Raw genomic sequence first — 72089 nt, 5'->3', positions numbered from 1 at the left:
ACTTGTCCCGAAGGACCGTCACAAATAGATCTATACTAGGGTTAGTTAGATAGAAAAGAGAAGAGTGCTTAGATTTACTCTTGTATTCATTGATTTGCTTTATAAGAATAAATAAAGAAGCTTTAGAATGGCGTTTTCCAAGCAGAAGTCTGTGGTGTAAACCCTCTATACCTTTTCAATTGGTATCAGAGCGGACACCTGATAAAAGTATGTTTGTCTTTTCGACTGGTGAGATCTTGCGACAAGAGGTATGGAGAAACCACAAATGTATGTTGCGATTTCGAAGGTTCTGAAACTGGATTCAGAGCACTATGGACATTGGAAGGTGTCAGTCAAACAGGCTATTCAAGGCATTGGTATGGAAGCCTGGTTTGCAGTTGAAGATGGTTGGACCGAACCAACAGTGGAAGACGACAAAAGTGTGTTGATGCCCAAACCTCGGAAGCAGTGGATTGCGGAAGAAAAAGCTGAATCCAAGCACAACTCACAAGCCTTGTCGGTGATCTTCAACTCACTGCCTATGGATCAATTCAACAGTGTCCAAGGATGTGTGGCAGCTAAGGAAGCTTGGGATATTCTCCAAGTCACCTTTGAAGGAACCACCAATGTGAAACGGACACGTCTTGATAATTTGGCTTCGGCTTTTGAAAATCTGTCCATGGAAGAAGGTGAAACTATTGCTGCTTCTAGCGGTCATTTGAGTGCTATCACACAGATCTGCCATTGATGTCTCTATGAATTCAGATGAATTGAGATTTAGTCAAGTTGTTGGAATGATGCAATCATTTGAGATACAGCTGAAGAAAAAGGAACAACGAGCTACTCAGTCATTTCTTTGAAGGCTGTTGAAACTCAGAAGGTTGTTGTGGCACAAGACTCTGCAGATGAAGAAAAGTTTGGGTTACTGGTTAGGAAATTTTTCCGGAAGATGGAGCGTGGACAGCGCAAAGGATCGTTGTCTGCAGGCAGAGCAGATTTAAAAAGAGATGTTAAGAGGAGTGATAAGCAAGATCGTTAGTGCATGGAATGTGAGGGATTTGGACATGTCAGGGTGGAGTGTCCTAACAATAAGCGCAAAGGGTCAGTACAATGCTATGGATGCAAAGGGTATGGACACACCAAAGCAAAATGTCCCACCAAGGAGAATAGATTCAAATCGCTTGTTGTCTGGAGTGATAGTGAATCCGAAGGTGATTTGCAAGATGGCGAAATTCTTAACAACTATATGGCTTTGTTGGGAGTGATTGAAGACAATAAAGTAGGGGAACAAGCTGTGAAAGTTCAACCCACTGTGGTATCCGACTCAGAAGATGATGAAGCAGATTTGTCGGTTGAAGAACAAGTTACCCTGCTCATTTCAAGTCTTGTTCAGAAGAAACAGGAATATGATGAACTGGTGGCTGAAAAGGAGACTTTGGTGTCAAAACTCACACTGCTGTCCACAGAACTTGAGGAAGAAAGGACCAGATCTCAGAGACTTGAGAAGAAACTGGATGAACAGCTGAAGAATATCAAAATGTTGAGCAAAGGAACAAAAGATCTTGACACTATTTTAAGCAGTGGGAGAGTTGGCAATGTGAAGTGGGGACTTGGTTATCAAGGAAATGATGCCTCGACATCTACTTAGTTTGTCAGGGGTCTGAACTCAGTAAGCAAAGATGTTGTGCCTACTGAATCAAAGGTCCAAGTGACGACATCTGCAAAGGAAAAACATCAGTAGACAAGAGGTAGTCTTCCACAAAGGAATATTCAGACCTTTGCTAAAGTCCCGTACAGGGCAGCTCCAGCAGCACATCAGTTCAATCCTTTCCATGTTGCTCAGAATTCCTATTCAGATCATCATGCATATGGACCCGTATTCAGTGTACCTCGAAGTCGAAGGAATGGATGTTGGTACTTTGGAAATCTCAGCCACTTCAAGGAACAATGTTATGAATATAACAATCGGATGTCAAAGGTTACTCAGCAAGGGGTGTACCGTAGAGGCATGAGATCCTACAAGCCGCTGTATGTTCAGAAAAGAGGTTTGTACTGTCATATGGCGCATGCTGAAGGTCAACATGGTTACGAATAGAAGAAGTGGTACTTTGATAGTGATTGTTCAAGACATATGATTAAAGCTCACACCAACCTGTCTGATTTTGAAGATGTGTCTGTTGGGCGTGTTACCTTTGGCGATGGAGCAAAAGGAGTAATCAAAGGTAAAGGTGTTACTGGTGGAAACACCCAACCCAATCTCAAAGATGTGTTTATGGTTGATGGTTTAAAGGCAAACCTCATCAGTGTCAGTCAGCTGTGTGATGAAGGTTTAGATGTTAACTTTACCAAGAAGGATTCCAAAGCTGTTGATCAACAAGGCTCTGTGAAGCTCGAGGGCAAGAGGTCTGGTAACAACTGCTACATGTGGAAATCAACAGAACAATGTTTTCTTGCATCAACAGCGACAGATACTGAGTTGTGGCACCAAAAGCTGGGCCATCTAAACATCCGCACTATGCAAAAGCTTGCACATCAAGAGATCGTCCGTGGGATACCTAAGCTTCAATCTGATCATCATTTTGTGTGTGGACCATGTAACAAAGGAAAACAAGTCAAAGTGTCACACAAGGCTGTTTCTGACATTCGCTCTAGTCGTGTTCTGGACCTGGTTCACATGGATCTTGTGGGTCCCATTCGTGTCAACAGCTTGACTGGTAAATGATTCATCTTTGTCATGGTTGATGATAACTCTCCCTATACATGGGTTCGTTTTCTTCGAAAAAAGTCTGATACACTTGAGTGTTTTCGGATTCTGGCCTTACAAATCAAAGGTGAGAAGTGGGCTATCAAAGGGATTCGCAGTGATCACGGTGGTGATTTTCAGAATGAGTTGTTCGATCAGTTCTACACAGCTCAGGGTATTTCTCATCAGTTTTCTGCACACAGAACACCAGAACATAATGGTATCTTTGAGCGCAAGAACAGAACCCTGCAGGAGATGGCTCGTGCAATGCTTCATGGGAATCAAGTTTCTCAACACTTCTGGGATGAGGCTGTTAACACTGCATGTTACATCATCAACCGTGTGTTTGTTCGGCCTGGTACTTCCAAGAAACCCTAGGAATTATGGAAGGGTCGGACTCCCTTTGTCAGTTACTTTCATGTTTTTGGGTGTGTTTGTTACATCTTAAAAGACAAAGATCAGTTGGGAAAGTTTGACTCCAAAAGTGATGATGGGTTGTTCATGGGTTATTCTAGGAACAGCATGGCGTTTCGTGTCTACAACAAGCGTCTGCGCTGTGTACAAGAGACTGTCAATGTGGTTTTTGATGATATCTCTTTTCAGAGAGTGGCGTTCACCCCGATTTCACAACCCTATGATCTTGTTTTTGCTTTTCCTGACGCCTCCTCTAATGGCTCGGAAGCTGCTTCCTCTACTACACTTGCTGCAACTCTTGTTGTCTCCTCAGAGGTTTGTCCTCTTCCGGTTGTGTCTCAGGTGCATCGGAATCACTGTACTAACGATGTTATCGGCGAGATTCAGGGGGGGAAGAGTTACCAGGGGAAAGCAGATCGATTTTCTTCATTTAGCTGGGAAGAAACAGTGATCAATCATTCAGCAGGTGCCTCAGGATTCTGAAGTAGTCCAGTTTGCCTGTTTTGTTTCATCAATAGAGCTGAATAATCTCAGGCTATACAGGAGGAACTTGAACAGTTTGCTCGCAGTGATGTGTGGGATCTCACAAGGCGACCGGATGATGTCAATGTTGTTGGAACGAAGTTGATGTACATATATTTTACCATGTTTTAGCTTGCTTTTATTCTCTATTTTGCATTGTTTAAGACTTGTTTGTTGAGTTTTTGAGTCTTTATTTTCCACTTTGTGCACTTAAGTAATTTTGCATCAGCATTTGCATTTGCATTGCATTTGGTGTTGATTTAGGTACAAAAAGGAGCAAATGGAGCTAAGGAGGTGAAATGAAGTTTTGGATCAAGTGCCAAAAAAAGCTCAGCCATCTGAGAAACCGCCTGGACTAGATTGAAGGTAAGAAAGTTATGAAGATTTGAAGATGAGAAATGTAGCAAACCAAACCGGATCCGATCCAAACCCCACCCAGTTCGAACCGGGTCGACCCAACTCGGACCAAAACCTCTTTTTAAGCGGTCTATACACTTGTTGTTAAATATTTTTTGGGTGATTTGGATGATTAAACTTCAATTTGATTTTGAAATTGCATATTTGCTTATGATTTCTTCTTTTCTTTACATTTGTTTTGCATTTTTCACCATGATTTATTCTATAATCATGTGTGAGTAAATCTAATCTATGGGTCTTTAGGCTAAAGGTAGATTAGGGAGATTTGATGGTTAGGATTTGGTTTTTAGGATTAGTTATTAAGATATCTATCATTAGGAATGGATTTGTGGCTAGGATTTGATTGAGAAATTGAAACTCTTAGCTTAGACATTTCATGCATACAAGTGATATGTTACGGTTTTGACTCACTTTGACCCCGTTTATTTGATAGTTTTGTAGTTGTTTGAGTCCTTTTCAGGTTATAATAAGAGGCTAGGAAGCTAAAAGCAAGGATTGGAACAGCAGGAGCAATCGGAGCAGAAAGGAGTTGAATTGGAGCAGAAAAGCTGATTTTAGACCCATGAGCACATGCTCCCGATTTCCGAGCACATGCTCCCAACTCTACGGTTTCATGACGACACGTGGCAAGCATCTGGGCGCCGATTCCCTGCCTAATTCCCCTTATTTTAGGCGATCCTTTGTGAGAGAAAGAGGGAGGAGATCGTTTTTTTAATAGGGAGATTTGAATTTGGATTCTTTCCTTATTTTTCTCTACTTGTATGCTATTTAACCTAGGGTTTTAGGAGAGAGATAGACTTACCTTTTCTTTTGGTTTTTGAGCGACGCTTTTGTGAGAGGGAGAAGAGCGGCTACCTTGTGAAGCATATTCTGAACCCTTGTGATTTTTCTATTTTTATGCTATTGAATTTCTCATCTATGTTGGTTACTCATTTCTCTATGTCTGAGTAGTTTTCTTTGCTAGATTGGGGGTTTCAAAAGGGGTTTCATGGGTTAGCAACAGAACACAAATAGGGCTTTATATAATCGATTGTCTTCACTATTGTTAGACTTAATGCTTAGGTTGATTTGATCACCCAATCTATGATTCTAGGTTTATCTATTCATCAAAAGTGTAATAGGTTGCTAGAAAAGACATTAGTGGGCAAATTATCCTAGACCTGCGAAAGTTGATGTGTAGGTGATTTGTGAACTTATCATTCCTGTTCTTTAATGCTTGTCTGCGATTCTGGGCTCAAACGACAGTTTAGGGTTTATGGACCGCCGAGCATGTGCTCCGGATGTCTGAGCACGTGCTCCGCGTTTCCGCACAGAATCGATCAGATAGAGTTATTGATACCACGACAGTGGATCAGTTTATATTTATGTTTGAGTTCTAGACTGGTACTTAATCTATGCCCTGAATAGTTGTTTAGTTGCTATCTCTGAAATTCCCGAGAATTACCCCTGATCTAGTGTTTTGCTTATTGCCTTTTTATACCGTTTTAATCGCGTTACTGTTACCAAACAAACCCAACTTTGAATTGTCTTAGCTTGAAATTGAACCAATAGAACCATAGAGTAAAACTTGGTCTTCGTGGGATTCGACCCCTAAGTACTACTTCTTTGCTGTGCACTTGCAGTAGGAAAATAGGGTTTAAAACTCTCTATATCAACAAGGTGTTTGATGAAATGTCAATTTCAATCCTAAAGAGCAAAACATATTCTAGCCAATGGAAATTGATGTTTAGAGTGTTTTGTAAGGTGTTTAAGCATGAATTTAATGATCACTATGTTTCTTAGTTGCAATTGAGGAATCTTAGCATGATTAAGAGTAATTAGTGAATGAACTAGTGTCATGGAAGTGAATTAGTTTATAATTAGGGGCTTAAGCTGCTAGATTTAAGTCTTTTAACATATATAGGAACCAAAATCTAATTCACCAAGCTAAAGAGACCCATAGACCTTCCTAGTGGCAATTTACCAAGCTAAAGAGACCCATAGACCTTTATATTCTTGTATTTCTGTTATTGACTTTTGAGTTGACTTTTTGTTGACTTTTGTTGACTTTCATAAATTGCATCTCTCTCTTTCATTTTGTCATTGCTTTATGTTTGTGGGTAATTTCTTAGCTTAGACACTTGTTTAGGTTGGTCAGTTGTCTATTTCATTTGCGTTTTAGCTTCTTTGATTTCATTTCACTTAGGTTGTTAGTATAAAACCAAACATTTGCATTGTCCTAGCTTAGTTTAGTTCTTGCATTCTTAGTGTGCAAACTCTATTCCTTGTGGTTCGACCCTAAGTGTTATAATGATATGATCACTAGTGCTTTGGATATTAATTGGTAAAAATCTCTACATAAAAAGTGGATCTTTAAGAACAAGAGTGACGGAAATGGGTGTGTTGTGAAGAACAAAGCACGACTCGTTGCTCAAGGCTACTCTCAAGTAGAAGGAGTTGACTTTGATGAAACTTTTGCACCTGTTGCAAGATTGGAGTCCATTCGGTTTTTGTTTGGAATGGCATGTGCCCTGAATTTCACACTGCATCAAATGGATGTTAAGAGTGCTTTTCTTAACGGAGTCCTTCAAGAAGAAGTTTATGTCAAGCAACCTAAAGGCTTTGAGGATCCACAACATCCACAACATGTGTACAAGTTGAAGAAAGCTCTGTATGGACTCAAACAAGCACCTAGAGCTTGGTATGAGAGGCTTACAATGTTTCTTATGGATCAAGGCTATGTTCGTGGAAATGTGGACAAGACTCTGTTTGTTTTGAGTCTCGACAAAGGCCTGATGTTCGTTCAAATATATGTGAATGCCATTGCTTTTGGATCGACCTGCCAGCAACTTGTTGATCAGTTTGTGCGGAATATGACTGATGAGTTTGAAATGATTATGTGTGGTGAACTAACCTACTTTTTGGGTTTGCAGGTTAAACAGTCAGCTGAAGGCATTTTTGTCTCTCAAAACACATATGCAAGGAGCTTGATAACCAGGTACGGTCTCACTACTAGTTAGGAAGCAAAAATACCTATGGGAGTAAATGACAAGCTTTCAAAGGACCAAACGGCGGAAGATGTAGATGAAAAGCTGTATCGAGGGATGATTGGCAGTCTTCTGTACTTGACTGCAAGTCGACCAGACATTCGTTTAGCTGTTGGTGTGTGTGTGAGATATCAAGCAAGGCCTAAAAAATCACATCTCCTGGCTGTAAAGAAGATCATCAGGTACATTAAAGGCACAATGGAACTGGGAATCTACACACCAAGGATACAACCACCAGTCTAACAGGTTACTGTGATGCGGACTGGGCGGGTTCCATGGATGATTGCAGAAGCACAAGTGGTGGTTGCTTCTTTATTGGTAACAATCTAATATCATGGCATAGCAAAAAGCAGAACAGTGTATCTCTCTGTCAACTGCTGAAGCGGAGTACATTGCCATGGGTAGCTGTTGTACTCAATTAATGTGGATGAAACAGATGGCTGCTGATTATGGTATTGTTTCTGACTCTATCTTAATTCATTGTGATAATCAAAGTGCAATTAACATTTCAAAAAATCATGTTCAACACTCATGAACTAAACATATAGATATTAGACATCACTTCATTCGTGAATTGGTTGAGGCGAAACTGATTGAGATTGATCATGTGCGTACTGAGTTTCAGTTAGCTGATTTATTTACCAAACCATTGGACTTTAACATATTTACTAATCTGCGAAAGTCCATTGGGATTTGTGAAATCTAATTCTTTGTTTAGTTGTGATGATTGCTTGATAGGGACACACATCAAATCAGACCATGGAAATCCTAGGATATATAAAAGATTGATGACTGCTTAATGCTTAAAGACTATGTGGAAAATAGTTGTCTGTCATGTCGATCCATGCTCCTGTAAAATGTTGTCATGTTCTTAGGAGGTCAAAGAGCTGAGGAGAGACAAAGCCCTGTGTTTGCATCAGCGGCTTGAGGTCGATTCAGTGATTGAGAAGTCAAGTGATATCACTGAATCCCAAAAGATCTACGAAGAGCAATGAAGTTGCGGTACAAAGCACTGTCAACATCAAAAAAAAAAAAATTGCTTCTTGGTCTCTTCAAAGAATTTTCAGCTGTATATACATGTTTGGATGGCATCAAAAGGATTGAAGGCATGATTGTGTGAAAGTCTAGCCATTTTGTCGACTGTTAATCTTTGACAATTCAAGAGGTTGTGGTAGTATTTGATGTGGATTCCATGAGCAATGTTGGCATGGCTTCGCAAGTGAAGGTTTCCAGGTATGTTTCATATTTATATATTTATCTTTAATAAAAAAAAAAAACAATTGCCATGGATCAATCTCTCTCTGGGTCCTTGAACAATGCTCTGTGAAGTCTGAATAGTCTGCTCAATGCGCTGTAATTGATTATGTGAGTGTTATTTTTAATCAAATTAAAAAAAAAAACACATTATTGCACTAAGTTGTTGTCGAGTGGATGCAGGGAATTGGGTCGGCTTCTAGAGATGCATGCACTAAGGTCTCTCCATGGCCCAATCCAGCCCTGTAAGAGATGTATATAAGAGGATCGAGGTCTAGGGTTTTCACACATCATCCTTCTTGAGAATTTGAACAGTCGATTGCTCAATCCTCTCAGTTCCTCTTCTTCTTGATCGCTTGGTTTCTTGTTTCTCTTGTCGATTTGTACTAACCTCATTGCAGCAATGAAATCCATCCTAAGTGGCTTGCAGCGCTTCGTACAACCTCGACAGGACATTGCTCTGGTGGAACATCAACTGGTTGGTGGCGACTCAACTTCCTCAGAGGCGACTCAACTTCCTCAGAGGCGACTCCGAAGACTCCGCCGTGCACAACAATGGTCCTCTACAATCCAGATGGAATTGAGACAGCGGAGATTCCTGAAGAATTCGCCACGGCATCCTCGCGTGACGCTCCGGTTGCCTCTCGGTCTGAGCCTCCACAATCCCCTGTTGCATGTGACTCTTCCTCTGCCTCACCACCTCCGAAGCGAGATGCAGTCGATTTCCCAGTGGTTGAAGTCTCTGATACTGATTCGTCGGTTGAAGTTCAAGGCTCGAGTGTGTCTTCTCGTCTTTGCAAGCGACACACGGAATCAGCCATCTCCGGCATCCAAGCCAAGCGACCATGTACGAGCAAATCTCATGTCCGTGATCCCGTTCTGATTCCATTCGACCGGAAACGGTTCATCTCCACCGAGGCTGCACGCAAGTACGCTTCTTTCTCTGCTCGCATTCTGGCTCCAGAAGCGAGTGCTGTGTTTGGTGATGATGGGACTGTCAAGTCCCTGATCAAGAAGTCTGGGTTGCTCAAGACCGTAACGGGAGTAGGTCCCTATGTCGCTGAGGTGGTCCATGAGTTCTGGGCTAATCTTCCGACTGTCAAGGTGGACACTGAGTCGGTGGATGTTCTTTTGCGGGACTGGATGTACGACTTCTCCCCTACTCGAATCAATGCGCTGTTCGGTCTCAAATCCGTGGATCTGCGTGAGCAACGACAACGGACTGCAGCAATTTTGGAGGAAGACTTAGCTCTGTTTATGTCAGACGGGAAGGTCAAACAGTGCAAATAGTTGGTCCCTGCGGTTGTACGGAACTCAACAATCAAGGAGCTTCACAAGCTTTGTTACAACTTACAACAACTGGTCCCCTACTGCCAATCATGGTTATATCTCCACAGGTAGGTTGATGGTCATCTACATGATCATGCATCAGATCCCATTCGATTTTGGACAGATGGTTTATGATCAGATTCTCCAGCTTGGTCTGCAAGCCCAGTCGACGTTCCGCTTGCCGTTTCCCAGTTTGATATACCAGCTTCTTCAAGCCCAGCATCCTGTTGTTATTGATCGCCAACCACCTCCACGCAAGGCTGCAGGAAAGGCATCGCAACTTGAATCTTCGTGTGTGGCGTCTAAGGCTGACTCGGCGGCTGATCACAAAGCCATGCATCGGGCTATTTTTATTCTGCAAGAAGCTCTTTCTGCAGGTAAGTTTCCTCTTACCTCAATTGTTTGTGTTTCCCTTCTTTCGACTGTTTTTGACTCACTTGTGCTAACCAAGCAGGAGGAGATGAGGGATCAGAGTCTGATGATTGAAGGGGTTTTAAGTTTGCGGGGGAGCGGTTGTTTTTGTTTTCCCGTATTTTACTGGTTATTGAACTTGCTGGTCTTTGACCATAAACTGAATTGACTGAATTTCTGTTTTTTTTTTGTCTGTAATAAGCTTGAACTAGGCTTTGGTCCTTTTATGATGGACTTGTTTTTCTACTGTTTCTGGGTTGTGTCTTGTGTCTCTGTGTGTCACTTGGCTCTTTCAGGTTTGGGTGCATCAGTTGCTTGATTATCAAACTGAGTCAAAAAGGGGGAGACTGAAGATGCAGTTGCAGTAGCAGAGTGTTGTTGTAACAAGGAGCTGCAAGGACACATGACTCTGTACCTGGGAACAGATGGGTGAGGAGTGACAAGGAGGCGTAGCTGACATGTCATGGTCGGTGTGGGTCAAGTATGAAGATAAAGCAGAATTGGGAGAGAAGATATTCCGAGAATATCTTACTCGACGATTAAGGAATGAGAGACCTTGACGAACAAGTAATTGCCTTAGACGAAGATTTGAAGATCTTCTTGTTAGGATTTTGTGAGGTCTAGTATAAAAGACCAAGAGAGTTTAGTCGTAGGTTCTTTAACACTTGGGAAACCTTTTGGTGAGAGATTGTATACTTCGAAGCTAATCAAACAATAGCTAAGAAGGTGAGTGTTGATTTTCTTCTCTTAGATCTATACTAGGGTGAGTTAGATAGAAAAGAGAAGAATGCTTAGATTTACTCTTGTATTTATTGATTTGCTTTATAAGAATAGATAAAAAAGCGTTAGAAGAATAAATAAATTAGTTTGGCGTTTTCCAAGCAGAAGTCTGTGGTGTAAACCCTCTATACCTTTTCAATAAGATCAAACCCTCTATGAGTAGAAGAAATAGTCAATATCGAACTTCATGTATTATCGGAGATAGTTGAATTTGCATATATCAAGCATGATTAGGCCTGGGCATTCGGGTTCGGTTCGGGTATTTCGGATTTTCGGGTTTTTGGATTTAGAGGTATAGGACCTGTTCGGGTATTTCTAGACTTCGGGTTCGGATCGGGTTCTGTTCGGGTATTTCGGGTTCGGATTCGGATTACCCGAAGTTCACAAAATTCTAAATTTTAGTATCAAATTTAGTCTAAATTATTCAATAATACGTAATATATCTAAAAATTTAGAGTATTTTTTACCCAAGTTTACTAATAAACAGTTTAAATACTTCAAATTATCGAAAATATCTAAAAATCTGAATATTTTGGATACTTATATTATTAAAATTATAGATATTACTAATATATTACTACTATATATTAATAATATGGGTATATTTGGATACCCGTTCGGATTTCGGTTCGGATCGGGTTTAGGTTCGGATTTTCGAATTTAGAGATTTAGAACCCGTTCAAGTATTTTACAATTTCGGATATGGGTTCGGATCGGATTTTTCGGGTCGGGTTCGGATCGGATCTTCGGATCTGGGTATTTTGCCCAGGCCTAAGCGTGATCTTGCAAAATTTACAGGGTACGTAGTTTACTTTTTAAGCAAACAAAATTTAAAAATCAAATACTAGTGTGCTCAAGATGGAATTGTTTACCACAAGAGTTAACGTCCACAAGTCTGAATCTAATATTTATTTCACAAAGATACTTCTTTGTATAAATCTTAGACATTCAAAGAAACTGGACCAGAGTAACCAAAACTCGCAAAGCAAGCACGTAGCTGCTGCAGAGTAAAGTTGATAAACTTCATGTGACATAATAGCCGAAGCTTGATTTTTGTTTAGATCTAGCTTGATCTTGAAAATTTTACAAAGTACATGGGTTGTTATGCAAATAAAAAAACCATTCAAATCAAAATACAAGTATTCTTTAAACATTTCCATTTTAGAGATGAAATGAGATAGGGAGAGAGTAAGAAAACATTTATAGTAGTGTTGTATTCGAAGATGGGAATGCAAAGGTGGTGCCTAGACATTGCTCTCAGGTCTGATATATATAACTTTCGCGGCCTCCCAACTGTACCATAATTCATTGCATTATCTTGTGTTCTCTAGATTCTATCTACTATTCAAGCAATAATTTTTTTCTGGACATATGAGATTGCTAAGTCGTTATCTTGTTAAAAACTTGTGTATATATGTTTAGACTGTTATGCGTTAATCTCTTCATTCAATTGAAAGTTACATTATTAGCTGGTGTGCACTCCAACACAACTGCCTCTTGATGAAGGTTGATGTTTTAAATGGTTAAAACAAAGTTCATCCTTTAAATAGTCTAAATTTGAAAATTGGTGATTTTATTGACATTTTCCCTGAATTAAAGCTCTTATACCAACGACAACGTTTTATCACTACAAGAGAATAGTTAATGACATAGTAACGCATCTTAGTTTCTCAATTATCAGATTTAATGTGATATTTTTTTGTGGCTTTATCAATTATACTTAATGTTTAAAAAACCTAACGAAAGTTAATGTTTTAAATGACTTACAACAACGTTCGCTGTTTAAATGACCTAAATTTAAATAATTAAAATTTGATATATATTTCCTGTGTTTCTTATAGATTAATGTTTAGTTTTTACTTTTGCAGTTTATATATATATATATATATATATATATATTTTGTGGCTTGATCAATTATACTTGATGTTTACAAAACCTAACCAATGAAAGTTAATGTTTTAAATGACTTACAATAACGTTCACTGTTTAAATGACCTAAATTTAAATAATTAAAATTTGATATATATTTCTTGTGTTTCTTATAGATTAATGTTTAGTTTTTACTTTTGCAGTATATATATATTAATTATCAAGAGGTTCTGGATTTAGATCTGTAAATCCTCTTGGATTAGAGACTGGAGCATTTTTGCAATCTATAGCCAAACCAGTTTTAGGAGTCAATTTAAATCTAAAGGATGAGATTATTTTTATTATCTCATCTAATGGTTTAGATTTGTTAATGATCTTAAAAGTTGCAATGTTTTGATCCAACAATTGTGTTTTTTCATCGTACCCCCCAGCTTTTAATGTTTGAATTTGTTAGTTTTTGCACATTTTTATTTCACACTTCTTTGTTTCCACACCTTTTTGTTTATATATATATAGATTTTTATGGACTTTGAAAAAAGTTTTATTCTTTGAGTATTGTTTCACATCCAAGTTATACAAATTCTGAGTATTTTTTCTTTCAATTTATTAATCAACATTGATTCACTCATCTTCGATAAAACTTGTATTGTTTTATTTATTGATTCATTCATCTAACATTTGTTTAGTGTCGTTTTCCATTTATACATGCATCGATCATCTATTCCAAGTATTAATCTAGGTAATTGATTGTGATTTCTAATTTTTCATAGATTTATATGTTTATATATTATAGCAAACTCATTTTTTGATGTTAATTTAAATCTAACAAATGAGATTGTTTTTATTATCTCATATAACTATTTAGAATATATAATAACAAACCCACTTTTAAGGTCAATTTAAATCTAACAGATGAGATTTTTTTTTATTATCTCATCTAACGGTTTAGATTTGTTAATGATCTCAAAAGTTGCAACTATTATCTTATCAATAGAAATTGTTGAGCTCAAATATAATCATTCCAACTTTTAAGGGGAAAACGAGTTATTCCCCCCCCCCCCGAGAACTATCATATCTAACTAGATGGACTTGGAACTATGACCTCGATCTATATATCTACGAAAACAAAGTTTGAAATCTATTTCTCCCCAAATGAAAAGTTCGAAATCTAAATCTCCATATAACTGGATTACATTGGTTTAAGCTTTAACTCCAAAACCAAACCATCTAAACCAATAATAACCCAAAATAAATCGAAATCTATTTCTTCCTAAATCAAAATCAAAAATTCTTCTTCATTCCCCTTCGTCTTCCTCGTCTTCCTCATCTTCCTCGTCTTCCTCCTCCTAATCCAGCAAATTCATACAGAAAACAAACTATTTTTAATTTTTCCTAAATCTCAGATTACAAAACTTGTATAATCCGCTCCAGAAATGACATAAAAACCCAAAGTTTCATCATTCTCTAAACAACAAGAAGAACAATAAAATCAAAACTGTAGCAAAACCCAGATCACACTTACTTATAGAACGGAGAGTAACTCAAGAGACCACACATTAAAAGTAAAAAATCAATAACACCCAAGCCACTATAAAGTAAATCGAAAACAACGAAGGAGAGAGAGAGAGTAGTTAAAGTCGATGATGAGATACAATGACCGTTGACCAAAGACGAGCCCACCGTTAAAGTCGACGACTCCCATTACTTCTTCTTGCTCTGACCCGTTAATGGATCCAGGTCGTCGGATCATTCCACCGACGAAGTAAAGAATGATATGATGAACTACGGGGATTGTGTTGATTTGCCCAAAAAAAACGGGGATTGTGTTCTAAACTTCTAAATCTGGGTTTTAATTGGGTTTGTGCTCTAACCGGATCAAAATCTGGTTTTTTTTTGGTTTAAAATTGTTAATATTCGGTTAAATAAATATCAAACCCGATGGAACTCATTTATGTGGATAAATAGATATTGAATTATTAATTTGAGGAGATTTAGATATAGAACTTTTGATTTGAGTAGAAATAGATTTCAAACTTTGTTTTACGGAGACATATAGATCAAGGTCATAGTTCCGGTTCCATCTAGCTAGATGATAGTTCTTGGGGAAAATAGCTCGTTTTTCCAACTTTTGAGTATAAATCTATATAAATACTAAACATACTTTACTCAGTGATATACAACATATATATTTTTTGAAGATAATATTTCTTTGTTATATCTATTTGCGATTTTACATGGGATTTTAGTTAAAATTTTTATCAATAAGAAAATCATTGAATATGAATATAATTTGAAGATTAAAAGATAAATCTATATAAGTAACGTAGGCATTTTACTAATCTATATATAACATATATTGTCTAGTGTCGCAATAATATTGTCGACAATCTTCTGACCTTTTATCTTTAAAAGAGTTCATTCCATATTCATATCCCATGAAAACATAATTTAAAAAGTTCTAACGTTAATGTCGATCGTTGACCTAATTATAGAGACCATTTAAACATATTGATATCCTACATTAAATGCGAATATATAAAGTTTCATGAACAGTTTTACTGCTATGTCGCTACAATGAGGTTGTCCAAATGCATCATTTGCCATAATAGAATTTTCGGCTAAGTCAAGAATACTTAAATGATGAAACGTTTAAACCCCACAATAAATATTTATTCACTAATCCAAGTTACATACTTTCCTAAAATCTCATATGTTATTTGCAGATGTTAATTTTGTGATGCAACCTCAGCTTCGTCTTCTAAAAAAAAATATAGTGTAATTTAAATATGTTGTTGCCAATGTTTTGGGTTAAAAGCATTTGATTATATATATATATATATGTTATATTTGTTATATATGTTTTATATCATGTTATAAAATTGTAGCTCTAGTTGATAATATACGTTATGAGATATGCTACACAAAGCACATGCCACTTTTTATAACGGCTTACATACCATTTTTCTATATTTCCTGACCATTGATTTTGTTTTTTGAGATAGATTATTTTTTCAAAATTCTTTTTCATAGTTTTTCCAAAAAAAAATGTACCCCTTACAATGTCTTTGTTTTTGATCAAAACTTTTAAGTTAAGTTAAGTTAAGTAATTAATCTTTTCTTTCTTATAACTAAAATTTAATAGTAAATCTATATGGTATATGTTTCTTAGAAATGAATGTTTCAGTTCAATTTTATTTTCATGTTTAGATTTTTATATATACAATTACATAACTTTTTTTTTTACTCCAACATGCATTAAAATCTTACTTACATTCTAAAACTCATTAACCCATTCTAAATTTTGGATATAATCATTTTTTGGTTATAATATTAATAATAACATTATTACTAAAACATATTTATAGTATTATTTTTACTATTTTAAAATTTTCATTTATTTTACTTAATTCATTTTTAGATAATTATTATTTTATTATTTACTAAAAAAATATATAATTTTTTATACTAATTAAAAATTTAATTAATTTTTGTTAATTTGTTTTAATTTATTTTTTACTATTATTAATTATAAGTAATAAATATGCAATGAATGAATATTAAAATTAGTATTTTTTTATGCAAAAAAAAGAATGGATTAAGTGGATGTTGATGTGGAGGAAGGTGAAGTGACAAAAAAATTATATTTGCTTTTGTATGCAAACAATGTTCTTGACCTTTTCGCAGAACCCAGAGGAAAAGTAAACGAGCTAGTGCCAAAGTTTCATCCCCTGAGATACAAAAGATTTTCCGGTTTCACGTTGTTAGAAAGCATAATGGAGCTGCACATGAATACAGTTGACAAATGGACCGAATGAGCAAAACATATTTCATTTCTCTAGAGGTTCACAAGAACTTCATGTGTTATTAGAGATAATTGAACTTGCATAAATCAAACTTTATCTGCAAAATTTACAGAGTACGTGGTTTACTCTGTAAGCAAACAAATTTTAAAAATCAAATACTAGTTTACAAAGTACGTCTACTATTTATGTTTGGGACCTCTTATTAAATGATACAAGAGAGAAGGATCTTTCTCTTGTCTCTGATTACAGTGTTATCACTCATCATAATAGCATACACCATCTACCACAAGCTTCACATGTGAGAATTAACGTCCACAAGTCTGAGATACTTCTTTGTATAAAGCACATGACATTCATAGAAGCTGATGACCAGAGTAATTAAAACTAGCAAAGCACGGAGCTGAGAGAAGTACCTCTTAGTTGTTCTTGCAGGTTTCCGAAATGGAAGAGAAGCAAGCGAGGAGACGACTACTCCTGGTTCCAGTTCCAGCTCAAGGACATATATCTCCAATGATACAACTTGCGAAGACCCTTCACTCTAAGGGCTTCTCAATCACAGTTGTTCAAACCAAGTTCAGTCACTTTATCCCTTCAGATGACTTCACTGATTTTCAGTTTGTCACTATCCCAGAAAGCTTACAGGAGTCTGCTTTGACGGATCTCGGACCAGTGCATTTTCTGCTTAAGCTCAACAGAGAGTGTCAGGTAAGCTTCAAGGAATGCTTGAGTCAGTTGCTGCTGCAACAAAGTAAAGAGATCTCATGCGTCATCTACGATGAGTTCATGTACTTTGCTGAAGCTGCAGCCAAAGAGTTTAAGCTTCCAAACGTTATTCTCAGCACAACCAGTGCCACAGCTTTTGTTTGCCGCTCTGTATTCGACAAACTCTATGCAAACAATGTCCTGGCTCCCTTGGATGGTACTTTTGAATTCTCTGTTCCCATTTTTCGCTAGTGTCTATAATCCGTATAACAGCATGGTTCTTGACCTTTTTGGCAGAACCTAAAGGAAAAGAAAACGAGCTAGTGCCAGAGTTTCATCCCCTGAGATACAAAGACTTTCCGGTTTCACGTTGGTCATCAACAGAAAGCACAATGGAGCTGTACAGGAATACAGTTGACAAACGGACAGCATCCTCGGTGATAATCAACACAGCGAGCTGTCTAGAGCACTCATCTCTTTCTTTGCTGCATCAACAGCTTAAAATTCCAGTGTATCCTATAGGCCCTCTTCACATGGTAGCCTCAGCTTCTACGAGTCTACTTGAAGAGAACAAGAGCTGTATCGAATGGTTGAACAAACAAAAAAACAAAATCTGTGATATTTGTAAGCATGGGAAGCGTAGCTTTGATGGAAATCAAAGAGGTGATGGAAACTGCTTTGGGGTTGGATAGTAGCAACCAACAGTTCTTGTGGGTGATTCGGCCTGGGTCAGTACGTGGTTCGGAATGGATAGAGTACTTGCCTAAGGAGTTTAGTGATATAATTATGGGTCGAGGTTACATTGTTAAATGGGCTCCGCAGAAGGAAGTACTTTCTCATCCTGCGGTAGGAGGGTTTGGAGCCATTGTGGATGGAACTCAACGCTAGAAAGCCTCGGCAAAGGAGTTCCCATGATCTGCTGGCCATTTTCGGGTGATCAAAAGGCGAACGCGAGGTACTTGGAGTGTGTTTGGAAAATTGGGATACAAGTGGAGGGTGAACTGGACAAAGGACTGGTCGAGAGAGCTGTGAAGAGGTTAATGGTGGAAGAAGAAGGAGAGGAGATGAGGAAGAGAGCTGTCAGTTTGAAAGAGCAGCTTAGAGCCTCTGTTAAAAGTGGAGATTCTTCACATAACTCGCTAGAGGAGTTTGTACACTTCATGAGGACTCTGTGAAGAATGTTTTCTCTACTAAAACACCCAAAGAATCAAGATTCCTTTTTCAGTAATTCCAAGTTGTTTCTAGGAGAAAGTATCATATCCTAAAAATTCTACAAGTGATGCCAAAATGTATTTGGATAATAACTGACTGAAAAGCCATGGAGGCCATGAATAAACAAAACACATTTCATTTCTCTAGAGGTTTCACAATCACTCTAGTTTAAGCTAACATTGACCAATAGAACCACTCTAGATAGTGACGGAAGTCACTATCTCTCAATCACATAATGTCATAACGTATAGATTCCATGGTTAACAAGTAAGAAATAGAGGTTGCATCTACTGGTTGGTAATATGACAATATCTCACAAACTAATTCTGTAGAAGAATAATAAAGTATACAAGATTAATACTGACCACAACCTAAGTAAGTTCTAAATTAAAAGATGACAACATGTAAACGAGAATAACACAGCTACAATGCAGATTGACCAATATAGCTATATGCATATCACAGCTCTCAGGTAATGGAACGCAAATTGAGTATGCTTAGACTAAGTTAAAACACAGAGCACGACGGCTCTTCGGCTCTTCAATACATCAACATAACAACTAACCACCAATCCATAGATTTTTACATGTTATATGCAATCATCACCAAGTCCCAATTCCAAGAAAGTTCAAAACTTTATTCTGACTTCATAAAGTTACCTCTTTTAACTCTTCGTTGACTGAGAGTCTGAGACTCTCTCTTTCCGGCTTGTTCTTCTTGCTACGGCGGTCCAAAACCACCGGATTTTTGGCAGGTGGGTCTGGTCTGGATTTTGTTTTGGTGGAAGATAAACTTTTGGCATTATCTAGCGATACTTTATTCACTTTTTAGAGCGTTTCATCGAAACCCTAATATGTTGAATTGTTGTTTTTGTAGACTTTTAGAAAAACCCCCAAAAAATATTAACATAAGAAATACAAATTATGACAATCGTTCTATTGGTGGGAGAAATAGTAGTATTCAAGAAATAATTTGGAAAAATATTGTTATTAGCTTGTAAAATGTATAAATAGTTTACAAAAATCAAGAGTGACAGTAGTAGACAAGATGTTAATTTGATTACATTAAAAATCCAACTCTTTTATGAATAAGTACAAATAAAAGTCTAACTTGAACTGCATTTTGGCAACTAATTAAAACGTAAAAAGTTAATATTGACATACAAAAAAATGTTAAAAAGTAATAATAATAACAAATTGATAAAAAAAAAGATTTGTATATTTCTCCCTTGACAACCCAACAAACTTTGTCGTGGATTGAGATGAGACAGCAGAGAAATGCCCATCACTTGTTTCAATACAGCAACCAAGCGACGTACCATAATTCATATCTACATTTTCTGTTTAAATATTTGTTTTTTGTTGTTGTTACTTGTTGTGAATTTAACATTTTGTTCTTGTCGTATACGTTAGGTTCGTAAAACCATATTTCTTAATATAAGTAATTATTTCTAAACGTAATTATATTTTCCATAAGAATATATCATCCAATATTTGCACAAGTAAAACAGTGACATAATTTGAAGAAAAGAGAAACATTTATACCAAAGCGTGAATTTAGTTACATAATAGTACAAAAATGCATAAACCATACTATTCAGTTGGACGTATCCTTTTCCCCGATTATGAATTTTTAATTTTATTAACAAGAAGTAGATAATCTGAGAGCACACACATGTGTGGTCCAACATGTTATGCGCTCCACGTGCGAATAAGAATGGTCAGTGGCTTCACTTGTGTATGGTTTGGACAGTGGTATACGATAGACTGCGCATCATGGCGGAACTAAAACAGCCTTGATTATATATAACACCTTTGTTCAAAAAAAAAAAAAAGATTATATATAACACACGATTTACCAATTACCATGAGATCCGCCATGACCCATGATGTAAAAATCCTAAAAAATGTTTGATTTTCTTTTTTTGATTAATCAATCATTTTTACAAGTTTCATACATATACTGCAAAATAAACCAACGGAATGGTGAATTTAGTAAATTTCTCTGTTGAATAACATGCGCACACAATTGAACCAAATATTTCCGTGCTTGGATCTCATAAAGCATGGATTCAGACATTTTAGCTATACTGATAAGTGATAAAGATGTCTTCTACATATACATATGATGTCTTATATATATATATATATACATATATATATATATATACAGTTTTTTTTTATTTGTTTTAGGGCTTAGAAAAGAAAATCAAACATTTAGGATTTTTTTCTTTCTTTCAAAGTTACTTATGGGCATTGTTCCTATTTAATCAGTAATTCATTATATTGATGTTTATTGTTATATTCTATAGGAAATCTTATTAGTTATTATTTGAAAACTACGAGAAATACTTACATAGAGTGTCGTTTAATGTATATAAAAAATTAAAGATCTACCTTACGTGGATTAAAATTTGTGTTGTTGTGACCGTCGGAAATATTGGCATCGCATAGGTTCTCGTGGATGTTTCATACATGGTTAAAAATATATTGGTGGAGGTTATCTCAAAAGTAATTAACTTCAGAAAATATATATTAAATCTATTTATAGTGTAGCTGTGTATGACAATTAGACAAAGCAATACGTTAAGAGAATTGTATTTCGTTTACATACATACGAATATTGTTCTATTAACAAAAGAAAAACTTATATTGGTTTACAAAATAAAATATTTATTTTTTCAAAATTATTTTATAAATTTATTTAACATATTATATTTATTGTTTCAGAAATCTTAGAAAACAAGAAAAAAACTATATAGAACAATTATAAAACTTAATTTTATTTATAAAACTAAGATTAAATATTTACAGATCTAAATCGTTTAATGATGACAGATATATTTCAAAACTAAGATACAACATTGCTTATATAAAAAAACATTTATATACTTATTTAAGTAATCTTGTTAGAACTTTAACCAGCTTTGATGGGGCATGTTACGAAAAATGCTATTGTATTTTAATTAATCTAATAACTAACAATATAAAAGTTTATATTTGTTTACGAAATAATAAAAAAATATTTTCAAAGTTATTTAATGAAATTATTGAAAAAATTCTATTTATTATTTTAGAAATCTTAGGAAACAATAACAAATTTTTAATTGGCTAAAATAAAAAATTTTATACACAATATTCACTATATAAACAATACTAAGTGTATAATGTTGACAATATACATATACATAATCTAACGGTAATTTTCACATATAAAGTTAATATATACTAATATGTTATAACAATAACTACAATTTGTAAATTTGGTATATTAAGATTTTGAAACACGATCACAACAATTTGTAATAAGATCACAGGTCAATAGATGTTTGGTTAGGTTTTTTTTATAGATTTTACCAAATGTATAATTTGTGAACTTGATATTGCTCCCAAACCAAAATAGTAGTGCTGACTACGGGTCGAAATCGGGATAGAATTTAAGTAAATCAAATATAAAATTTTAAAATGTGTAGAATAAATAAATTTTCTACTATTATTTTGTAACAAACAAATCCAAATTTACTTAAATATTTTCCTAGTACAGCGTGGTTTACTATCTTGTTCAAGGGTTATTTTCTTATAGTGAGCAATAGCTTTATTTATATACAAAATTGGTTTTTTGATTGAGCAATACTTGCACTTGTTTACTTAGGGATAAGGTCTACAACAACTCCCTATTCTCAAACTGTATACAAAAAGTATACTATCATTTCCTTATAGATTGATGTTTTATGTTATTTTTTTAATATTATAGAGATTTTACTTTGTTTTAAAGAAACCTTTTAATATAATTTGTGTTAACTAGTGTTGAGAAATCGTGAAATTTGAGAAAATATCTGTAAAAAAAAATTGAATTCAATGGATTTATTATTGGTTTATCGTTATGTAAAAATATTTATTGTGTGAACGTGGTTGTGATTCGCACAATTCTAAACCAAAAAAGTATGATGAACAAGGGAAGAATTAAAAAAAATAAACAATTTTCTTTATTAATCTCAAGCAAACTCAATGAAATTACAAAGAGTTTCTAACTAGCTTTGGATTCAAGTTAGGGTTTTGCAAATATTGAGCTTAGTATCTTGAGAATTTTTTTGTCCTACCTAGCTTGGCCGTCAAACTCACTACTTATATTAAAAGAGTCGATCTTAGCTAAGGGGGTGTATTCAACTTGACATTTTAGGTGATTTCTGTAAAAGTTACAAATTTTATGTTATTCAATCATGAATTTTAAAAAGTCTCATGAAATTCACTGTTATTGAACTGATGATTTAAAAATCTACTTTAAAATCCACTGTTATTCAAAACAGTTTGTGAATTTGGATTTTAATAACTTTTAGGGATTCTGGAGGATTTGAGAAGATTTGTTTAGTTAAAAATACAGAAATCCAAATCTCATGGTTTTCGGTGGGATTTGAAAGAATTTTACCATAAATCATATCAACTTCCCTAAAATCTATCAAAATTCCAAATTTCCTAAATCCCATAAAATCTTCCAAAATCATTGTTTCAATACACCCCTATGTCTTTTTTTTCTTTGGCTTTTGGTCTTTTCTCCGATTTGTTTCATATTCCCATAGATTCGATTCTTCTTCGTAGATTGTTGGGGGTTCCTTCTAGCGGTCGTACTGATCGAGCTTGTTTATTTCGGACTTGATTGGACTATTCTTTGTTTAGTTCTGAGATAATCGAGTGATGCTAACCGCATAATTAAACGTTAACTAATTACTTCATAACTAGATAAATATCCGCGCTACACCGCAGGATAAATTTTAAGCTCATTTTGTTTGATGTAAGTATGATTAGTTAAAATTTTAAATGTTTTTAGAATTAGTATTTTGTATTTGCTCATTTTAGTAATTTTACTTATACTCATATTTTTAGATTGAAAATTTCATTGGTATATTTCTAATTCCATGATCCATTTTTAGAGATTTCAACATCTAGATGACAAAGCAATTGTCCAACCAGTTTCATTACTTATAAAAAAATTAAGTCTTTGATATAACAACGATAAGTTGTCTATATAATTTATCGATAAGTTATTTTCTAACAAAAATTTATATATAGAACAAGTTATACCAGAAAATAAGCATTGGCTATGAAATAGCATTCTATATATATCAAGTTAAACGGACTTTAAAAAATGTGGATAAGTTAGTTGGTGACAAACTTATATATATATATACTAAAATTTCAAATATAAACCTTGGGCTAGGATGCAGTGATGTTATTAATTTTTGAAGCTTTGTTATATAAATGACAAAATAAATCATAAACAAACTTTCACCTTCATCTAAAAATTTTAAATGACAAAACTGTACATACATGGAATCATTTTGACTCAACGCCATTTTCTAAATGACAAAAGAGAACAAAAATTTATCTTTTTAATGAAGTACTCAACGTTAAGTGTTCCACTCAGGTAATCATGTTTATGATCCTCTGTTCTCCACCACGTCTGTACTAATATTCACACCTTCATCTTCTTTCTCTTATGCATACAGAGATTTTGACTTAACATAAATCCCATTTTTTTCTTCCAAAACTATTCCTTTTCAGCTTCCAAAAAATAACTACAGTGTAAAACAAAGAAGGTATCAATTGTGAGTTGTCTTTAGAAACCAAAAATCCATCTAAATTACAGTGAGTTGTCTATTATGATTTCAATTTATAATATAGTGCAATTTACTTTGCTTTTTTTGGAATGAATGTAAAATATATTAGGGAAAAACCTTGTTTACATCTACGACATCTTAATGTAAATAAGTACAATTAAAAGACCTAATTTAACAAACTCATGAAAACAAACATAAGTACAGAAGACCTAAGAAAGATGAAAACACAGTACAACTTCTTAAGAAGACTTAACCCATCCTCCATGACATGGCAAGATCAGACACTTCACTGCAATTCACGTATTAATTGCAACATGAACGGTTATTCTGGTTTCTTGAGAGAAGAAATTCGATTTCTAACTGTGTGATCTTGCCATAGTGAATTGTGACTTGAAAGACGTGCCAAAGAATGAATTGCAGTGAACTTGCAAACGATGAATCAATAAGCACAGGAAGGACATTGAATTCTTAACGATATTCTTTTGAATAATTTAATGTGTAAGATTCTGCCTTGTTTGCTCTACCAAAATATTGTAAATAAAATAATCTAAAGAATCTATTCTAGTCATCAACTAAATATAATTTAGAAAAAAAAACATTTTTAATTTAGCCAAAGAAAATAGTATTTAATCACGAAATTAATACTTAAAGAGTATCAAACGACACATTAAACAAGGACAATACTTTCTTAGAATTGTGAATATTGACATGTTAGCAAAATTAGAAATAAACTAGGGATTGGACCCGCACATACGTGGAGGGTTAATTTTAAAAAAACTAAATTTGCAATTAGGTTTTGACTATGCGGAGTTACATTTGTAATTATGAATGTTAAAAATATTATTAACATTCATAATCCAACTTTGTACTAATTTATTTTCAGTTTGGTTTAGAAAAAAAGATGATTAGATATAAGTAAATTAAAAAATAGTAAGAGAAAGATAATATATATGTTTATGTCTGTTTTAGGAATCCGTCCCATCCCATATACAGTATACCCTGTTTTTTATCTTATAACTGTAGTTTAATAATATTTTATCAATTTGAGATTGTATATTTTAGTCCAGCAAATAAGGAAGTAGGTAAAAAATTCGCACCCACATAAAATTTTATTTGTAAATATAATTATTTGGTATAGCATTTATAACATAAACTTATCTTGGTTTGCCTTCATCAAAATTTCTAAATGTTTGAAATAATATCGCTTCACCATAAATTTTAGATTCACATGAAATTTAATTTAACTATCGTAATTTTATAATCCCATCTTGATTTATTTATTTCTTGTTCTTTTTTCTATGAAAAATAGTTTATATAATATTTTTTATTTTTTTAAAATTACCCGTTTCCGTCTTATCCGATCTTCCCTATACATTAGATTTTTTAATTAATTATGTATTAGTAAAACTAAAATTATTTGGGGTTAATTTCTGTGAAGTAAACCTATGGATCAACTCGCACTTTTGTGCAGGGTATTTAGTTTTTTTAATTTTTTAAATTTTTTTTATATTTTATTAAAAATAGTGAGAAGACCTGTAATATATAAATTTTGACAGAAAACATAAACTTGCCTTATTTAATTCAACCCAAAGTCTTTAGGAGCCATAATTGTAGAAGTCCATTATAATAAATATTGATAAAATAAAAAATGAAGTTAAAAATATTTAAAAACTAATATTATTAGTTTGGTAAAAATAAAAGAAAAATAAAAAAATAATGAGTCAAAACAGTATATGTAATTCAATTTGATCATGTAGAAGTAATAAAAAAACTTTTTCAAAGTTGTAAAGGTTGCATTCATAAAAATTACAGATTCAAAATGAATGTGTGGACAGACTAACACAAAGTAACCCAAAGTAGGTATTTATCACAAATACATATATATATATATATATATATATTAACATTAGAATCCTGAAAATAAGAAAAAGATGTTAATAACATTAGACGTAAATTTTTCTTATGTTCACATCAAAAGTTTATGTAGGATTATTACCATACTCCTTTATAACCATTTTACAATCACCAAAGCCCAAAAAGAAATAACAAAAACGTTGTTAAGTGATGGATCCATTTGACTGAACATTAATAGAAATAGAGGTGACACGGATAAAGAAACTTATACCGAACTTAGAACAGTCCACCCGAGAGTAGCAAAGAGGATAGTCATGAGTCATGACCTAATAATTATCAACGACATAAGTTTCCAGATCTAGTAGAAAACTCATTGAAACCATTAGTAAAATGACCATGAATAACTTACAATTCAAGCGGATCAACAACCTGCCATTGCCAACACAAAGTCTCCTTGGATAATCATAAAGCCAAACTCCAAGGCAAACGTCATAGGGAGTGACTTCGTAAAACCATAAAAATCACAAGAATAAATCACATCAGTCTTTAAAACTTATATTAGCATAATGTATGATGGAAAAAAAAAATGATAATAGAGAGGAAGAGAGTACGTTACCATCGTTAAATTAAAAGTATTGACATATATTTGCCTTTATTTATAAGGAGAAGATGTGTGTTCAACAATTTTAACAAAAAAAATCTTAACAAAATATTTGATATCACCATTCAATATTTTAATTGTTTGTAAAAATCTATTTATTGTTTGTTTCCAAATTCAAAAAAAAAATATTTCTAGATATACATGATTTTTGTAATTAATGATTAAATTACGCTAATATTATCAGATTTCTCGGTTTATAGGTAAAATTCAGATTGATAATGATATGAGAAAGTCTCGGAACATATTTCCATATTTTTTATTCTCATTAATCTTTACATTTTATATATTAGAAATATAACAAAATTGATGATAAATGATTTAATATAATTATAGTGTTTTCGTTTTTGTATAGCTATATATATATATATATTATATTTTATGAAATATTTAATTAATTTCAACTAATTAGCATCTTTCATCATTTTAAGTTATCATTTTAAATGAGATTTAATGTCATGTTTTAATTTGTAATCGTGTTTTGAAAAAATTGTATAAATCTCTAACTATTTTTTTTTGGCAACAATCTCTAACTTTAGTTATTAGAATATTTGTTAAAGATTGAGATCTCTTATACTTAATCATTAATATAGTTTCTTAAAATATTTAAATTTATTATTTATACTGAATATAATTTCATAAAATATAATGTATCATTTATAGTTAATATAGTTTCCTAAAATACTGGAATAATTTGAATCAAATTTAACACACGACTAACTGTTTTTAGAAAACTATAAATGTTTACTATTTAATTTGGAAACCCGTTGATTTTAATAATTAAATCTCTTAAAACTTTTAAACATATTTTAGAAATGATCATATTTTTTATAACTAAACATAATTTTTTTACAACTATAAAAGTTTAAACTTAAACAGCTAAAATCTACCAAACAAAGTAACCGTTTTGATAATGTTTTTAACTTTTTAAAGTTATAAAAGATAATATTATAGAGAAATTTTTTTTTAATAAATCATTCCATATGTCTAACCTTGATGCAAATATTGGGAAGTAGTGAGACCATAGTAGTGTCGTTGGAGTCGGCCTTCCCAACAACAAAAGCACCAGGTGCCTTTGTTATTATTATTTTAATTTTTTTTTTTTTTTTTTTGTATAGAATTAACTTAGGAGGATATTCCATCAATTGGCTCATTTAATAATCCAAGTATTCTATCTTAGTTTTGGTGAAAACATATAAAACGTAGAGCAAAATACCATAGAACTTTCACTCCTTAAACCGAGAGTTACTTAGCATAAAAAGGATACATAAATTAAAACAACAAAAGATAAATAAAACTGATACAAAACAAAAGAAATTATCAAGAGCAACTTAAATAACAAAAGAAACGGCAAATTTATGAGTAGAAATTATCTTTTTTTCTATTCTTGGTGATTCTCATTTATAATATCCTTCTCACTTGTATTCTCATCCTACAATGCTTTAGTCCAATGCTTCTTGCTTACGTGCTGCCTCAACATTATCGATTTGGGTCTTGCATCTGTAGTTAAAAAGGTTAGATTTAGCGTATCACTTGTGTATTAATCTGATTATTTCTCACTTAATTATAAGAAAAATGACACTAAACTATTATAAGAAGAAGATTTTGTATACTTGGACATAGCTCATCAACTGAACGATCTAGGAGTAGTGATGCAGACCTAGTTATCAACATGGCTGTGAGACAACACGACTTAAAAAAATAAATCAATTAGAAACATAGTAATACCACACGTATAGTTTATAGTTTCTGCCAAAAAAAAAACTTTGTTTATTCTTTAAAATGCTTACACAGTTTTTAATTCCTCAAACCTTTGAAATGGATGGTTAATAATGACTTGAGAACAGTTGAAGGGATTGCAAAATGTTCTAGATATCTGCATCAATTTTCATAAATTAGTATTCATAATCATATATGACTCTTATTAAGCCATTGAGAAATTTAGACTCTTATTTACTGAAAGTGTGAGAACTTATGATCTGAACAATGAAACAATGATTTCTTTAAACTTTTTTTTGATTGATAGAAAATATGTTTACAAGTTTGTTCTAAACAATTTTATATTTTCTGAAAACTCTCTTAAATAAACCTCCAACTCTTTCTAAGTTCTTAGTTCTTCTCTTTTCTTACAGACTAAAACTTAGTAGCTAGTTTAACTTTCTCTTGTTTGTGCTAAGACTTACAATCAGCCTTCGCACCCTATTTATAGAACTAGGCCTATGCCACACAATGGCAAACTACCTATTCTAATCCTAATAGGAATTGGACAATTTCCTTTTTCTTTAACAATTAGGAAATTTCCCACTTTCTTCATGTTTACATTCCTATCGTAAACATGAAGCTCTTTAATCTTCTAGAAGCTTCTTGGGCCTTCTAATCCTGTATTAATCTTCTAGCTTTATAATTACCGACATAAATAACTCGATACTCTGTTCTTGTACTAGTGTTGAGTCCTTCTGAAGTAGTTCATCCTCTTATTCAAATGTTGCATTTTCAATCTCCCCCTTTTTAACTTTGTGCTTCTCAAGCATAAGGATTTTGTTGTTGGTTTAGACTTAAAACAAATAACTTTAAACCATAGTCAACCGTTCAAAAACATAAACCAAAATGATCACCGAACCATAGTTAAACAATCAAACACAATGAACCAAAATGATCGCTGAAAGTCGAAAGTTTTAACCCAAAACTCCGCCAGAATCTCAGACCAGATTCAAAACACAAAAACAAAAAACACTCCCCCAGAATCTCAGACCACTCCTTCTACCCCTGCTTGAGAAAACAATAGTTAAAAGAACATCTCAAATCATCTTGGATAGTGGATGATTCTGTATGAGCCTCTGTACTACTTATGTAAGTCTTTGCAGAGCTTGTGTTGTATCAACCAATGCTTCATACGACATCTCCTCATTTACTTGAACAATCTGTGGCACTCGAATGCTACCCAACTGAATTACCTCATATATTGAAGAAGTTCCCTCATCGATTTGTCTTCGAACTGGCGCATGGTCTTCATTCACACGAAGCAAGTTGTGCTTAACCGTATAAGCACGCCCAGTTATAACATCTTTAGTGTAAAATTCAACAGCTACTTCTTCCTCTGCATCTGACCACTCAAGTGGACCTTCTTGAAACTTAAGAGTCTCAAAAATTGTTCTAGGGAAAATCCCACACCGAGAAGGATCAGTCCAATTCAGCTCCATAACTTGATCATAAATCAGTCGTCCTAGATCAAACTGGATACCCTGAACCAGCTTATACACGACTTGAGCACGTTTGACTGAAAGATGATTCCTATGTACCGACGGAACCCAATTGTAACCCGCCAACATCAAGAGAGCTGCAACTTCTCCAGGAAGATCCCTAACCATCAACCTCGACCAAGGCAACTTATCTTTGCCACTCAGAACTGCTGCGAGTTCATCCTAACTTAGCTGATCAACAGCTGCATCTGCTTCTAACTCAGCTCTTGTCAACGTTTCAAGATTAAGCGCCTCATTAATAATCCTAGGAGAAAATTCATACCAATGACCTCTAACAAACACCTGAACACCATCCTTAGCTTTCTTATTCGGCAAATTGGCATAAAACTCACAAATCACCTCTTTGACATACACAGAACGATCTTGTACCGAATTATGTAACCCAAGATCCACAATCTTACTAATAATCCCTAATTCATCAGATTGAGAAAAATCCAGTTGTCTTTCTTCTGTAAACTTCCTTGAATAGAATTGTGAGTACCTTGTTTGAGCAGCTTTCGACACAAACAAATAAGACCAAAAATTTCCTTTTGCACGAACACTCTTGCCACTTGATTCTGTAGATTTTGATCGCTTTGTCTTAGAATTAGACCCTTGCTTCATCTTCCTCTGTTTTACTGTGTGACGCTCAAGTTGTTCTTGCACAGAGATTTCCTCAAACTCTTCAGTGTCCGAAGTGATTTCTTTACCTGTATCCTTACCAGAAAGTTCTGTTTCTTCATCACCAATTTCTTGTGCCGATTCATCCTTTGAGGATTCTTCATCTTCATCATCACTTGATTCGTCGACCAGATGAGGTCGATGAGGAACACCACCATCTCGATTCATCTCAGAATTTCTTCGTCCTTTCACCAACCCTCGTCGAGTCGCTCTCACCATTCTCTCCTTTTTTTTTTTTTTTTTGTTCGACACACCCTATGTTAATAAACACAAGATCCCCTTTTTTTTCTTTCTCATTCCTTTTGATACAACCAAAGTTAAAAAAAAACTTAAACCAAAATTAAACCGTTTTTTAATAACACCTTATATCAAACCACTGATTTAATCAATCTTAACCCAGATTTTTTTTGTACTCGTTCTTGACCAGCTCCAATAAGATTCACATCTCACACACACCAATTGAATTTCTCAAGGTTGAAAATCGGTTAAAAGCTAGAGCTTTTGTGAATATATCCGCTAGCTGATCTTCAGTATCAACATGTTCAATCAACACTTGTTTTCTTTCAACTAGTTCTCTGATAAAGTGATGTCTCACATCAGAGTGCTTGGTTTTTGAGTGTTGAACTGGGTTTTTAGAGATATCAATAGCACTCCTGTTATCACAATACACTTGTAACACTCCTGAATCCATATTATAATCTGCTGACATTTGCTTCATCCACAATAGCTGAGTACACAGCTTCCCATTGCTATATATTTTGATTCAGCTGTGGACATAGATATTGAGTTCTGTTTCTTGCTCAACCAAGCGATGATATTATTTCCCAAAAAGAAACATCCCCCACTAGTGATTTTACGATCAGTCACACTCCCTGCATAGTCTGCATCACAGTATCCAACTAAGCCTTTATTTGATCCTTTAGAATACCAAATCCCAAAATCAACAGTCCCTTTCACATACTTTATAATTCGTTTAACAGCTTCAAGATGTGATTCTTTTGGATTTGACTGATACCTAGCACACATACCCACACTGAAACACAAATCAGGCCTACTTGCAGTAAGATACAGTAAACTACCAATCATCCCTCTGTACTGCTTGGCATCCACAGCCTTACCATCAAGATCTTTTGACAATTTTAATGAAGTACTCATAGGTATCTTGGCTTCTTTACATTTATCCATCTGAAACTTCTTAAGAAGTTGTCTTGCATAAGTACTTTGTGAAATAAAAATCCCTTGATCAGACTGAGTAATCTGCGACCCAGGAAAATATTTAAGCTCTCCAACCAGACTCATCTCAAATTCTTGTGTCATGCTGTTCACAAAATTGTCCACCAGCTTCTTTGAAGTACTCTTAAAGATAATGTCATCAACATAAATCTGAACCATCATGATGTCATCCTCTTGTTCTAAGATGAACAAAATCTTGTCCACACTTCCTCTGTTATAGCCCTTCTCCATAAGAAAACTAGTTAGTCTTTCATACCAAGCTCTTGGAGCCTGCTTCAATCCATAAAGAGCCTTTTTTAACTTGTACACATAGTCAGGCTTAACTGAATCTTCAAAACCCTTGGGTTGTTCAACATATACTTCTTCTTGTAAGATCCCATTTAAAAAAGCACTTTTGACATCCATCTAGTATACCTTGAAATTCAGGATACAAGCCATACCCAAAAACAATCTAATTGATTCAAGTCTTGCTACTGGAGCAAATGTCTCTTCAAAGTCCACTCCTTCGATCTGAGTATACCCTTGTGCAACCAACCTTGCTTTATTTTGAACCACAACTCCACTCTCATCAATCTTGTTTTTGAAAATCCATTTAGTCCCAATGATATTCACATTTACTGGTCTACGAACCAGCTCCCAAACATCATTATGCTCAAACTGTTCTAGTTCTTCCTCCATGGCAATTATCCAGAAATCATCTTGACAGCTTCTATGTGATTCTTTGGTTCAATCATTGACACAAAACACTCAAAGTAGACAGTTTCTAGTGTTGCATAATGACTAGTCATCTTTTTAAAATCAATCTGAACTCCTCTAGTCTTCATTCCTTCATTTATGTTTCCAATAACATCTGATGCAGAATGATTCTTGTGTACTTGTCCAGAATCTTCATTTTTCCCTTCAGTAATACTTACTTGTTCTGCATCACTGTCTGAATCATTATTATCTCTTAAAGCAACAGACCAATCATCAAACACCACATTCACTGATTCCATAATAATCCTTGTGCGTTTGTTAAATACTCTAAATGATGTACTACTCTCAGCATAGCCAAGAAATATCCCTTCAGCACTTCTTGAATCAAATTTCCCAAGATAATCCTTGTCATTCAAAATATAGCATTTTCACCCAAAAACATGAAAGTAGCTCAAATTTGGTGTTTTTCCTTTCCACAATTCGTAAGGAGTCTTTGCTGTAACTCTTCTTACATAGACTCTGTTAACTATGTAGCATGTTGTGTTCAATGCTTCAGCCCAAAACTTCTTAGGAACCTGATTTCCATGGATCATTTCTCTTGCCATTTCTTGAAGAGTGCTATTCTTTCTTTCTACAACACCATTCTGTTGAGGAGTTCTTGGAGCTGAAAACTGATGTGAAATCCCATGATGTTCACAAAATTTTTTCATAGACTCGTTTTGGAATTCTCCACCATGGTCACTTCGGATTCTCTTGATTCCACCCCTTTCATTGAGCAACTGTAAAGCCAAAATCTTAAAGCTATCAACTGTATCTGACTTCTTTCGAATAAAACGAACCCAAGTATATCTGGAAAAATCATCTACTAGCACAAATACATATTTCTTCCCAGCCAAACTTTCAACTTGCATTGGTCCTATCAAATCCATATGAACCAGATCTAGAACTGATTTTGACTATACTTCCGGAACCTTCTTATGCTGAATTTTGGCTTGCTTTCCTTGATTACAAGGTCCACATACCATATTCTTCTCTCTTGTAAGTTTAGGTACTCCTCGAATAATATCTTTATTGACAAGAGTGATTAAGTTCCTTATATTCATATGACCTAGTCGTTGATGCCAGAGATCTATACTGCCTTGAGCACTAAAACATTTGAACGAATTTCTCTGCCACATGTAGCAATTGTTCCCTGACCTTACACCATAAAGCTTGACATTGCCTGATTCATCAACCGCTTTGCAGTCTATTTTTGTAAACATAACTGTCAAGCCTTCATCACACAACTGACTGATACTTATCAAATTCGCTCGCAGTCCTTGTACCAGGTAGACATTTACTAGTTGTGGAAGTTTTGTATCACGTGTTGTACCTTTACCTTGTATGTAACCATTACTTCCATCTCCAAAGGTTACTGTGCCTCCTTTCAGTTTCTTAATATTTTGCAAATTACTCTTAGTTCCTGTCATATGCCTTGAACACCCACTATCAAAGAACCAAGGCTCAGAGTCTTCTTGTTCCTCAGTAATCATAGCCATGTTGCACCTAAATCCTGATGATATTGCTTCTGTTTGATACAAATCATTCTTAAATCCATTCCACAAAAATCTCCCTTGTCGATTTAAACTATAGAATCTTTCCCAGAATTTAGAGCAATAGCGTTTATAGTGTCCAAATTTTCCACAAAAATAGCAGCCTGAAGACTTCTCAGATGCGGATGTTGATGCTTTCAAATCAGAGTGATGCACTCCAGCAGTAACAAATTTAGTTGTTGTTTTCTTGTCTCCTTGGTTCTCAATAAAACCCAACCCTCTATGAGTTTTCTCAGTTCTTCTATAGCTTAAAATCTTATCAAGTTGTTTCGTTCCTGCAAACATGTGAATTTTTCTATATTGCTGATCGAGTTCAGATTGAAGTTCTGTGGATTTCTTCTTCTCTTTAATTAATTCTTCCTCAAGCTTGTCTGCTTTTGCGGATAACACCAACTTTTCTTTCATTAAATCCACAGATTCCTTAGTAATCTTCTTTTCGTCCACCAAATCATTCTGTAGTGATTTGATCACATCTTCAAGATGAAGTTTTTCTTTGATTAAGTCTTGATTTTCCTTCCCTAAGGTAATGAGTGTTCCTCGGACTTCCTTGTAACTTTGAACAATATCAAGAACTTCCTCATCTTCTGATTCAGAATCTGTTACCTCTACTCCATTCTCAAATTCAGTAATCCCCACCATTGCTACTAGATTTATGAGTTCTTCTTCACTACTGCTACCATCATCTAAATCATCTTCAATACTTATCATAGACTTCTCTTTCTTGTTTTTAAGGTTACTCACACATCCCTCATGTGTATGTCCTGTACCTCTGCAAATAGTGCACTTTGCATCTCGAAGCTTAATCGTTGGACACTCACGAATGAAATGTCCAAACCCTTTGCATTCATGACACTGCATATCAGCCTTCTTATCTTCACTGGTCTTTTTGAATACTCCAGTCTTTTTTTGTGAATTACCTTGTTCTATTCTTCTTAAAGCACAATCAAATCTTCTTACTAATAAACTCACAGCATCTTCTTCTCCTTGATCTGATGTGTCTCTACTAACCGTTAAAGCTATACCTTTTGGTTTCTTAATTCCATTAAGCTCCATCTCGTGAGCTTGCAGCATTCCAACCACTTCACCATAACTGAGATTGTCTAGATCATGAGAAACAGTTAGTGCAGTCTTGTATCCCATGAACCTTGAAGGAAGACACCTTAGAAATTTCTTGACCAGCTTCTGATCCTTATAAGTCTTTCCAAGAGTTAATGCTTCCTGAGCTAACGCACTTAACTTTGAACTAAAGTCTGATATTGATTCGTGTTCTTCCATCCTTAGATTTTCGAACCGTGAAGCCAGAATGTCTTTTCTTGAGTTTTCCACTTTTGTGGTTCCTTCATACTGGATTTGTAAAATATCCCAAGCTTCTTTAGCAGTTTCACACCCCTGAATTAGATCGAACTGCTTCCTTCCTACACTGCAATGAATAGCACTCAATGCTCTTGAATTGTACTTGGATTTCTTCTGTTCTTCATCAGTCCAGTCGGCTTCGGGTTTGGGAATTCGCTTGCCTGACTCGTCCTTGATCGTCGGTTCCTCCCACTTTTCCAGAACAGTCTTCCAAGCAAGACGATCAATACCTCCTATGATAGATTTGATCCTTGATTTCCAAAACCCATAGTTTCCATCATCCAAGACAACTTTGTTATTGTTGATCAGATCTCCGTAGCTCTCCATCTTGTCCGCAGAATCTCACCTGTAGTAATCCGAACAAGTGTCATTCTGATACCAATTGAAAGTGTGAGAACTTATGATCTGAACAATGAAACAATGATTTCTTTAAACTCTCTTTTGATTGATAGAAAATCTGTTTACAAGTTTGTTCTAAATAATTTTCTAATCTCTCAAAACTCTCTTAAAGAAACCTCAAACTCTTTCTAAGTTCTTAGCTCTTCTCTTTTCTTAAAGACTAAAACTTAGTAGCTAGGTTAACTTTTTCTTGTTTGTGCTAAGGCTTACAATCAGCTTTCGCACCCTATTAATAGAATTAGGCCTATGCCACACAATGGCAAACTACTTATTCTAATCCTAATAGGAATTGAACAATTTTTTTTTTTTTAACAATTAGGAAATTTTCCACTTTCTTCATGTTTACATTCCTATCGTAAACATGAAGCTCTTTGATTTTCTAGAAGTTTTTTGGGCCTTCTAATCGTGTGTAAATCTTTCAGCTTTATAATTGTTGACATAAATAACTCGATACTCTGTTCTTGTACTAGTGTTGAGTTCTTCTGAAGTAGTTCATCCTCTTATTCAAATGTTGCATCTTCATTTACCTCCCACACTCATATATTGGCAAATCTGATCAAACGGACAATCATTTCATCGCCTTCGTTTTCACATGTATTGTATATTTCGCTTGGATATGTATCGTCGTTCCAAAGGCTTTAGTAACCGCAGAGTCCAATTTTCTGCTCTTTTTTTTGGGTGGAATGTGAGTTTTCGTTTCTTTCCTCAATAATTATTTATTATTTATAAAGATGTTAGTCGGCTGCTGTTTAAGTTTGGTAAAAGAGAACTTAAGAATATCTTTTGACTTTAAAGAATATCTTCACAATCTCCGAATTTAATGGGTATAATTGTAGTTTCAAATAGTTTTGGAATATTTATACTATTGATGTATGTATAGTTATGGAGAATTCATTAGTTATATTGATTTTTGTATTGGAATCTGCTCCTATAAATCCGATTAGAATATAAATATACATGGAAAGTTAGTTTTGATTGTGTCTTTGGAATATACACCTCTAAACCCGATTATAATGAATATGGTAGCTACGTAGTTATAGGAGATTGCATTAACTAATTTCCATGGTTAGTTTCTTTTTCTCCCTAATACCAATGTTCTTAAACCCGACCCGGAACTCAAACCGGACAACCTTCCGGGTCACTGGGTCATCGGGTCAACCGGATCCAACCACAGGTTAATAATTTACTGAATTTTAATATATATCATACATATATATGTTATATACATTAGTTTTATGAATGTTCTAACAATAATTTCTATTTCTTATTATTTTAATATATATTTTTGAACTATAGTTATAAATTTTTATTTTTTATCATTTTTTTAAAGGAGAGAAATTTACAGATGAACAAAAACTTTTAAATCGTGACAAAACAAAAAAAAAATATCTTTAACCAAAAAAAAACAGAAAACTGTTTTGTCCCACATCGAACAAGTATAGAAGAAAATGTTCATTACTCCTTCTTTATATAACATAACCTCTACGTACATTGACTTAATTTGTTAAGAATTAAATGGTGGTTTTGATCCGGACCGCCGGTTTAACCATCTGGTTAGCCAGTTTTAGCTGGGTTTTCCTGGTTCTAACCGAGTTTTTTGATAGCCGAGGTTTAGGTATAATCCGGATCAGGATATCTTCCGGTTCGCAGTTAAACTAGTTCAACCGGCCGGTCCGGTCCGGGTTTCAAAACATTGCCTAATACAGTATTTATTATGATAAATTAACATATTTATGTCTTTAATTATTTTCTCAATTTGTTCACACTCACGGGTCTCTGTAGAAAAATCTGTTTGGAAACGATTTTAACTTAACAGGATCCGAATAAGGTAATACCTACGACTAAGGATCCGCGTCTTTTGGTTCTATCATTTTACCACTTTGTCCTCTTTTGGTTCTTCTTTGGTTTTTCAAATCGTGGGGTATTATATGTCATGTTTGGTTTTTTTTTTTTTTAATGCCTAAGTGTACTCCCCAATTAATAGTATAAATTATTATTGATTATATATTTTAATTGATGTGTCAATTGTTCTTTCAACTAAAAAGTTGAACTGTGAACACACGAGACAAACCTTTTTTTTGTCGTATTGATTTATGTCAAATCTCGTAAGTTACCTAAAAGTCGTTCTTCACAGAATTTACTATTGGTTGGTCGTTGCTTTTCTACCAGACGGAATACTTAAATTAGTATACCTGTATACGTGTTGGAAATTCGAGAACCCTATGTGGGCCGGCGATAAGGGGGTGCAAGATGTGTATTTTAAAGCCCAATTTTTTTTTGAAATTTTTTATATGTAATTAAGGCCCATTTTTCTAAAATTGAACTGGGACTATACCAATTTATGAGATATTTACTACTTAAAAAAGGAAATATATTGTAATTGAGTATACCAACTCTTTGGACTGTGATGAAATAATTGCACCAAATTAGGAGAACCACTTTGAAGAAATTTTGCTATATATGGATACTACTATAAAGTAAAGCCTCATGACATCTTTAATTATTATTTAATACTCCAAAACAGTACCTAATTTGGCTAAAAACCACCAACTCTAAATATGTCACATTAACGTGTAGAAAGGTTTAGAAAGAGTTAGTTGCCACACGAGGAAGACTTAACTAATATAATATGGCATATTTGGAAGATTGCAACAACTTTTCAATGCAAATGGGATTTTAATAATAATTTGGATCAGTTATTTAGATATGTTCCGCATTGAGAGAGAAAGAGGGGTAATAAGCAAATACGCAATGGACCAAATGGAAGCCAAGAGAAGGATAGTGTTAGTTCCAATTCCAGCACAAGGTCATGTTACTCCAATGCTGCAACTTGGGAAAGCCCTTCAGTCAAAGGGCTTCTCAATTACAGTTGTTGAGGGACACTTCAATCAAGTAAGGTCTTCTTCTCAACACTTCCCTGGCTTTCATTTTGTAACCATTAAAGAAAGCTTATCAGAGTCTGAACTCCAAAGACTCGGAGGAATCGAGTTTATGATAAACCTCAACAAAACCAGTGAGACAAGCTTCAAGGACTGTATCGCTCAGTTGCTTCTGCAACAAGGCAGTGATATTGCTTGTATCATCTACGACGAGTTCATGTATTTCTGTGGAGCTGCAGCTAAGGAGTTTAACCTTCCCAGTGTCATCTTCAGCACCGAAAGTGCTACAAATTACGTTTCACGCTATGTACTAAGTAAACTCAATGCTGACAAGTTTTCGATTGACATGGAAGGTGCTCAAAACAATATTAATAGAAACTATTCGTTTCAGTTAAACTTAGTATTTGTTTTTTTACTTTGTAGATCCTGAAATGCAAGAACAAGTGGTAGAAGATTTTTCTCCATTACGATACAAAGACCTACCGACTTCAGGATTGGGGCCACTAGAAGACCTTTTTGAGCTCTGTAGGGAAGTATCCAACAAAAGAACAGCTTGCGCTGCTATCATCAACACCGTGAGCTGTCTGGAGAGCTCATCTCTGTCATGGCTAGAACAAGAAATTGAAATTCCGATGTACCCTATAGGTCCTCTTCACATGACAGCTTCTCCACCTTCTAGTTTGCTTGAAGATGACAGGAGCTGCATTGAATGGTTGAACAAGCAGAAACCGAAGTCAGTGATATACGTAAGCGTGGGAACGGTAGTGCAAATGGAAACCAAGGAAGTGCTGGAGATTGCTTGGGGGTTGTGTAATAGCAACCAACCTTTTTTATGGGTCATCCGACCAGGTTCGATCCCTGGCTTCAATGGGATAAAGTCATTTCCACAAGAAGTTAGTAAGATGGTCTCAGATAGAGGATACGTTCTGAAGCGGGCACCGCAAATAGAAGTACTTGGACATCCTGCGGTGGGAGGCTTCTGGAGCCACTGTGGATGGAACTCAATTCTCGAGAGCATAGCAGAAGGAGTTCCAATGATTTGTAGGCCTTTTCATGGCGAGCAGAAGTTGAACGCTATGTATGTAGAAAGTGTTTGGAGAATAGGGTTTCAGGTGGAAGGTAGTAAAGTGGATAGAGAAGAGGTTGAGAGAGCTGTGAAGAGGTTGATGGTGGACGAAGAAGGAGCTGGGATGGAGGAGAGAGCCCTTGTTCTAAAAGAGAAGCTCAAAGCCTCTGTGAAAAGTGGGGGTACCTCATACAACGCTTTGGATGAGCTTGTCAAGTCCTTGAAGACAATGTGAAACTTTTGAGACAATTAAATTGTATTGATCAAGCTTGATCTTGCAACATTTACAAAGTACGTGCTTTATATTTTTGTGTGAAAAAGAAAATAAAAATCAATACGAGTATCAAATACGCCTAATAAGTTTCACGGCTTTTCCCTTTCACTCTGTATTCGACAAAATTTATGCAAACAATGTCATGGCTACCTTGAAAGGTAGTCTAAAATCTATGCAAAAAATGTCATGGCTATCTTAGCCTATCTATAATGTTGTATCACTATGTTTTAAGCTTTTCGCAGAACAAAAAGGACAACAGGATGAGCTTGTTCCCGAGTTTCATTCCCTAAGATACAAAGCATTTCCGGTTTCACGATTTGCATCATTAGAAAGCACAATCGAATACAGTTGACAAACGGACAGCTTCCACTGTGATAATCAATACAGCAAGCTGTCTAGAGAGCTTCATCTCTGTACTTTTTGCAGCAACAGCTAGAGATTCCTGTGTATACTATAGGCACCTACAAGTCCTTGAAGAGAACAAGAGAGCTTAAGGAAATGGTTGAACAAAACAAAGGGTAAACTGAGAGCCTGTGTTAAAAGTGGAGGTTCTTCACACAACTCGCTAGAGGAGTTTGTATACTTCATGAGAAGTCTGTGAAGACGGTTGTCTCTACTTTAAGTCCATGATTCCATCTTCTTAAGATACTTATTCACTACGGAAATAAAATATATTTATCTTTACATTTTTACACTATAAGAAAACAACAAATTTAAGTAATATGATTGCACAAGATATCATCAGTAGTAAGTACCTGTTGTGATGACAATCAAAATAATTATATATGAAGATGAACTCTTAGTAGATATGAAAACTATCAAGAAGTTTATGGATTTAGAGGTCAGAACGAAGAGGTCCACAAAAGTACTGAGTGAAGGTAAAATAAGAACTTTGAAAAACTTTGTTTCTTTATTATGATCTCAAGATGCTTTTACAATATTGAGTCATATTGTATCTTATAGAGAGTTTAGAGAAAACTCTAGAACTAGGTTACTCATCACTCATGATAATAGCTGCGATTAGATTAGTCATCATTTTATCTTGTAGAACTTCAAATTGGTTATGGAGGAGAGGCTCCCCATCAGGTACAAGCAACGTTGTCTTGACTTGTAAGTGTTGATTTAGTTTCTTGTTTGGGCCTTTTTCTTGTTGTACTGTTTTCAGGCCCATTTTGCATATCTCACTTATACCAAGACCATCTACATAACTAAACATTTCACAAAAAAAATTGAGCTATTCTAATTAGTCTACTTCGCATACCATATTTTAGGGTTTTACAGAAACCATCAAAGAAGAAGAAGAAAAGTTGGGTTTGTGAGAAACTTAAATAAAAAAAATGTTTACCATTTATTTTTCTGAATATTTTTTGTTTTATAACTATTTATATTTAATTTTTTTATAGGAAAAAAACTAGATTGACCCAAACTAAGATGTTAATTACAAAATTAACTCATAAATTGTGAGGATTAGATGAGTTATTTTCTTGTCTAAAATACTCGTTTTTACTTTGTTTGGAAAAAAAGAAAATCAAATCCAGAGTACGTAGTTTATTTTGCAAACAAATTTTACAAATCAAATACTAGTTTGCTCAAGATAGAATTGTTGCATCACAAAAAGAAAAGGCAAAAAAAAAAAAAAAAAAGACAATTACTTCTGTTTTGGACCTCTACCTTAAATGATAGAAGTGGAGGACCAAGAAAAGATATTACATGATTTCTAAAGGTTTCTAAAATTAATGTTTTAAAAAAGTTTTACAAGATTTTTAAAACTTTTTATCAAGAAATCATAATTTACATCCACTACACTAACACCAACAACAAAAATTACAATATAAATGACAAATATATTTTTAAAAACTTTGTCCCTGAATGCCAGCACGGATTATCAATCTACTTTAGTTTACAAAACAAGATCAAAGCCTCTATGAGTAGAAGACAAATAAAAGATTTCGAACTTCATGCATGTTTTATTAGAGATAATTGAATATGCATAAATCAAGCTTGATCTTGCAAAATTTACAGAGTAGATTGAATTGTTGCATCACAAAAAAAAAAAGAAAAAAAAAGAGACAATTATTTCTGTTTTGGACCTCTAATTAATTGATACAGAGGAGGACCAAGAAGACTGATCAGGAACTTTCTTTCTTAGCTGGTTACTTTCAAACATGCAGTGCTGTGCGCTCAGGCTATTTGTGGTTTTGGGCAGGTAAAAAATTGTGGCCTTTATTATTAAAAGTATTAATATAAAAAATATTATTTCAAAGACAAAAATTAGTATAAGTCAAAACTTTTCTATCTTTTTTTCATAAAAAAATTCTAAGCTAGAATTCCAAGACATATTTTCTTTATTCTTAATTATCTCTTTTACCAATTGTCTTCCATTAGTATTCTTATACTATAGTTTTAACTAGAAAACAAAATTATTTTATGTGCACAAATTTCCTTATACATAAAACATATTTATTTTATTGTAATTGCATAATGTCATGGTCCATTGAATTTTCAAACAAACCATCACTTTACATATTATCAACTTAAATACATATAAACTTAGATAGGAAAAAAAATATGGCTTAATAAATTTTAAAATTTTGGTGGCTTAGGGCAAATGCCCTTTCCTCTTCACCATAACCACGGCACTGCTTTCAAACAAGATAGTTAGAGTGTTTTCGCCTCACCATACACGCAAATCATCATCTACCAGTCTGAGAATCTAATATTTATTTCAGAAATATACTTCTTTGTATAAATCTCATAGACATTCAAAGAAACTGGACCAGAGTTACCAAAACTCCATTACAAGAAAAATGAGCTTCGGTTGCACACGGATAATGCTACTAAAGGGCTTTTGTAGCGCATTTGAAAACGTTGTATAATGAGCAGCTACAGTAGACCCCTTTACCATAGCAGTTTTTACGCGCTATGATAGATTGACCTATTATAGCGCTAATACTCTGCTATTTTATATTATTAACTAGCGCTTAGTTTGTGCTATTATGTTTGTTTTTATAGCAAACATTTCGTGCTGTGTAACTTGTAATGATAACACATTATATGTGCTGGTAGATGTTGTTTCCTGACATTATGGTTCTCGAATTTAACACTATAGTAGCACAAAATACTTGCTATGGGAAAGTGTTATATAGCGGTTTTCTTTTGTTATTGTGTAGTTTTTAATGGCTACTATACCTTGCGATACCATCATTTACAATAGCATTTATCAATTGCGGTTTAATAATGTATTCCAACATTTTTCTCGTGCTATAATATAAGATTTCTTGGCTTTTATTTTGTACTATGTAATATTTATCATGACACTGAGAAAATTCTGTTTATATTGCAATTTGGATCTATATTTAACCTATATTGAATATATATTGAGTTGCATAATAATTTGTTATTTGAAACATTGAATTGCACAAAATGCAATTAGCTTTAATTTATGAAAGACAATGACTCATAAAATATCATATTCCATAAAGTTAACTTAACAAAATGTAAACATCACATGAACTAAAAAAACATGAACTCGCTCTAAGAGTGGTTATCATGCCATTATTATTCAAAGAGTCTTGCGGTTTGAGGGCTCTCCTTTCTCTACTTTTGGGCGTTTCTTACCAGTGTTGTTGCGTGTATCCTCTTTCATGTTTCTCCAAAATTGCTTATATAGTGGATCAATGTCTTCTTCCTCTAGTTCGATGAGTAGCCAAGGTGAGCACAGGACCTTCTAAACTCTAGCTTTGTTATCTCGTTCAGTTCATCATCCGCATCAGTTTGTTGATCGTTGATTGCTTGTTGTTGTGTCCTTGTCTGAGAGTTGGTAGGGAGGCCGCATATGAGTCCTTTACCTTCCATTTAAGTCACAGTTTATGGAGTACCAAATATGATATTTTTTAGATATGTTTATTTTTAATCAACAACCACAACAATCCAAAGAAAACAATATTATTCAATATAAAAGAGTATAACCTTTGCTTGAATGACGAAATGTTGTAGATACTGTGATATCTAAATCCGGAACCTGAAAATGAATAGATCTATCAACAGGAATCTGCAAAACACCATAAGAAATCTCAACAGTCAAAATATTACCTGTTTGTATATTTCTTAAATCTAATAATAATGACTATGAGTGTTGGATTCTATTGAATCTCTGCAAAAAAAAAACTAATTCCAAACTGAAGCAGTTAACTAATAATGTTGTAATACTCATTGTCTTAAGGCAGATCTACTTCATCAAACAATAAATGAAAATCCAGATTTCATTTTGAAATAAAGAATCAGGGGATTCGAGAAACAAGCAATAGAAAGAGAGAATAAAACCTTTAGATTTGGCGATGATTTTATGTTTTGTTTGGCAATGGTGAAAGAGATGATATGAGTTCCTCTTTAGATTCAATATGTGTTTTTTTTTGGTGTTTGGCGATGGTGAAAGAAGTTTCCAGATTGAGAGTTTATTGGGTTTCCTTCGAGAAAAGTAGATATCGAGATGATCAAAAGTTAATAAAAAAAAGAGATGATTATTGACCGTTAGATTTATTCTAATCAACGGTAGATATGAATAATTTGGTGATCCACACCTTAATCAACTAGCCAATGAGATAATTGTTTCACGATTTGTATGTTATTAGTATAGTATTTTGTTATTTTTCTTTGTATTAATTTTGGAATATGGTGTAACAATTAAATAAAAATTAAAGTTTCATATGGTAAAGCTAGTTTAATTTAAATTTTAAAATTTAAAATTTAAAATTATATTTTTACATTGTTAATTTGTGTAGAATGCTTTCAACTAAGAGATTTAGGGTATAGGGTTTGGGGTTTATATCTTATATTACTATATGATTTAAAGATTTATTTATAATGCTAACTAATATTAATAATTCATAATTATTTACAAATATACATAAAATTATATTTTTACATTGTTAATTTCATGTTTCATATATTGGTGTATAATGCTTTCAACTAAGAGATTTAGGGTATAGGGTTTAGGGTATAGGGTTTGAGGTTTTTATCTTATATTACTATATATGATATAAAGATTTCTTTTTAATGTTAATTAATATTAATAATTCATAATTTTTTCATCAATATTTATTTATTGTTAATATTTGTTTATCTTATTTTCTTTATTTTTTCAAAACTATTTGGTTTATTTATCTATTGATTTTAATTTTGTATATATCCAAATTATTATCCCTAACTAATAATATAACTAATGTTTTTAAAATTGGCTTATTATTATTATTTTTTTTTTGAACAACCAAATTGGCTTATTATCTTTCTATATATATTTTAAATAAATCTCAAACATGTTAAAAAGAAAAATTAAATAACTTGTCCCATTTAAATTAATAACTGAAACATATAAATTCTAATTCAACCTTATAATCCAAAATAAAAACAAAGGGACAATGACCAGTGTATGACACAAAAGAACACAAAGTACTCATGTCTTTAAACTACAAAACATGTTCCCCACTCTGAAACATCACTTGTCCTCATTCTTTTTTTTTTGTCGTCACACTTGTCCTCATTCATTCCTGCTGAAAAAAAAAAAAAAAATTAGTCAATAGTTGTTATTGTCATCATATTTTGCACACATGTAAAATTAAAGTATATACCCACCATTACAATTTTATCTTCTGGTCAAGCAAGACAAAATCCATGTGCATCTTCCATATATTCGATTTCAGGAGTTTGCCTCCAAACTGCAGCATCTTTAACAATCACAACATCCAGTGGTGTTTCAGGAGTTTGCCTCCAAACTGCAGCATCTTTAACAATCACAACATCCAGTGGTGTTTCAGGAGTTTGCCTCCAAACCTGGATACAATGGTGTTTCTGCATCAGCTAGCTTGGCTAAGAACTCATCTTCTACCTTATCATCCCCATCAGCAACATCAATTAAATCACTCTGACTAACCAGCTCTTCATCCATAAACTCAGCAACTTTGAACAAACCTAAGATCTCTTGGTTCCACTGGCTTGTGTTCTTTCTACACTCAGTCCCTGATTTCACTTCTCCATGATGAAACCAGTCCTCCTTCAACTTGTAACTCCAATCCATTCCCCTTGTTACAAGATGATCAACAACATCAGCGGCTGAGTGGCAATATACGTTGCGACAGTCAATACACGGGCAAATAATCATTGCATTGTCTCCTAAACCTGCAGCCACAGACCTCACAAAATCCCAAGCACCTTTCTCATAACCAGGATCAGTTCTGCAATGAAGTAAAATAAAAGCAAAAAACCAAAAGAAAAAAACGAATTACAAACTTTAAAAAATCTTTAACATATCAATTAAACCAATAAATTCAACTATACAAAACGTTTTCACATACCTGTTAAGATGAACCCATGTCTTTTCCATAACCATTTTATGTCCTTACCCATAAAGAAAACAAAACAAACACATAAGAATAACACAACCACCAAACAAATACCAAACAAAAACTAAACAAACACCAAACAAACATATTCACACATTCAGCAACAGTTTATTAAAACAAAATATCAAACAACCAATTCATTCAACTCGTAAACAAATGCATCAAATATCAGCTTCATTGTGAGAACTAGCCTCTGTGTTCTGATGCAAACAGGCAGATGATGCAGGCAGAAGGTCCGGCTGATGAGATGTGATTACCTGACAAAATTTAAATCGGTCAAAATTTAAGTCAGAGTACATAAAATGGTCAAAATTTAAATCAGAGTACATAGTAAAGAACTGAAATACATTAATTGAATGCCTTATACCTTTCAGGTGGATGAGATCAGCTGGGTTCGAATCTACTGAGATCGGCTGAGCTATTGAGACAGAGACAGAGGCGGAGAGAGACTGAGGCAGGGAGAAACTGAGACAGAGAGCGACGGAGACACAAAGAGCGACAGAGACAGAGAGCGACAGATATAAAGCGATGGATACCGAAAAGAGAGAGACAGATATAACAGAGATAGCTACACAGAGACTGTGGGAGATTTTGGTGCTGAGAATCGAGATCTTGATAATGAGAATCCAGATTTCATGGAATGGGTATTGAAATTTCAGGATAGGAATCAAAAACTTTGAGATTGAGATAAGAGATCTGAAAATTTTAGAGAATCTCAAAAGCTTTTTGTTTTCTGTGTTTTTTTTTTGTTTTTTTGGCTAAGTGTAAAAGACAGTCTTTAATTTTTGATCATAGAATCGAGACTTTTTTTTGTTTGGGGAAAAATATTTTGCCTCCAAAATACACCTTCCCAGCTATAATACTGATTTTTATGTTCCCGCTTAATAAAAATATATACTAGCGTTAATATAATGCTACGAAATACTTGGAATATGATTTTGGTACTTTTAGTAGCAGTTCGTAAATTTGTGCTACAAAGGTCTGCTACCGAAGCTCATATTTCTTGTAGTGCTCGCAAAGCACGAAGCTAAGACAGAGTAAAGCTGATGAACTGTAATATAATAGATCAATCTTGATTTTTTTTTGGACCTAGCTGATCTTGAAAATTTTACAAAGTACATGGGTTGGGTTGTTATGCAAATTGTCAAAATCCCTAAGATGTATAAAAGGTTTTTCTTATTCATAATGTTGCACAAACGATGCCTTATATACAAGTTATAATCTTGACCTAGGTACTTAGCATAATTAACCAAACTATAAAACTATTATATGTTATTTACATGAAAGAACCCTGGCTCATAATACCCCCCTCAAGGTGGAGTATGCAGGTCCCAAATACCCATCTTGAGCTTAAAATCATCAAACTCTTTCCGTCCAAGAGCCTTTGTTAGAATGTCAGCAAGCTGAACTTTGGTCGAGACATATTGAGGAGCAATGACACCACGCACAATCTCATCCCGGATAAAATGACAATCCGATTCAATATGTTTGGTCCCCTCATGGAACACCGGGTTCTTACTGAGATGAATAGCGGACTCGTTATAACAATGGAGAGGAACAGGAGCCGAACAATCAACCACCATAGAAGTAAGAACCTCCCGCACCATAAAATCTCAGACACAGTTTCTGCCATGGCGCGATACTCTGCTTCAGCCGACGATCGGGAGACGACAACTTGTTTACGTGTCTTCCAAGAAACGGGAGAACTATCCAGTTGAATAACCCAAGCCGTGAGAGAACGACAGGTTAAAGAACAACCCGAATAATTTGCATCGCACCAAGCCGTGAGACGAAGATCAGAACCAGACCGGAGAAGAATACCTTGACCGGGGTTACCTTTGAGGTAACAAACTACACGACGAGCCGCCTCCCAATGTTCCAAACGGGGAGCGTGCATAAACTGAGATAACATATGGATAGCATACGAAAGCTCTGGCCGAGTAACCCCGAGATAGATGAGACGCCCAACCATACGACGATATCGAAAAGGATCAGGAAGCAAGGCTCCGGTAGCCATAGCCAAATGATGATTCTGTTCAATCGGGTGAGAAACCGGCTGCGCCCCAAGCATACCCGCATAAGAAATGATATCAAGAGTATACTTGCGCTGTGAAAGATACATGCCAGTAGTGTTGCGAGCAACCTTAATGTCCAAAAAATACTTAGAAATGCCCAGATCCTTCATATGAAAACAAGAGCTCAAATACTTCTTAAAATCATCAATGACATGACGAGAATTCCCGGTAACAATTAGATCATCATCGTAGACCAGTACATGAATACGACGAGTATCATCAGCATACATAAACAATGAGCAGTCTTTTAAACTTTGTTTGAAGCCATATTCATTAAGAGAGTTGGAGAGCTTTGAAAACCAACATCGAGGCGCCTGTTTAAGACCGTAAAGAGACTTATGTAATCAACAGACCTGTGACTTATCATCAGTACGAAAACCCGGAAGAAACCGAATGAAAACTTCCTCTTCTAAGTCACAATGTAAGAAAGCATTATGAACGTCCATTTGGTGTACTTCCCAATCCCGAGCCACTGCCACCTCTAAGAAGGAACGCACAGTAGTCATCTTACAAACAGGGGCAAATGTTTCCGTGTAGTCAAGCCCATCAGTCTGGTTGTTACCAAGAACCACTAACCGAGCCTTGTAACGCTGAAGAGTACCATCAGACTGGTATTTTAACGTGAATACCCACTTACCCTTGGCGGACCCAGAAATTTTTCTAACCTATGTCAAAAATATTGGACTATAATTAATGGGGTGTCAAAAACCAAAATACGGTGGGTTCAATACAATTAAGTCCATAAACCCTTAAAAAAAATTCAAAAATTTCAAATGAATGGTGGGTCAATTGGACCCCCCTTCTTGCTTAATAGGTCCACCAGTGCTTACAGCCAAGAGCTTTCTTACCCGGAAGTAATGTTTCAATCGTCCAGTGCCTTGTTGTTCTAGAGCCGTGATCTCACCACGCACATCCTCTCTCCAATTCTCATCTTCCATAGCTTCAGCATATGTCAAACACCCTAAGAAGTATAAAAGGTTTTTCTTATTCATAATGTTGCTCAAACGATGCCTTATATACAAGTTATAATCTTGACCTAGGTACTTAGCATAATTAACCAAACTATACAACTATTATATGTTATTTACATGAAAGAACCCTGGCTCATAATACAAATAAAAAAAACAATTCAAATCAAATACAAGTATTCTTTATTATGCAGTGAGATAATAAAATAGAGATGGAATGAGATAGCGAGAGGGAGTAAGACAGCACATATGGTCATGTTTTCAAGATGGGAATGCAAAGAGCCTACACAATAGACATTGCTCTCACGTCTGATATATATACCTTTCGTGGCCTCCCCACCATTTATGGTAGTGGTTTCGTAATCCATTGCATTATCTTGTTTTTTTTTTTGGTTAGATTTTGATTACCTGCCATTCACGCAAAGTTTTCTGGACATATGGGATTGTTAAGTCGTTATCTCTCGTTTAAACTTTGTATATGTCAATCTCTTCATTAAACTGAAAGTTACATTATTAGCTGGTGTGCTCTCTAACACAATTGCCTTTTTTTTGTATGTAAACATAGGAAATATATATATATATATATATATATATATATATATATTGTGGTATCATATTGTATATTTGTATGTAAGAAACATAGGAAATATATTTTACATACAAAAAGATATTGCTCATTTTACAACACAATAAGATAACTTACATTATATTTTCGATCCTATGTTTCGATAAAGAACGATCTATTGGTTTAATTTTAAAGAAAGAAATAGAGAAAGAGGTTAAGCAATGGAGAAAAGGGAAGCTAAGAGAAGGATAGTGCTAGTTCCAGTTCCAGCACAAGGCCATATATCTCCAATGATGCAACTTGGGAAAGCCCTTAACATGAATGGCGATCAATTACCGTTGTTGAGGGACAATTCAATAAAGTAAGCTCTCCTTCTCAACACTTCCCAGGTTTTCAATTTGTAACCATACCAGAGAGCTTACCAGAGTCTGAGAGACTAGGACCAATGGAGTTTCTCATAAAGGTCAACAAAACTAGTGCGGCAAGTTTCAAGGACTGTATCGCTCGGTGGTTGCTGCAACAAGGCAATGATATCGCATGTATCATCTACGACGAGTACATGTACTTTTGTGGAGCTGCAACTAAGGAGTTCAACCTTCCCAGTGTCATCTTCAGCACGCAAAGTGCTATAAACTATGCTTCACGTTGTGTACTAAGCAAACTCAATGCCGAGAAGTTCTTGGTCGACATCGAAGGTGCCCAATACCAGCTTAATAACCAATCTCGAAACCACTCGTTTCATGTAACCTTGGTTTTTTCTTCTTTACTTTGTAGATCATGAAATACAAGAACAGATGGCGGAAAATTTGTTTCCATTACGATACAAAGACCTACCCATTTCAGGATTTGGGCCTTTAGATCGATTTTTTGAGTTCTGTAGGGAAGTAGCCAACAAAAGAACAGCTTCTGCTGCTATCATCAACACCGTGAGCTGTATAGAGAGCTCGTCTTTGTCATGGCTATAAAGAAAAATTGGAATTCCGATGTATCCTATAGGCCCTCTTCACATGACAGCTTCCCCACCTTCTTGTTTAGTTGAAGAGGACACGGGCTGCATTGAATGGTTGTACAAGCAGAAACCGAGGTCAGTGATATACATAAGCATGGGAACTGTAGTTCAAATGGAAGAAAAAGAAGTGTTGGAGATGGCTTGGGGGTTGTGTTATAGCAACCAACCTTTTTTATGGGTCATCCGACCAGGTTCGATCCTTGGCTTCAATGGGATAGAGTCATTGCCAGATGAAGTCAATAAAATGGTCTCAGAAAGAAGATACATTGTGAAACGGGCACCGCAGATAGAAGTGCTTGGACATCCAGCAGTGGGAGGCTTCTAGAGCCTCTGTGGATGGAACTCAATACTCGAGAGCATAGCAGAAGGAGTTCCAGTGATTGGTAGGCCTTTTCATGGCGAGCAGAAGTTGAATGCGATGTATATAGAAAGTGTTTGGAGAATAGGGTTTCAAGTGGAAGGTAGTAAAGTGGATAGAGGAGAGGTTGAGAGAGCTGTGAAGAAGTTAATGGAAGGTGTGGGGATGCATGAGAGAGCCCTCATTCTAAAGGAGAAGCTCAAAGCCTCTGTGAAAAGTGGGGTACCTCATACAACGCTTTAGATGAGCTTGTCAAGTATAAGAGCTTTTTGAAGGCCTTTTTACATATAAATCTTTTAAACAATATATATGTAAAAGGCTTTTTTTGTGGGTAGGATATGTATAAGAGCTTTTTTACTTATATGTAAAAGGCCTTTTGTTTTTGTTGGATATTAGGTTTTCATCCGCGGGACTTAATTATAAATTAATATATTTTAAATAATGATTTTTAATTTATTTAGTTTTCAAATTCCCAATTAACTAAATTTTATCTAATTAATTTATAATTTTGTTTGGAATTTTTTTTTTCTTCTTCTTACGTTTTATACAGTTTATAACCTAATTACATTAAATCTTTTATTAAATAGAATATAAAATTTTAAAACACTTAGTTTTGTTTTCTATAATTAAACAGAGGTATATGCCTATATGGTATGTTAAGTTAATTTTCCAAAATTATGACTACAAATCTATAGTATATGAAATAAACTAATATTTTCGTGTTGGTTCTATAGTCCAAACCCGCCATGCTAGGCGGATGACGCAACATGTTCAAGATTTTTAATCCGCAAAAATCATCATACAAAACCCGTGAAAGTAAAATATAGTATGTGAAGCTTTAAACTTACTTTTTATCAAATCAGTTTTTCAAATTTTTAAAGAACAATACCTATTCACTCACCTGGTTATAAAATAAGGAAATAAAATATGTATACATTTACAATTATGTTTGTTACCTTTTAAAACACTTAGTTTACATTAAAAAATCAAATATAAGTAGAGTTAATTGTGTTTATTAAATTAATTATTTAATGGTAATGACATGCTTGTAAATAAGTGCCAACTTCAGGATTTATTTTATAAATGTCTCCAAAAATGTATATATAGATGTAAAAAGCCTTTAAAATTGTGGCCTTTTATACAAAACCTAAAACTATAAAACACTAGCCAAAATAAAATAAAAAGGTACATTTTTAAATTTTTGCGTGGGGTACTCGTGAATGTCGGGCCGGCACTGTAGAGACAATTGAATTGTATTGATCAAGTTTGACAAAGTTCATGTTTGTTGAACCAAAAAAAATGAAAGTTCATGTATCTTTCTATTTTTTTCTGTTTGGGACAATTTATGAAATATATTAATGAAGCTAATTAAAGGCTACAAGAGGAGGAAAAAAACATGTTTTCTTTTGTCTTTGATTAATCATTAACAAGATAAAGAGATGTAATTACTTGCATACACCATCTACTACACATATGCTTCACAAGTGAAAAGGGGTCAGCAAATCATAAAAAGGATGAACTAGTGTCCACAAGTATGAGAATCACACAGACATTCAAAGAAGCTGAGTAACCCAAACTCGTAGGGCAGGAAGCTGATGATGAGTTCATTACTTTGCTGAAGCTGCAGCCAAAGAGTTAACCGTCATTTTTAGCACAACAAGTGCCACAACTTTTAAAAGTCGCTCTGTATTTTAGAAACTCTATGAAAACAATGTTCTGGCTCCCTGGAAAGGTAATTCTATAATTCTCTGTTTCAGAGTTTCTGAAAGCGGCTTTTCACCTACGCAGGACCAAAAGAAAAAAAAAGAGAGCTAGTGCCAGAGTTTTTTATCCAGTGATACAGCAGCTTATAGCCTCTGTTCGAAGTGGAGGTTCTTTATACAACTCGCTAGAGGAGTTTTGTACACTTCATAAGAAGTCTGTGAAGACAGAAACCTAAACATGGATAAAACATAACTAAGCACAGTCCCAAAATCTATGAATTTTACATGTCATATAATATGTATGATCAGCAAATTCCAGTTCTAAGAATGTTCATCACTGCAGAACCGGCTTTGACTGAGTTCATGAATTATAGAAACAAACAACTTTTTTTTTATTATCAAATTTACATCTTTTATGGGATTCTCTCCGGCTGATTTTGCTACAACGGTATAAAACCACGGCAAATTGCCGTCATATTAACTATAGTATTAAATTACTAGATTTCAAGCTATGCTTCGAAAGTCATAGCTTAACGTATATTGTAATAACATATAGAATAAGATAGGGAGAGATTAAGCAAATAATGGTAGTGATTTCTAGCGGTCGTAAGAAGATGTTGTTCTCATGTCCACAGCGCCCTCCAATCGTACCTACCGTAATCCATTGCACCAATAATATACAAACTCTTTGGACTTTGATGCAATAATTGCACCAAGATTGGAGAACACACTATTGAGGATATTTTGTTATATTTGGAAACTCCAAGTATATAATATAACCTCTTAGCACTTAAATCCCAAAACAGAACCTACCTTAGGTGGTAATAACCACCAACTCTTACTGACTTACTGACTTACACGTTTTTCCTGGAATAAATGTCACTTTCTTCCTTTCTACTTAACACTGATGCAATTAGTTTTTGTTCTATGGCTAAAAACCACCAACTCTTATGTGAGCCAAAACAAACCAACCAACAATGTTATTCTTGGAGTTAATGTCACTTTAACGTGTAGAAAGATGTAGAAAGAGAAGTTGCCACACGAGGACGACTTAACTATATAATATGGAATTTTTGGAAGATTGCGGACAATTTTCAATGCAAATGGGATTATACTAATAATTTGGCTCAATTATTTAGATATGTTCCTCAATGAGAGATGAGACAAGAGAGAAAGAAGTTAAGCAATGGAAAAAAGGGAAGCCAAGAGAAGGATAGTATTAGTTCCAATTCCTGCTCAAGGTCATGTTACTCCAATGCTGCAACTTGGGAAAGCACTCAGTTCGAAGGGCTTCTCAATTACCGTTGTTGAGGGACACTTTAATCAAGTAAGCTCCCAAAACTTCCCTGGCTTTCAGTTTGTCACCCTAAAAGAAAGCTTACCAGAGTCTGAATTCCAAAGACTCGGAGGAATCGAGTTTATGATAAACCTCAACAAAACCAGTGAGGCAAGCTTCAAGGACTGTATAGCTCAGTTGCTTCTGCAACAAGGCAGTGATATTGCTTGTATCATCTATGACGAGTTCATGTACTTCTGTGGAGCTGCAGCTAAGGAGTTCAACCTTCCAAGTATCATCTTTACCCACTACTAGTGCTACAAATTAAGTTTCACGTTGTGTACAAAGCAGACTCAATGCCGACAAGTTCTTGGTCGACATGGAAGGTACTGGACACCAGCTTAACAACCCATCCCGAAATGGTTTCGATAATAATTAAACTAGTTTCTTTTTTTTTTTTTTTTTAACTTTGTAGATCATGACATGCAAGAACAGGTGGTGTAAAATTTGTATCCATTACGATACAAAGACCTACTGGCTTCAGGATTGGGGCCTTTAGATCGATTATTCGAGTTCTGTAGGGAAGTAGCCAACAAAAGAACAGCTTCCGCTGCTATCATCAACACCGTGAGCTGTCTAGAGAGCTCGTCTTTGTCATGGCTGGAACAAAACATTGGAATTCCGATGTACCCTATAGGTCCTCTTCACATGACAGCTTCCCCACCTTCTTGTTTACTTGACGAGGACAGGAGCTGCATCGAATGGCTAAACAAGCAGAAACCGAGGTCAGTGATATACATAAGCTTGGGAAGCATATTTGACATGGGAACTAAAGAACTTTCGGAGATGGCTTGGGGGTTGTGTGATAGTAACCAACCTTTCTTATGGGTCATCCGAGATGGCTCTGAGTCACTGCCAGAGAAAGTCAGTACGATGGTCTGAGAAAGAGGAGGATTCATTGTGAAATGGGCACCGCAGATAGAAGTACTTGGACATCCTGCAGTAGGAGGCTTCTGGAGCCACTGTGGATGGAACTCAACGCTTGAAAGTATTGCAGAATGAGTTCCAATGATATGCATGCCCTTTCATGGGGAGCAGAACTTGAACGCAATGTATGTAGAAAGTGTTTGGAGAATAGGGTTTCAGGTGGAAGGTAGTAAAGTGGATAGAGGAGAGGTTGAGAGAGCTGTGAAGAGGTTGATGGTGGACGACGAAGGAGCAGGGATGCAGGAGAGAGCCCTCGTTCTAAAAGAGAAGCTCAAAGCCTCTGTGAAAAGTGGTGGTACCTCATACAACGCTTTTCATGAGCTTGTCAAGTACTTGAAAACAATGTGAGAATGTTGAACTTCATGTATTATTATAGACGAATTAAACTGATCAAGCTTGATCTTGCAAAATTAGTTACGTGTTTTATTTTATTTTTTGCATCACAAGAAAAGATAATTTTCCAGTTTGGGACAAAAGAAAACATTTTTCATAACGATGAGTTTATGTACTTTTGCTGGGAAAAACGGCTAATTATCTCCACAAACTTCGATTTATTGTATCTCTACTAGAGAAATCAATATAAGTTGCTCAAAATTAAACTAATCATCTAATTAATATTAAAAATCATCAAATCAATTCACTAACAACTTTAAACAAAATCATCATTCCACTAGACAACCCAACTCAAGGTTGTTCAATAATTATAATAATAATTTTTAAAAAATTGTTTATTTATTATCAAATTTTAATAATCTAAAATCACAAAACAATTATTTTAAATTACTTATATTACTTCCTCTGTCCCACAAAGATTGATGTTTTGGGATATTTTTTGTCCTACAAATATTGATGTTTTGTAAACTTCAAGAAATCATTGAAAATATTTAAAATTTTGATTTGTTATTGGTTTAAAATTAAATAATATCTCTTTAGTTAAAGAAAAAAATATATTTAAACTCAGTAATCATTGTTTTCTTAAAATGTGTAAAACATTATAAACATCAATCTTTTAGGGATAGAGGGAGTACATCTCTTCGCCGCCGTTGAGATTTTCTCTCCTTCGTAGTTTATTTTCTTTTCTCCTTCGTAGTTTTTAATCTTTATTATTTCAGCTAGAGGAAGATTATATTTGCAAAGGATTCGAGGTGAATCGATTGATTTTTACGGTGTTCAGATGAATTGACGATTGATTCGCCTTTTGGATTGAGAGAGAAAAGAGAGAGAGGATCGTGAAAGAAAGAAATAAGAAATGGAAATTTTTTTCTTTTTTTTTTTATGCAACAGCGTACCAAAACATGCCAAGTAGCGTTGCTCAAGCTCCCTATTTCAGAAATGTTTCTCGGCTTAGTGGACCGAGTTTTGGGATTTTTAATTTTTTTTTGGACCCCAAAAACATGAGCAACTCTAAAAGAATCCCCCAGTAGACATGCTGTAACCCAAAATTTGAATTATCAATTTTGAAGTTTGAATTTTAATCAAATGAAATCTTGAACCGGGAATTTTTATCCCTAAATTATCTCTACTTCAATGCTAATTTCCTAAAAAAATTAACATCTTTTAACATTATTCCAAAATAATATAAACAATAATATTCTCTCCAATCAATTCAACCCAAACAATTATTTGTTTGATTTCGATACTCTTTCACTACCATCAGCTTGGTCGGGATTTTTTTCGATTTTGTTTCTCCCATAGATAAGAACTCTAAATTGAAAACCCCCAAAATCTGTCTTTTAGAACTTTAATCGTGTTGTCGACAAAAGAAAAAAACACTTAATCGGTGTGATAAGAGTTGAGAAGAAGCTCGAGTTGGTTTTTTTTAGAGGGTCTGGTACTCTGGTCAGTTTACTTAGAGAATCAAGTTGGTTAGGGTCGGATCGGTTTAATTGTTTTGGTTTTTGTTTTGGTTTTGCTTCAATATATTTTAATTACAATATAAAGGCTCATTATCAAAATCTATTAACAATGGATGAAATGAGTTTTACTACATAATTTTAAATTTATGTATATGTCACTGTGCATTATTTTGATAGTTAGTATATGTTCTTTAAATAATTAATAGTATTAGTTATGAATAAAAAGAATAAAATCTATTTTAATATTTTGGAGTATATTTTTGGTGTAACCTTAATTTTCGGGTCGATTTGAATTCAAAAAAAATCGATTGCACTAATCGGATCTTCATTCATTATTAACTTAGTCAAAATCAAAAAATTTCCTCTTATTCGATAACAAATATTCGCTTTTAATGAAATCTATTTATTAGTATCAAATACAGATTTTTTATATCAATTATAGTTAAAAATAGAGGAACTAATTTATTGATTCAAAACTATAATGACATATTCGAATTTATAATGAAATATTTGAATTAATTTCTTCAGAATCTATGGTGTTATTGATTTATAAAACAAACAAACAAAAATAAAAGAATGGACTCGTCGTGGTGTACCACGGGTGGATCCTAGTATTATCTAATTTTGAAACCCAAAAATCCAAATCTCTTTGAAAAATTCAAGTTAAAAACCAGCTTTGAAAACAAAGGTTTTATCAGAAAAATTCAAGTTCACAAAATTACTAAATCAAAACTCTTGGTAAAAGGTAATTTTGCTCATCAAAAATTTTATCAAAAAAATCAATTATATTCTCATATCAATTTTTATTCCTAGGTTATTAGTTGTAGGTGATCAATCAAAAATTAATATGAAGAACAAGCAAAGATGAAGATCACAGAAGAATAAGAATCCTAAAAAATTAACAGATCTAATAAACTATAAAAACCCTGTGAAAAACCCTAAATCTAATAAGCAAACTATTCAGACATATTCAATGAAACACAAAATATCTTTCTGAATAATATGCAATAGATATTAAAAAAAAGTAATAAGGGAGTTTAGGAATCTTCTCTCTACAGATGAATTCAGATCCGTCTCTCCCAAACGCTCTCAATATCTCTCTCTCAAAAGTTGCAGAAAAAAAAACTTTAGGGTTTGTAAAACCTAAAAATAATATATATATATATATAAATATATATATATATATATATATATATATATATGTCCTAAAACACGTCAATGACTAATCTTGCAATGATGGAAAAATTCGGGTTCACTTTGTAAAACTTCAAACTCGGGCCTTCTATGTCGGGTAACTGGGGTGTCGATCCACACCATCACTCTTGATGGACTCCGAGTTGATTTCCTTCGGTTCAATGCTACAAAACGTTCCAAATTGCTTTACTTTGCTCCATTTGTGCCAAAGTCATAGAAAACCTATCATGACTCAAAAATATCCTAGAAAATAAATCAAAAGACTCAAAAAGCACACTTATATCATGGTCAAAAACCGTAAAAACCATGATATATCAACTCCCCCAGACTTAGCCTTTGCTTGCCCTCAAGCAAAACAGAAACTTAGACCTGTGAAAGAGGTTTGAAAACATAGGAACTCACTCAACTGCGAGTAACTGATCTTCGCACTCTTCATCGGCTTGACTCTCAAGAACTTACTTCATATACTTTGTCAATAAAAAGCATCAACATTCCTTACTCAAATCCCACAATTCTTTGGAATCTCTAGTCTCACCATTGTTATCTCAATATATAAATTAAACCAAATAAGGGTGAGTTCTTACCTTGAGAATATCGATTAGTAGTATGTGGACTGTCTTCTTACCAAGACATTCTTCATACATCTCCTTTCCTCTCTCTCTTTTCATCAACGTCTTTGTTCAGGAAGTTACCGTTAGAGGTAGTGTCTAGCAGCATGCGGATTTTTGGAAGGACACCACGGTATAGAGTGCTCAGAAGTGACTCGTTGCTGAAACCATGGTGTGGACACTGGCTCTGGTAACCCTTGAAACGCTCCTAGGCTTCGCAGAATGATTCAGAGTGTTTTTCTGAGTGAAGCTGGAGATTTCATTCCTAAGACGTGTTGTTCTGGTTGTTGAGAAAAACTTAGCCAGGAAGGCTTTCTTGCAGTCGTCCCAAGTGGTGATGGATCCGTGGGGAATGTTCTTCTCCCATTGATGAGCTTTGTCTCCCAGAGAGAATGGGAAGAGTCACAACTTGTAACCATCCTCACTTACTCTATTGATCTTGGTGAGACTGCAAAGACGGTCGAACTCGTCCAGGTGATCGAGTGGATCCTCCATAGGCAACCCGTGAAACTTGTTCCCTTGGATCATGGAGATCATACCACTTTTGATCTCGAAGTTGTTGTTCTGCACAGCGGGAGGGACGATTCCAGCGTGTTGAGTATGAGTGTTTGGTGCATCTCCAGCACCAATGTGTCGCGGTCTCGAATCAGGTCCGTTAGGGTGTTCCATAGTGACTGGTGAGATATGATCGGTGAGCAGACGAGCTGGTCGTTGTCTTTGTAAGCGGTTTATGTCATCAATGGCAGGAAGGAGATTCTGAGTTCCTCTTGATCTGGTGTGCATGCAAGGTTGCAATCAACATGTTTCTGAGATGCAAAACAAACAAGCAGACAACCAAAAAAAGTCAGTATTCAGAATGATAATTGTAACAGAACTTAAATCTTGCAAAATTTGAAATCTTAATTATAGCAAAACGAATCCCAAATGGCAACGACGCCAAATTGATACTAGGATTTTTGTATCTCCTAGTAGGTCTCAGTTAACCTTATGTGTTGTAGTACTTAAGGTGTCAATCCAAATGGGATGTTGCTAGCAATCAAGATGCAATCAAGCAATCACAAGTCAAGCCAATTCAAAAAAAGTGTTTGTCTAACAATCCTAGAATGATCAGAATGCAAAACAGAAATGAGTTACAAAACTAGAAACGAAAATTTATGACAAGGAGTAAACGTGAGTAAAAACAAAATCGAGTCTAAACAAGAACTAAATAGCAAGATGAAAAAAACGGTCTCAGGAATGCAATATCAATCAAAAAGATAGAAGTCTTAAGGATGGGGTAATCGATGTCGGTGGAGTATCCTAGTCTATAGAGTGTTTAACATGCCACAAGCAAACTATCCCTAAACAATGAACATCACAACTTAGCTAATCCAATCTCTTGACAGAAGCTACTCAGACTCAACCACTTCCAAACCTAGCTCTCGCTAGAGAAACATGATCAAGAAGGCATTACAAACAAGTTCATTCATGTCAACAAACATCCTAGACAACTAATCTCTTAGGCTAGGAATGTATGTCTCTGGCACTAGTTGGTCAGACATTTCATCGAACACCTTTTGGGTGCGGAAATGTCTAAGCCCTAGTTCCAATTGATCAAAGAGAAACTAGTATTTCTAACTTTAGTCCAGAAGGGAATCATACAAATCAAAGCTTAAACACCCTACATCCTAAGATCCTCCACCTAATTTATCCCATCCTCAAGAACCCTAACACTACTCGGATCTAGAAATCATCATCAACGATACAAACTCAGAAAACATTGAATCAAGCATCATTCGATAGATAAAAATGGGAAGAACAACTTTGTAGAAGAAATCAAATGCAAAAACCGAATAGATTAAAAGATATCAGGATACAAAGTCTGAAAACGTTTTAGGTGGCTAGGTAAAACCTTAAAAACAAAAACAAGATAAAAGATGTCCTCAGCCAAGACTTAACAAAAATGTATTTATAGTAAAAACATGTAAATCCCTAAAACTTAAAACGACAAAGTGAAGAGTCGGTTTGGGAATCTCCTGAAGCGTGTAAGACGGAACGTCTTCCTGACATGTACGAACGAGTCGGTGTGCATCCAGTGGCTCGACCCAGATGGCTCGAGTGAGGGGCTCGATCGGGGTTGTGAGATTGGCTCGAGAGACGGTTCCGGGAGTGTTGTGTAGCGGATGGGTCGAGTGATGCGTTTCCGAAGTCTCCTAGATACCTGAAATACTCCGAAATGCACAATGTATGCAAGGATGATGCAAGAACTACCTAGACATGCAAAGTGTATAGAAAGGACTAGAAAATGATGCAAAACAATGAGTTATCCTAGCTAAATGCATGATAAATATATGATAGGGAAAGAAAAAATATAGACATATCATATGGTTTTGACTGACACAACTGAAACTTAGAAACAAAAACACAGTTAGTAGTTAGTAGACACTTCCCCCAGACTTAAACAATATTGTCTCTAGTGTTATTAACTAAAGGAGAAATAAAGTTAAACAAAAATGTATTTAAAGTTGTAATGAAAAGATGAACTGGAATCGGATTACCCATTGTGAACAAAGGTGTCGACCGATACCATCTAGGTGTCGATCGACACTCTCTACTGATGTAGAAAAATGTTCGTAAATCCTTTGTTAGTTGCAGTTAGATGGCACACATAGTGGAAGTCTGATATTCCTAATAAGCTCCATGATCCATGGTAGCAGAAGGCTGTGGAGGCTCAGGAAACTCAAATGGATCGGTGCCAGAAGAAGAACCAATATCAAGACCCCCAACAGGGTCAACCACAAGTGTATCAGCAGGAGTAGTCCGCGATGCTCAATGGTGACAAGTAGGAGGAAGAGCAACAAAGTCATCAACAGAAGGAGCAAAACGAAGCTGCTCTATATCATCACCAATGGTGGTAAGGTCAGGTCGCGGCAGCTTAATCAAATGCTCTCCAGTAGAATCGTAAAACCTCCACAACAAATCTTATTTCAGCCAAGTAGCACTCGTCAAATAGGATTCTTCCATGAGACTCCTCTTGGTGATGATGCAGACACCTTCTGTAGATATTTTCTTGAACTGAAAAATGGCGGTAAGAAGGCTCCCAACATGCTCAGTCTTAGTACCAGTACCCAGAAATGGCTTGGTCTTCAAAGAGACCAAGTGATGTGCAAAAACACCACCAAAGTTCACAGCTGCAGGGTCACCCTGCTCAGTAAATGGATGAATCAAGTCATCAACCCCAATGCCTAACATATACAGCGCTGAAGCTCTCATCTTCCTTGGTTCCATCTTACACAAGAAGGTGTTGCCAATGGATCGAAAGTAGGTGTCGGTCGACAATGTCGATCGAAAGTAATTGTCTTCAATTAGGCATTGTCTTGAAAGTAGCAAAGTGTCCAGCATAATCTGATCCATGGAAATGAAGCAGAACATCAGGAACCTCAGTCTTAGCTAGACATCTTCTGTAAACTCCATCACTACAATGCTTATACAAATAAGACTCATCCCAATAGTATCTTCTAAGTTCTCTCAAAAACCTCTTCTTATTATAGTCTGTGAATTTATCTGGTTTTACCTCTACAACAAGATAATTGGCTATATCATCATACCATGGTTGATTGGAGCTAGCCACAGCAACCACATCTCCATCAATTAGGCAATATGTCTTCGTAAGTGAAAGGTGTCGACCGACACCATGGGTGGTATCGATTGACGCTGAAGCGTTGTCTCAAATAGGGACTTTGGGTTCTTTGGCAGTGTCGACTGACACCCAGGTGATGTAGATCGACACTGCTTCTGCAGAGTGATCGTGCATTGCAACTTCGGATCGAAAATCTGTGTCAACAAAGTAAACATGCTCTTTTGGAATAGAATCATGAATTGGCACATCATCATCAATCCTAATCCTTGGTAAGTGATCAACAACTCCATTCTCAACTCCTTTCTTATCTCGAACTTCGATGTCAAACTCTTGGAGAAGAAGAATCCACCTCAATAGCCTAGGCTTGGCATCTTTCTTCTGCATCAAATACTTTAATGCGGCATGGTCAGTATGAACAATGAATTTGGAACAAACTAGGTAAGAACAAAACTTCTCCAAAGCAAATACCACCGCCAACAACTCCTTTTCTGTTGTTGCATAGTTTCTATGTGCATCATCAAGTGTTCTACTAGCATAGTAGATAGCATGAAGTTTCTTGTCATTCCTCTGTCCCAACACTGCTCCAACTGCAAAATCACTAGCATCACACATTACCTCAAAAGGCAAATCCCAATTTGGTGGTTGAACAATTGGAGCACTCACAAGCTCTTGCTTAATTCTTTCAAAGGATAAGCGGCATTCATCAGTGCACTCAAACTTGACATCTTTACATAACAAAGCATAAAGTGGCCTAGCTATTTTTCTGAAATCCTTGATAAAATTCCAGTAAAACCCTGCATGCCCAAGAAAACTTCTTACTGATTTCACATTCTCTGGTGGTTGAAGACTTGTCATCATCTCTATCTTAGTGTGGTCAACCTCTATTCCAGCTTCTGAAACACGGTTCCCAAGCACAATACCATCTCTAACCATAAAGTGACATTTTTCCCAATTAAGCACTAAATGCTTCTCTTCACATCTTGCTAGTACCTTACAGAGATTAAACAAACAGCTTTTGAATGAAGATTCATAAATTGAAAAATCATCCATGAATACCTCCATATAATCCTCAATCATATCAGTGAAGATAGACATCATGCATCTATGAAATGTCGCAGGAGCATTATAGAGACCAAAAAGCATTCTACGGTAAGCAAAAGTACCATAGGGACAAGTGAAAGTAGTCTTCTCTTGATCATCAAGATGGATTGGGATATGGAAAAACCCTAAATAGCCATCCAAAAAGCAGTAGTATGGATGATTAGCTAACCTCTCAAGCATCTGATCAATGAAGGGTAGCGGGAAGTATCTTTCTTTGTTGCGGCATTCAGCTTTCTGTTGTCTATGCACATCCGATGGCCGGTAATTATTCTTGTCAGGATTAGCTCATTCTTGTCATTCTTTACCACTGTAACTCCATCCTTCTTAGGAACAACATGCACTGGACTAACCCATTTACTGTCAGAAATCAGATAAATAATCCCGACATTCATCAATTTCATGATCTTTTTTTTGACAACATCTTGCAAATTCGGGTTTAACCTCCTCTGATGCTCAATGGATGTCTTAGCTCCCTCCTCAAGATGAATCATATGCAAGCATAAATCAGGAGATATCCCTGCAATATCATCAAGATAATAGCCAAAAGCTTTGTGAAACTTGTGCAGCTTGCTTAGCAGTAAAGTGAGCTCTGCCTTGTGATTGCTCAAGTAATTATCCTATACACTTAACCGCAAGGCAGTATATACGGGGTCGAATCCACAAAGACCAATGGTACATTAAAGATTTACGAGAGTCGTAAATAGATAAAGCGAACGAAAGATAGTTTGTTTGGTTTCAGAAATTGTAAATAAAAATGCAAGAAAACAATTAAACTTATGGGGTTGAGACATTGGGTCATAAGGTATTTCAGAGATCAATGTCTAATGAGAAAACGAAATATGAAATTCAATAATTAAGATCTGTTCTAGAACATGAACACAATAATAGACTAACCCTCTTTCAAGGCATTAGAAACTAAATTTGACTATTAGTTTGCTAAACTTTCATTTGCAACCTCCTAGCCAAATATGCATTACAATCAAGTTCATTAAGTTCACAATGCGTCCTAACATCAACTTTCTGATAACATCATTATTTTACTCATTTTAGCTATAGTTTTAGTATGCATTTAGGAAGAGTTTGATAATATTTCAAGTATAAAGGTCTATTATCAAGTATTTCAGGTTTCAACAAGGTTTTATAGGTTTTATAACAATTTGGACCAAAAGACAAGGAAAATACGTTTTAGGAAAGTTTCAGAGCTTTACAGTACGGGCAACTTTTTGAAGAGCTTTCAGAACTCAAAATATATCATGATTGGTGTCTATGGAAAGCTGGAAGAGTCATCTTTCTCATCAAAATGGAATCAACCCAATCCATTCATTCATCTGGAAGTTATGCCCGATTTACCGACATATGTTAAACCGACGTAAGAAGAACTGACCTACCGATGGGCTTTTATTCAAGGCCTGACCAGCGACCATCATGGCGGCCCAGTCCAAGCCTCCTCCACGGTCCAGAAGCCTATTTCGCCGCCCCTTGTCCTGCACTCAAGAAGAAAAGACGTTTCTAACCTTACAAACCCTAATTCAAGACAAAACCCTATAAATACTCTTAAGACCTAGGGTTTGAAGGTGTGTTTCATTCTACATCCATCCACGCCTCCAGCAGCAGCCCTAGAGACGACCAGAGACCCCTTCACAGCCGTCAATTCTCGTTATCTCTCAGCTCTTCTTGGAAGCCGTCGTCGTTCATCTTTGAAGTCACCATCTCTCTTTCCACTCTTTCTAGATTATTTTGTTTTTGTTCTCTACTTGTTTAAGGAAGAAGAATCATCTACTTTGTATTCCAGAGAAGATCTCTAAACCTTTTTCTCATACTCTTAATCTTTTATGCAATATCTTATTCATATAACTTTTATTTGCATGAGTATGTCTGAGTAGTTCTCTTGTTGGGTTTAAGGGTTTTCAAAAAGGGATTCACGGATTGTTGACTAGGGTGATTAGATTTGGGTCTGTTCGTTTATTGTTCTGCATCTAAACATATATTTGTTGCTTACTGCTTGATTGACGCCTTAGCTACTGCTTTTAGGATAGATTTAAATCGCCTAAAGTAATTAAGATGAGCAAAGCGTCATAACCAACCGAAAGTTGAGTCATGGAGTTTTGTTTGTGAACTTATCCAACTTGGATTATTTATGTGTGTTTAGCTCCTATTTACCTGCGGAAATAGAGTAATCTAGGTTGTCTAGACATAGTGATTAGGTTCTATGGTAATAGGTCAGTTGCTTAGTCCAAATTTGAGTTCTTGAATGTTAATAATCGAAAATACCCTGTTTAGTTTATTAGTATGATTCGATCCATGATACCCTGAGAATTCCCTATTACCCAACACTTCGTCTATTGCTATTTACATTGCTTTATTTCTTATTTGCTTTCTATTTTGGTTCGTAGGAAAACCCACAACAAACTCCCCTTTTATTTTGTCTTAGCCATATTTCTTCTTCATAAAACTCGTCGCGTAACTTACTAGTCTCTGTGGGATCTATACCTTAAATACTACAATCGATTTGCTGTGCACTTGCAGCTTTTTCGTTGTGTTATTCTAGGTTAAAACCTGACACACATCAAGTTTTTGGCGCCGTTGCCGGGGACTATTTAAGTTACTTACGAGTTTAGGACTATGATATCAGTCTAAGACGTTTTATTTTCAGTTTTACTTTGATATTTTTATTTTTGTTTTCAGGTACTCTCGAGACTAGATCGAATGGTGGACCAAAACCAAGCTCTAGGAGAGCTTGATGATCCATGAAATCGAAGGATCGCAGATTTTGACACCCCTTACCAACACTTTCAAAATCGATTTGCCATTTTACCATTGAAACCACAAGGACAAGATGTGGAGATAAGCCTTCAAGCCATTTTATTGGTTCAGCAAAATCAGTACCTTGGTACTTCTACGGAGCACCCAATGAACCATATTGATAATTTCGAAGAAATTTGTGGCATCATCAACTCAAGTGAAAAATTACAAGACTACACAAGATGTAAGCTTTTCTCGTTTTCTCTTGCAGAAAAAGCTAGTGAGTGGCTGAAGTCTGTAGCTCCGGCGTCAATCACCACTTGGAAGGAGTGCAAAACAGCCTTTTTTAATCGCTTTTACCCTAAGTCTCGGGCAGACCATATAAGGAAAGCAATTCTTGGATTTCAACAAGGATCTAGAGAGTCGTTCTCTGATTCTTGGGAACGATTTACAAGCTATGAAAGAGATTTTCCTCACCATGGATTTACCCAAGGGTGTATGATGAGTATTTTCTACAATGGAATTGAAGATCGATATAGATTGGCTTTAGATGCGGCAAGTAATGGGGACTTTTCTACAAAGACGATACAAGCAGCGCGCATTTTGATTGGGAATTTTGCCTCAAGTAATGTAAACAATTGCCATGACCACAACACAACGTCAATGTCTACAAGTTCTGAATCCAAAGATGTTGTCGAGCTCAAAACCATGATGAAGGAGAGGAAAGATCATCTAATGCAGCAAGAAAAGATATTCAAAGCTGATCAAGGTCTCCATGGGGACAATATTCATCACCAAGAAGAAGATGCAACACGCAAGCTCTCTAATGCACCTCCAAGAGTCGTTGCTAATACAGCTCCTATGTTTCAAGAAAACAAGTTTACGTGCGCCTTTATTGATGGTAAAGAATACGCACAACAAAATCAAAATCATGGTGAATTCTTTAATATGCAGCAGATTATGGAGAATCAACATCTTATCATGGAAAGTCATCAACAACTTATGGTGAATCAACAACTACTATTGGAACGGGAGAGGCAAAACTCCCAAAACGTCGAAAATCTTAGCTTTAAGTTCGAAGCCATGACAAGTAAGAATGACGTAATGAATGCAGGAATTACGGGCCTATCTACTCATGTTAGGAATGTTGAAGTACGAATCGCTCAGTTGGGTGAAGGTAAGAATTCTCAAGCTAATTATCTTCTTAGTGAAGCCGAGATAAATCCAAGAGGAAGTTGCAACATCATAACAGCTGAGGGTAAGGAAGAAGCTGAACCTACCACCAACCTACCCAGCAAATTTGATCCACCAACATGGGAAGAAGATGACGTACCAATTAATAAACCACCACAACAAAGAAAGCTTCATAAGATAGACGATTCAGTGAAGTTTTTCTTTCCTTGCACTATCAAAGGTATGGATTTTCTTGACTCTCTTTGTGACACAGGATCTGATTGCAATGTTATGTCGGAGACCATTGCAAGAGAGCTAGAAATTTGTGACATCAAGCCTTCGACGATTTCCCTGAAATTTGGAAACGCGTACAACGAAACTCCACGGGGTTTTGTGCAAAATCTTTTGGTGCAAGTAGGAGGCTGCCTTGTCCCTGTTGATTTTCATATCGTAGAGATGAGAGATGGATCTCATATGCCATTGATTTTTGGGAGTGCATTCCTTGCAACAGTAGGGGCAAATATCGATTATCCGAGAAGACGAGTTTCTTCTCTAAAATCATAGAAGAGAGTCTTCTATCATGCTGTTCCTATAGATTGTTCTCACCGTGCAACCAAATCTGATGAAGAAAAGGAGAATTTAGATAATGGAGATGATAATAAGAAGCCACATGGCGTTATAAAAGAAGCCCCAAGCCTGACGAAGAAAGAAGTTCTCAAACCGACAAAGTCTGGCTACGAAACTTTTTCACGCGACAAAGTCTCGACTTCGACTATGCATGACAGCACTAAGAATGAGATTAAAGAGGTCCTACACATTGATTCACGTCCTAAGGTACCCCCAATACCAATATCCTACGACCTTCCTTGGTTCAGACACATCGCGAACTACTTAGCAGCTGAGGTCGAGCCTCCTCAATTTTTCGGTTACCATAAGAAAAAGGTTTTTTGTGAGGCTAGAAGATACTATTGGGATGAGCCATACCTATACAAGAAGTGTACTGATGGGATGTTTAGAAGGTGCATTCCGGAGGAAGACGTTCCAGGTATTCTCTTTGCTTGCCACGAATCAGATTATGGTGGACACTTTGCCAAATTCAAAACAGTCACTAAGGCATTACAAGCTGGTTTTTGGTGGCCAACAATGTTTAAAGACACCCATGAATTTATTTCTAAGTGTGATGCTTGTCAAAGGCATGGGAACATCAGTAAAAGAAATGAGATGCCGCAAAACTTCATACAAGAAGTTGAAGTATTCGATGTTTGGGGAATAGATTTCATGGGTCCTTTTCCTTCGTCCTACGGAAACAAATATATCCTTGTTGCTGTTGACTATGTGTCTAAGTGGGTATAAGCTATTGTTAGCCCCACAAATGATTCAAAGGTAGTAGTAAAGATGTTCAAGTCGATTATCTTTCCAAGATTTGGCGTTCCCCGAGTTGTTATTAGCGATGGAGGTACGCATTTCATCAACAAAGTATTTGAGAACCTATAGAAGAAAAATGGAGTGAGACACAAGGTTGCTACGCCTTACCACCCTCAAACCAGTGGCCAAGTGGAAGTCTCCAACAGAGAAATCAAAAGAATCTTGGAGAAAACGGTAGGAAAAACGAGGAAAGATTGGTCGGTAAGACTTAATGAGACTTTATGGGCATATAGGAATGCATTCAAAACTCCCATAGGTACCACTCCGTTTCACCTCATTTATGGGAAATCATGTCACCTTCCGGTAGAGATTGAATATAAGGCCGCATGGGCGGTAAAGAAGTTGAACTACGACATTAAATCTGCAGCTGAGAGACGCTTGATTCAGTTGAATGAGTTAGAAGAGATTCGTTTTAATGCTTATGAGAATTCTAGGATCTACAAGGAGAAGACTAAGCTCTACCATGACCGGAAGGTAATCCCGAAGAATTTTTCACGAAATGACCAGGTTCTACTCTTCAACTCTCATTTGAAACTTTTTCCCGGAAAACTCAAATCGCAATGGTCTGGACCATTCAAAATCAAGAAGTAAAACCATATGGTGCTGTGGTACTTCATAACCGCAATGGAGGTGAATTCACTGTCAATGGACAGCGTCTCAAGCCATATTTCGCAGATGTGGAAGAAGAACTTGGAGATCCAATCACCCTAGACGATCCGCCTCAAGCCTAACAGGCTACCAACGTCGAGCCAACGAAGTTAAACAAGCGCGCTTCGTGGGAGGCAACCCATGTCTAGTAAGTTTTTATTTTAAGGATTTATTTTCTTTTACTATTAATATTTTTGCATTTTAGTTTCAGGTTTTCGTTAAAAAAAAAACACAAAAAAATAGAAAACAGAAAAGCTAAAAAGAGAAGGAAGAAGAAGGACCATGGATTGTCCACACAACTATGTTTAGTGGCAAGTACCACCTACTCACCGACCATGTTCAACCTGACCGAAGCAAGCCGAAGGCGACAGATCATCACCATCCTCACGTGATTGATGCCGAGAGTCCCCACTAGTTGTACCAACCGTAGCCGATGCCATGTCCTACGTCCCATGTACTATGTACTATGTGCCATGTACCATGTCCAACGTACTGCATACCACGTACCACGTCCCATGTACCGTGTACCATATCCTGCGTACAGCGTACCGTACCGTACCTGCTGTTGCTGTCCGCGACCGTTCATCCATGTACCGCGAGATAAATCTGAACCACCACCATCCTACCACCAACCATCACCATTATTTTATTTAGGTATGTTTTTCTTATTTTTATTTTATCATTGTTATTGATGGTTTTAGGTTTTTGTTTCAAGGAGGATGCATTTAGAGATATATCAAACACAATTCGAATGAACTTAGCCTAGTACATATTCGATGTCAAGCAACCAAAGGAAGTACAAATAGTTAGTCACCAAATTTTCATTACCACAGCCAAATTCTAAGACAATTTTTGGGCAACCATTAAACGTCTAAGAGTTGACACAACATCATTCCATCAAGGTGACATTGTTCTTAAACCTTACACTTTTCCTTATGATTTTTAATCCTCAACTCTTTCTTTTTTCCCACCGAGGACGGTGTGATTCAAGTCTGGGGGGAGGATGTTCCATCCTATACTAATGCTTCTTTCTATTTTGTTGACTTGAGACCTTTTTCCACTTTTTACATCAATAATTTTGACGTTTTTATCGAGTCACATTTTTTTTATTGAGTCAAAACTAGTTGGGGATTATGATCTTATCCTAACGGTTTATTTGATTTGGATTAACACTATTATGACTCTTGATTATGCTTGACAACAGAACCAAAGTTTGGAAAGACTGTGAGCCGACTCAACAATCCTCCAAGTCCCTATTCGATGGATATTCAGATGATCTAACGTTGTCTCTAATTTTTATAGGACCTAAACTGGAATTAATTATCAAGCCCTGGGAATTGGTATACATTGGACTAGATCTCTACATTCAAGCCACATAAGACATTGCACTTCTTCAAAAGTATGTTCCCCTCTCTCTTCCCTTCAATACTCTAAAAAAAAAAGAAAAAAAAAAGAAAAAAATAGAGAATAAAAGATGAGATGATTTTGATCAGTTTAGAGAGGTAGGTAAATTACCTGTGACCTCATTATTCTACTCTTGAGTCAAATGATCACACAAAGCTTGGAAGCGAGAGATAGGTAAATTACCGATGACCCCATTATTCGTCTACACCTTTGATTAAAAAAAAAAAGAATAAGAAGTGAGAAAAGGGAGAGGAAATGAACCATATGAAAAAAGTCTTGGCTTGAAGAGAGTCTACAAGCCTCTGATCAATATTCCCTTGGTAAGATTTCACTTTTTATTATTGCTTTAATTTATGTAAAGGATGAAAATAGAGATTCTGGAGACTTTAAAGAATTGTGGGATCAAGGAGCATTGATGACTCTCATGGTGGATTACAAATGGAAGTTCCTAATGTCAAGGCGAAGAAGAGTGCAAAGAAAATATCCCCAAAGATAAGTGAATTCCCATTTTTTCAAAACCTCTTTTCCATGATTTAGTTTGATTATCTGCTTGAAGACAAGCAAAGTCTAAGTCTGGGGGAGTTGATAACATCATTATTTTACTCATTTTAGCTATAGTTTTAGTATGCATTTAGGAAGAGTTTGATAAGATTTCAAGTATAAAAGGTCTATTATCAAGTATTTCAGGTTTCAACAAGGTTTTATAGGTTTTATAACAATTTGGACCAAAAGACAAGGAAAATATGTTTTAGGAAAGTTTCAGAACTTTACAGTACGGGCAACTTTTGAAGAGCTTTCAGAACTCAAAATATATCATGCTTGGTGTCAATGGAAAGCTGGAAGAGTCATATTTCTCATCGAAGTGGAATCAAACCAATCCATTCATTCATCTGGAAGTTATGCCCGATTTACCGAGACGTGTTATAAACCGACGTAAGAAGAACCGACCTACCGATGGGCTTTTATTCAAGGCCTGACTA

At 35.3% G+C, this 72089-nt stretch overlaps 2 protein-coding genes, 1 long non-coding RNA gene, 1 other non-coding gene and 4 pseudogenes across 9 annotated transcripts; 6 read left to right on the top strand and 2 right to left on the bottom strand.

The window, feature by feature from the left end:
- The first annotated feature begins 16989 nt into the window (after positions 1–16989).
- On the top strand, positions 16990–17556 carry LOC147945928 (UDP-glycosyltransferase 76E11 pseudogene; annotated as a pseudogene).
- A 36-nt stretch (positions 17557–17592) lies between these two features.
- LOC104783844 (flavonol 3-O-glucosyltransferase UGT76E12 pseudogene) lies at positions 17593–18604 on the top strand (annotated as a pseudogene). Its single transcript, XR_015596821.1, has one exon. The product of XR_015596821.1 is annotated as a flavonol 3-O-glucosyltransferase UGT76E12 pseudogene (transcript).
- Positions 18605–33393: 14789 nt separating this feature from the next.
- On the bottom strand, positions 33394–35709 carry LOC104783843 (uncharacterized). The gene has a single exon (XM_010508946.2). It carries the CDS (start codon positions 35707–35709, stop codon positions 33394–33396), a length of 2316 nt encoding a protein of 771 aa, XP_010507248.2.
- Positions 35710–38448: 2739 nt separating this feature from the next.
- LOC104780479 (UDP-glycosyltransferase 76E6-like) lies at positions 38449–40083 on the top strand. Of its 2 annotated transcripts, none has more exons than XM_010504979.3 (2): positions 38449–39013; positions 39084–40083. In XM_010504979.3, the coding sequence occupies exons 1-2, from the start codon at positions 38488–38490 to the stop codon at positions 39959–39961; spliced, it is 1404 nt and encodes a 467-aa protein (XP_010503281.2). In that variant the 5' UTR covers positions 38449–38487; the 3' UTR covers positions 39962–40083. The 2 variants fall into 2 exon arrangements, with proteins under 2 accessions (XP_010503281.2, XP_010503282.2); XM_010504980.3 differs by having other exon boundaries at positions 38487–38974.
- Positions 40084–43414: 3331 nt separating this feature from the next.
- On the bottom strand, positions 43415–44470 carry LOC147945927 (uncharacterized). Of its 2 annotated transcripts, none has more exons than XR_015596161.1 (3): positions 44324–44470; positions 43970–44021; positions 43415–43848 (listed from the first exon to the last, which is right to left on the bottom strand). It is a non-coding gene; the product is annotated as an uncharacterized LOC147945927 (long non-coding RNA). The 2 variants fall into 2 exon arrangements; XR_015596160.1 differs by having other exon boundaries at positions 43970–44051; positions 44324–44438.
- A 5757-nt stretch (positions 44471–50227) lies between these two features.
- On the top strand, positions 50228–51825 carry LOC104780478 (UDP-glycosyltransferase 76E6-like; annotated as a pseudogene). The gene is made up of 2 exons (XR_015596820.1): positions 50228–50701; positions 50781–51825. The product of XR_015596820.1 is annotated as a UDP-glycosyltransferase 76E6-like (transcript).
- A 2343-nt stretch (positions 51826–54168) lies between these two features.
- Positions 54169–55832, top strand: LOC104780477 (UDP-glycosyltransferase 76E6-like; annotated as a pseudogene). Its single transcript, XR_015596819.1, has 2 exons — positions 54169–54738; positions 54828–55832. The product of XR_015596819.1 is annotated as a UDP-glycosyltransferase 76E6-like (transcript).
- A 3329-nt stretch (positions 55833–59161) lies between these two features.
- LOC147945926 (small nucleolar RNA R71) lies at positions 59162–59270 on the top strand. Its single transcript, XR_015597897.1, has one exon. It is a non-coding gene; the product is annotated as a small nucleolar RNA R71 (small nucleolar RNA).
- The last annotated feature ends 12819 nt before the right edge of the window (positions 59271–72089 follow it).

This window comes from Camelina sativa, chromosome 4, assembly GCF_030686135.1.
Source record: "Camelina sativa cultivar CO46 ecotype springtype chromosome 4, ASM3068613v1".
NCBI lineage: Eukaryota > Viridiplantae > Streptophyta > Magnoliopsida > Brassicales > Brassicaceae > Camelina > Camelina sativa.
This window is presented reverse-complemented; position numbering and strand designations above follow the sequence as displayed.

What these genes read in the sequence shown, in the direction of transcription:
- LOC104783843 (XM_010508946.2), bottom strand. Translation starts at nt 35,709, where the DNA reads ATGGAGAGCTACGGAGATCTGATCAACAATAACAAAGTTGTCTTGGAT.
- LOC104780479 (XM_010504979.3), top strand. Translation starts at nt 38,488, where the DNA reads ATGTTCCGCATTGAGAGAGAAAGAGGGGTAATAAGCAAATACGCAATG. An exon ending in GTTTTCGATTGACATGGAAG is followed by an intron (nt 39,014 to 39,083) that starts GTGCTCAAAACA and finishes TTTACTTTGTAG; the next exon opens with ATCCTGAAATGCAAGAACAA.